The following is a 72,089-nucleotide window of genomic DNA, read 5'->3' as shown; positions in this document are numbered from 1 at the left end:
ATGTCATTGGTAGTTTGATAGGGATTGCATTCAACCTGTAGATTGTTTTGAGTAGTATAGTTATTTTCACAGTGCTAACAGCCCATTAAAAAAAAGCACACATCAAAGCATGAGATAAGAAGAAACAAATCATATTTATATTCATGTGTGTGTGTGTGTGTATACACCTATTCCACAGTGTGTGCCTGTGTACATATCTATATAGAGAGAGACAGAAGTAAATGAAAATATTTGTCAATGAATTTGAGGATTAGAAACATTTTGAAATAGACTCCCAAATCATAAAATTGGGCTTTTAAAATGATGAAAGTTAGCATAGTGTGGTTTTCAAAGTATGAGTTTTGAAATCAAACATTTTGAACACTGAGGCTGTGTGTATTGGGACAAGTTACATTTCTCAGCCCTAGTTAATTAATCTTTGAAAACTGAGGATACTGTGATAACTGGGTTGACGATTGGTGGTGCTGGTGTTCAGTCGCTAAGTCATGTCCGACTCTTTTGTGACCCCATGCACTGCAGCCTGCCAGGCTTCTCTGTCCATGGGATTTCCCTTGCAAGAATACTGAAGTGGGTTGCCATTTCTTTCTCCAAGGGATCTTCCCGCCCCATGGATCAAATGCTCATTTCCTGCTTGGTAGGCAGGTTCTTTACCACTGAGCAACCTAGGAAGCCCAGGTTGAGGATATCTGACTAGTAAAACACCCAGCTCATCATTGGCATCTGTGAATGGTAGTGAATTTGGTCTGACTCCAGATTTCAGTCTATGGATAGGAATCAGGATGTGAAAGAAATGTTTGGTATAGGAGCTGGACTTTTGCAAGGACTGCTATGGACTATGTGCTATATCCTTTCATCTTTCCAAGAATGAAAACAAAGAATGGAGTTTGTTTACAATGATTTAAGCTGCTAACTTTTTTACCCCAAGCTCCATGCTTCTCTGAGGCTGAACCACATAGGTTCATGCTTTTCTAGGGTTGCACAACAGATGTCAACAATATACTGTGTTACATGATCACCATGAAAAAAGGAAGCTTCTTTCTACTTTTGATTTTTCTGGGAAAATCATGTCAAAATGGTGTAGGAAAGGCAGGAGGAAAAGTCTGATTTCAATCAATGCAATTAAAGAACATTTAGTATTATTTAATTTGGTCCAGAAAGACAAGACTTTGTCTCCACCTATTTCTGTGGTTCAACCATTCATCATCTACTTGTCTCTGAACTGAGCCTCAAGGAATCATGGGCCCCTGATATAGGAATACATTGCTAAGCTGTATTTGAATAGAATACTTGAAGCAATTTCTTCTAATATTTCTTAAGCTGTCAGGTAGTATAACAAAGTCTATGAGTATACTCTCAAAAATAATCACTACCCATTCATTTCAGGAGAAATGCTTAGAGGGGCAATTATGTCTACTGATTTTATTTACTAAAATAATCAATTGCTTCTTGAAATTATTATATTTCAAGACCAAAAAACTGTTTGGCTCTTGCTTTTAAAGTTAACTTTTTCATAGTCTCTGTGAAACATCTCAAAACTAAACAAAGTATTTCTTAGACTTGCCATTTACCCCAATCTTAGAAAGTGTTAGTTTAGAAAAGCTTATGTGATTTCATTTTCATGCATTTGCCAAGTGAATCTTAATGCAGAAGTCAGTTAATATTAACTATTCTAAGAAGCAAGCTGAACAAATCTGAGTTCAGACCCCCTCTCAATTACTTTGCAGTGTATTCTCTTGACTGTGCTTAACTAAAACACCATGAGTACTGGATGTGCAAAAAAATATAAAACTCCCTTCCCTTGACTTAATCCTTCTTAAACCAGTCTAACAACATGGTTTTTAGTTGTCACAGTTGGCTTTTTTGGATAATCTTCCTGGATGTACAAAGCATGTCTTCTAGGCTGGGATCAACAGCTATACACCTGCACTTAACTTTCTAAAGCTTCATGGTCCCTTTCTATCTGGAATGAGTGGGAGGCACCATCAGTCTAGAAAGCACCAGCATGAAAAATATTGGCAATCCAAGCTCACCATGCAACTTAAATTTCAAAGTGCACGCAAGCTCTTGATGAAAGTTTTAATTGTATTTTCCCCAAGAAGTATGCTTTTTTAAAATCTGTACTGTGTCTATTTATGTAACAACTGTCTGTGATTACAGTAAGTAAAATCCTCTATGTGAAAATCAGAAAGAACTGGACTTCCCTTGGATATCTGCCTTTACCCAAGAGAGATTTCACTCTGGCTAGATGGCAGAATATACTGGAAGTGTTGAGCTAAATTGACATACAACAATCTTGTTGTAATGTCTTGCACACCCGACCACCTCACTTCTGGTTTCCATTTCTTCAGTGTCATAATTTTTCTGACTTTTTATAAATGTTACTACTTACAAGGACATAAATCAGGGCTACAAAATGAGGCAGGAGAGGCGAGGGCACATTAATTTCAGTGGGGCACGATTGAGCAGAAAGTGTTTGAGAATCGATTCGATATTGTCTCTGTTTATGACAGCGACAAGCTTCAGGCAAGGGGCATGTATGCGTTTGCAGTCTCTCCTGCTGACTTGTGGATGAGAATACAAAAATAGAATACCTCATGAGAATGAACAGCTGAAACCTGCCTACTTCACAGGTTGGTTATGAGGCTCAAAGTACATGAAAGTTTCCTGTAGGTAGTAAAGATATACATTTGCTTAGTTGCTCAGTCGTGTCTGACTCTTTGCGACCCCATGGACTGCAGCCTGCCAGGCACCTGTTCACGGCGATTCTCTAGGCAAGAATACTGGAGTGGGCTGCCAATGCCCTCCTCCAGGGGATCTTCCTAACCCAGGAATCGAACCCAGGTCTCCCACATTGCAGGTGGATTCTTTACTTGTCTGAGTCACCATATATGACATGGCGGGGCGGGGCGGGGTGGGGGGGGGCGGGAACTTAGGTAGTCTGACTTCAGAGCTCCTTTTCTAGCCACTACTGAGACTGCCTCTTAAAAATGTACATTAACACACCTGGACCAAAATCAGTGTGGCATGCTTATTTTCTTTCCCATAGAGCATTTACAGTTGTGGCCATAATTAGTCCTGAGAGCCTGTGGTCCCCACTGTCCTGGACCCAGCTCAGTTCTGACTCTCTTTTCCATCTAAGGTGCCTTCGTGTTGCCTTAGTGTAGAAAGTCATGCAAGAAAATGATTTCATCTACTAATTCCCATTAAATTATCAAGAGACAGTGCTTTCTAAAGAAATTTACATTTTAAGTTAAGTGGATACAGGGAGAGGGATCTGGTAAGCCCAAGGGAAATAATACACAAAATGCAATTTCAACATCTCCATGCATTTTCTGGGAGGAAATGAGGAGCTTCTAAATATCCCTGAAGCCCAAGCATTTTGAGCGATTGTCCACGCTTCTCTTAAGGGAGCCACCAGGTAGCTGGGAAATGTGCGTGAGTAGAATGGCATCTTGCACTGTGGTTACTGGATCATTCAGGCCATTGTATATTTACTTTTTAGGATGGAGTAACAACAATGAAAAAAATCAGAGGCTCAAACTTGCATAATTTTTTAAACGGTGTTTATGCCCTCTTGGTGTTTCAAGTATCTCAAGTTACAAGTAATGTAAAACACTTCCTTCTATAAAAGCCTAACAGTTCTGAAGGCTGCAGTCCTCTTTATGTAGACAGAAACCTGAGGAACTGCCGTGGGTCAGAATCATGCCATGATTAGTATCGCTTGTCTCTGAGATGGGTACAGAGGAATACGATTGCAAAGACACCTGTTCCCCACTTCGCTGACACTCCTGAAGACTAAGCTATAGACCCTCAGTAAACTTTTTTTTTTGGTTTAGTTTATTATTTTTCCCTTCCCAGCCAAACTTCTTTTTTTTTAGGTTTTTGTTTTTGAAAAAACTTTAACAGCTTTATTGAAGTATAATTGTTGTATAATGGCATGTACATACTTAATGTGTACTTACTATTTGATGAGTTCAGACTTTTATACAAACACCCGTGATGTTGTCTTTGTTTATTTTTAATCCATTCTGTCACTGTCTGCTTTTGGATCGCAGTTTTTAATCCCTTTACGTTAATGAAAACACCAATAAGGCAGGATTAATGTCTGTCAATTTGCTGTATGTTTTGTCTATGTCTTATGTCTTTCCTGAAGTTTAAGTCCTATATTTTGTGACTCATGGGTCAGATTCATTTATGTATCCCCTAGAAAATGTAAACATGTATAACACTTCATCTATATTGACCTCCAACACATTATTTCTTCTGTGTTTTCTATCTCGAGAAAGACTAACATCCATTCAATTATATGAAAAATGTAATTATCACATTTCCATTTTTACTTCCCTCATCCCATGACTCACAAATACCTACACATATGACCTCCCCAGTGCCTCTGGAATTCATGTACTTTTTTGATTTCCTCCGCCGATCTCTGAATCCAGGCCACCATTATAGCTTGGCATGCTCATAGGTGTCTCTGCCTCTGGTCGTCTCTCTCTACAGCCTAGTCTCCATTCTGTAGCTAGAAGGTATTTCTTAAAAAAGTAAATATAATCATGTTAGCTGAAAATGTCAGTGGTTCCCACTACTCTCAATTTTATAGTCTTTAGCACGCTTTACATGACTGTTCCTGACTTAAGTCCTCCTTGCCTCTCTGTTGCCATCTTTTGGACCTTAAACACCTGGCCCCTGGCAAACCGAACTTCTTTCCATCATCTGAGCTTAATCTGCTCTCACCTATGACTTTCTGTCAGTAACATCTTTCTTTCTTAAGTAGCTAATTCTTACCAATGCTTAAGGTCTCTGATTATGACTCTATACAAAAAAACTCCATAGTACCTTTATTTGAATTATCATCTTCTAATAAATATTTACTTCCATAAATCCTGTACCCATCTAACAACACTACATCTATTTCATTTGTTTTGAAATCTATTTCTTGTCTCTAGTTCCCAAATAATAACTCCATGAAAACAGGAGACTTTTAAATTCTTGTTTTTAATATATTCTGTAACACACTCCTCAAGACCTACTAGTTAACAAAAAAAATTTATTGAATAAATGCATGGACAGTTCAGTTCCTTAGTATGCCATTGTGAATCAGTCATCCATAAATTGTTCAACTTTAGAAAAAGTGACTTGAAGTCTTATTTTATACTGACTTTTGGGAAAAGAAATGACTCACTCAATTTTTAGGTGAGGTCTCATTCGGACAAGAGAGGTGGGATTAAGTGCATAAACCTGAGATAATCTAAAAGTAATTTTTCTACTTTTATAGAAACTTAAAACATCTCTTATCTCCCAAACTTTGAAATTCAAGAGTCTTATCTCAAAATGTGAAAGTTATTTCAACATGAAGAACTGACAATTCCACTACTATCCTAGGAGTTTCCTTCCTCTAATTCTATTACAACTTTATTAAAATGCAGTTTCCCAGTAAGCCATGTGAGAAGACATCATTTTATAGGTACATGATGAGTTGTATTCTCCTTGCAATTATTGTTCTAGTGACAAAAAGTTAGACTATAAGTTTTCAGCATACACTGTGATCTAAAGCTTATCAAGTCCCTTTCTTGGGAGGTTGAAGACCATTATTCATATATAGTATGGATCATGCTCCTTAAATTGATTAGACCACACTTTTCTACAGTGAAACACATGTAATATTCAGAAACAAAATGTCAAAATACTTGGCTTTCAATGACCCATCAGATCACTTTTGAGATCACTTTTGATTATTTGTCATTAGAGAATACAAAATAAAACCTCAGTCCTCTACATCAATCTTTCTGTAGTTCTCAGCACAAAAAATCACCTTGGGGTGGGGAGAGATTTGTTTAAAATTCTGTGATTTGAAATTTAAAAGTGTTTTTGTCTTATTTTCTCAAAAAATACAATTTTATACTACTTTGGTTTTATAAAAACAAATAGCATATTCAACATACTTTATATTTTTATCTATATGACTTTGTGGTAGATAGGCATATGAGCAGAAACAAGTATGTTATAATAACATGAAATGATACAGGAGGATTTTAAATGCTGTAATAATGTGTATTTATAGTTTGGTTTGTTCATTGCTCAAGCTTTTAAACCTTTTTTTCAGTTCATGGAGTTTGAAATTTTACTATTTCTGCTATGAACTAGAAGGACATAAAGTACCCTGGAGAGAAACTGAAAAAGAAAATATTACTCCCTATAAAATATGAATGCCTGTGTGGCCTCTCAGGTGTGGGAAATACATTTATTATGGATTAGTCTTTCCCCAAAGGGAGGTGGGCTATGGAAATAACAAAGGAGAAGAGGAAATAACTGGCAATAACAATGGATGGCTATTTGTTTTATGGTAGTTCTGAAAAGTACCTTCCTTCCCAGTTTAAATAAGAGGGCACTCTGAAAAAAGGCTCATTTCCCTGGCAAAGACCCTCTCATTTCATTTAGTTCTTTATTCTGTTCAAGGTGTAAAATAAATAGGATATAATGCATGGATATTTTTTCTCTGTCTCCTTCTTCTGTTGTAACAATGCAGAGACTAAACTTCCTGTAATATACGAGTTAGGTCTTCCAAGTCTGTTATGAAGACCGTGACTTCCTTATTTTGCCCAGAATTACAATAACAGAAGTGATTTATCAAATACTTACAGTCTGTCAGGTGTTATTACCTGCACATTATACATAAAGTGCTGCTTGATTTTCACAACAAATCTGTAAGATAGGTTCATATTATCATCCTCAAATGAAGAAAATAAGACTCAGAAAGGTTGTATCACTGGCTTCAAGCCTTTCAGCAAGTAAATTATAGTTCAAATGCTCAACTTTGATCTGTTTGACTCTAATGTCCATGTTATTTAAAATTAATACCAAAAATCTTTTTTCAAAATATGCAACATTAAATTCTATGTCGAAGAATGTGTATATCTGCCAAGGTAAAAGAGTGGCTCAAAGATAATTGAAGGTTTTGAAGGTCACAGTGTATTATAAATAAGCCAGACTGAAAATAGATTATCCAGCTATTGTATAAAAAAAGTAGTAGCCTGTAGACCTCAGTAACTTAGATTCTAACCCAGTCACTAAACATTTTGGCTTGAAAGTGCAGAGGGTGAGTTTATGAACCCCAATGTTCTCTTTAGGACCCTCATATTACAATTCTAGATTAAATAAACATAAAGCAGAATCTTGCTAAAAATATCCCCTCCATTTTATATGGCTTTTCATTTGTCATTGTCTTACTGATTTTTAACTGTTCCACATTTACATCAACTTATTCTAACACTAGTCTTTGGAATGTCAGAAATTGGCTTAGCCATCAGTCTCTATGCAAACAAGACTATCACACTGACAAAAATTCTCTCCTTTGATCAAACTTTAGTCTGGTTCCTCTAAGCTCTCTGTTCCAACCTTGGGCTTCAGTCTCCTTGTAGAGTCCAGATTTAGCAGAAATCCTGTCAAGTCACTTTAGAGAGAATCCCCAGTCTCAGTGTCTGGTCGCCCCTGAGTCTTGACCAAATTTCTCATGCCCTACCATCCCCCGCAGGTGACATCTGATCATTCGAGCCTGGCTTCAGTAACAATCCTGTTGGGACAGTTTAGCAAGAATTAGCCTACCCTTTTGATAATTATCCATCCCCTGAACTCCCCGCAAATCAGCTCCTCCCTTATTACATCCCCACTTTTCCTGCTATGTTCAGAACTGAGACCTATCTCGCTCCCCTTGTGTAAAACCTCCATCGTAGTCATCCCTCTGAATGCAGGCTTCCTTACTATCTTTCATGAGTGTCAGAATAATTTTTTTTCTTCAAAACATCTCATTAGGTTTATCACAGACTTACTAAAGAGAAATCAACATATTTCATAAAAATCCCTTTAGGATTCAGACAGGTGCTAATTAATCCTTTATCATTCTAAATTTTATTAGCAACCTGATTTTACAGATGAAATGAACAGCAAAAAAACGATTTTATTATGAGACTAAGTGAGAATTTGACAGGAAAACCATGTCTTCCAACTGAAGTAACAGCAACAAAAACAATAAAGAAGCACTTACTTTTTAATAGCAGGCTAATTAATAAAATGTTCTCTCTTGAAAATCTACATCAGAAATAAAATGGCACTAATTACTTGAGGAGTCCTCTTTTAATTTACTCAAATCCAACATAATCATTACTTGTGAGGGAGGTGTAAAAACACCTTTTGCTATTTGAACAAGGCTGCCTCTTACACAGTGTTCAAACTTAGTCTCTAAGGGGAAAGACAGTATTTGGGAAAAGAACCTTACACTAAGACTTCTGTTTTCCTTCCCTTGATGAGCTTCTCAGTGAAGTCATGCATGGGGTTTACCCAAACCTCTGACTCCACCTTACATCTTTACGCAGACACTGCCCAGGTAGGAAGCAAGCACTGTAATAGAACTAGTCTTTATTAGTGACTAAGTAGCTGTTTTAGAAACATCAGCAAGAGCAGAGTGATAAGGCACTAAAGTTTGGAGACACGCTGGCTGGACTTCTTTTGGCTAGTCCAAGTCACTCAGTCGCGTCTGACTTTTTGTGACCCCATGGACTCGAAAGTCCATGGAATTCTCCAGGCCAGAATACTAGAGTGGGCAGTCTTTTCCTTCTCCAGGGGATCTTCCCAACCCAGGTCTCCTGCATTGCAGGTGGATATTTTACCAGTTGAGTCACAAGGGAAGCCTAGGAATACTGGAGTGAGTAGCCTTTCCCTTCTCCAGGGGATCTTTCCAACCCAGGAATCGAACCAGGGTCTCCTGCATTGCAGGCGAATTCTTTACCACCTGAGCTATCAGGGCTAAGTGAGCCTCAAAGGCATGATGGCACGTTTTCAAAGGAGGAAGGTCAGTGGGCTATATCTCTATCTCCATCTCTATGCATATCTGAAATCTGTGTATGATATAGTATAATTCAGAAGGGGTTTAAGTGATTTTTTAAAAAATTACAATGCTATCACTGGATAGTGAGGTTACAAGTTATACTTTTGTTGCATTCTATTTTTTACATTTCCCAAATTTTCTTCAGTGAAGGTACATGGTTTTTGTTTTAAGTATATGATTGGTCAAGCAAAATAAAGAGAGATTACAATATTTAAACAAAAAAATTAGCTAACTTGATCAAAAAGGTATCACACCAAAAGTTGAATCATATATATTCTTTTTAATCACTTATGAAATTTCACAAAAGATATTCTATGTACAACTTTTGCCAAATGTCACTTGATTCCTCTCAGTAACAACTGGTAAAATTAGGCTAAATTCTATAACAGATAAGGTTGTCCTCTAGATAACTCACAAATTTTTAAAAAATCAGGAGATGAGAAAATATTTAGAGCTAGGTAATATATATTTAAATAGGTAACATAAAACATTAAAAACTCATGATAGGCAGCTAAAACAGTACTCAGAGAGAAATTTATGCCATCAGCTGCATATTATCAAAGGAGAAATATTGATAATTAATGAACTAAACACACAACTTAAGAAATGTGAAAAAGAAAGTTACAGGATGGAAATAATACAATCAAATGCAATAAGACATAAGGGTTGATTCTGAATAAGTTGACAATAACAATGTTTGTTGAAAGCATAATATTAAAAAGGGAAACATATTTAATCAACTGACATCGATTTTAACTAATAAATATGAAAGTTTGATGAAATAGATAAATTTCTAGAGTGGATGATTTAAGAAGATTAAGATCTCTTACTACTGACGGTTTTATTAGTGAGGTATATGAAGTATTTGAGGACTAATACAGAATCTAACCATTAAATTTACCTGGGGCTAAACTATGGTGGAGCTAATGAAGATAATGGCGACCTCCTACAAAAGGTGTCCTGCATGCACTGCTACACTCAGTGCCCCAGCCCTGCAGCAGGCAACCGCCGACCCATGCCTCTGCTGGAGAATCCTGGATGCTTACCGGCAAGTCTAGGTCGGACTCTTGTGGGGTCACTGCTCTTTATCCAGGGTCTTGGTGTGCACAGGGTTCTATTTGTGCCTGCCAAGAATCTGTTTCCCAGACCTGCGTAAGTTCTGGTGGCTCTATGGTGGGGTTAATGGCAACCTCCTCCAAGAGGGCTTATGCCATACCCAGGTCTGCTGCACCCAGAGCCCTTGACCTTCAGGCAAGAATACTACGAAAAAGATCTTCACAACCCAGATAATCATAATGGTGTGATCACCAACCTAGAGCCAGACATCCTAGAATGTGAAGCCAAGTGGGCCTTAGGACTACAAATAAAGCTAGTGGAGGTGATGGAATTCCAGTTGAGCTATTTCAAACCCTAAAAGATGATGCAATTAAAGTGCCACACTCAATATGGCAACAAATTTTGAAAACTCAGCAGTGGCCACAGGACTGGAAAAGGTCAGTTTTCATTCCAATCCCAAAGAAAGGCAATGCCAAAGAATGTTCAAACTACCGTACAATTGCACTCATCTCACACACTAGTAAAGTGATGCTCAAAATTCTCCAAGCCAGGCTTCAACATACGTGAACCATGTACTTCCAGATGTTCAAGCTGGATAATTCTCCAAGCCTGGCATCAACTGTATGTGAACCATGAACTTCCAGATGTTCAAGCTGGATTTAGAAAAGGCAGAGGAACCAGAGATCAAATTGGAAACATCCATTGGATCATCGAAAAAGCAAGAGAGTTCCAAAAAACACCTACTTCTGCTTTATTGACTATGTCAAAGCCTTTGACCGTGTGAACCACAATAAACTCTGGAAAATTCTGAAAGAGATGGGAATACCAGAACACCTGACCTGCCTCCTGAGAAATCTGTATGCAGGTCAAGAAGCAACAGTTAGAACTGGACATGGGACAACAGATGGGTTCCAAATCAGGAAAGGAGTACATCAAGGCTGTATATTGTCACTGTGCTTATTTAACTTATATGCAGAATATATCATGTGAAATGCTGGGCTGGATGAAGCACAAGCTGGAATCAAGATTGCCGGGAGAAATATCAATAACCTCAGAGATGCAGATGACATCACCCTTATGGCAGAAAGTGAAGAAGAATTAAAGAGCCTCTTGATGAAAGTGAAAGAGGAGAGTGAAAAAGTTGTCTTAAAGCTCAACATTCAGGAAACTAAGATCATGGCATCTGGTCCCATCACTTCATGGCAAATACATGGGGAAACAGTGGAAACAGCTACTTTATTTTTTTTGGGGGGGGGTTCCAAAATCACTGCAGATGGTGACTGCAACCATGAAATTAAAAGAAATTAAAAGATGCTTGCTCCTTGGAAGAAAAGTTATGACCAACCTAGACAGCATATTAAAAAGCAGAGAGATTACTTTTTCCATCAAAGGTCTATCTGGTCAAAGCTATGGTTTTTTCCCAGTAGTCATGTACGGATGTGAGAGCTGGACTATAAAGAAAGCTGAGCACCATTCCCCATTCTGGGGCAAATAAAATGATCAACAGTTTTTTACATACACTGTAGATTTAAAGTAAAAAGTGTCCACGATCATCCATGTGAAGAGGAAAGAGAGTGTGACCAATGATAAAAGAAGAAAGAGACAAAAGCAGTAAGAAGCCTACAGATTAGCCTAATATTGGAGTCATGGCAAGATATTGAAAGTAACTAAGTCACCATTTAAATATTTAAAAAAACAGGAAATTAAATAAGGAATAATTGTGATATGGAAGTGGAATTTTGAGGAAGAAACATATATTTTAGAACCAAAAAAATACAAATAACTAAAACTGAGCTCACACTAGATGCATTAAACTGCAGACTGAACAAAGGAGTTCCTGTTCAGGGTCACAGTGCTTCTTGGCAAGTGAGCTGACACTGGAACAGAGAGTTCTGGTTCACGGGGAGTTTTAGCACATCGAGTTAGTGAAAAAGCAAAAATTCTGGAACTTTTTCCCTGATGCAAATGTTCATTTATATCTGCCAAAATTTGAAACTGCCTATTTGCTTATCTTGGGGTTTCTCTGGTGGCTCAGATGGTAAAGAATCCACCTGCAATACAAGAGACCGGGGTTCAATCCTTAGGTCGGGAAGATCACCTGCAGAAGGGAAAGGCAACTTACTCCAGTATTCTTGCCTGGAGAATTCCATGGACTGAGGAGCCTGGAAGGCTATAGTCCATGGGATTGCAAAGAGTCAGACACAACTGAGCTACTAACACACACACATTTGTTTATCTTAGAGCAGAAGGCAAATACAATGAACAAGAAGGGCTATATGTTAAATTTGGAAAAAATATGTAAAAACGTACATAGTTACTGATGAAACTGGAAGGTAAATATAAAAACAAAGTTTACAGAGAATGGTGAATGTAAGTTATTTTTAATTAGTAAATATTATTTTTTAAAAGGGCTATATGTTATTTTATCTCCTGTTTGACCACTTCCAATTTGCCTTGATTCATGGACCTAACATTCCAGGTTCCTATGCAATATTGCTCTTCACAGCATCAGACCTTGCTTCTATCACCAGTCACATACACAACTGGGTATTGTTTCTGCTTTGGCTCCATCCCTCCATTCTATCTGGAGTTACTTCTCCACTGATCTCCAGTAGCATATTGGGCACCTACCAACCTGGGGAGGTCCCCTTTCAGTATCCTATCATTTTGCCTTTTCATACTGTTCATGGGGTTCTCAGAGCAAGAATATTGAGGTGGTTTGCCATTCCCTTCTCCAATGGACCACATTCTGTCAGACCTCTCCACCATGACCCGCCCGTCTTGGGTGGCCCCACACGGCATGGCTTAGTTTCATTGAGTTAGACAAGGCTGTGGTCCTAGTGTGATTAGATTGACTAGTTTTCTGTGGAAACAGTGGCAGACTCTATTTTGGGGGGCTCCAAAATCACTGCAGATGGTGACTGCAGCCATGAAATTAGAAATCGCTTACTCCTTGGAAGGAAAGTTATGACCAACCTAGACAGCATATTCAAAAGCAGAGACATTACTTTGTTAACAAAGGTCTATCTAGTCAAGGCTATGGTTTTTCCAGTGGTCATGTATGGATGTGAGAGTTGTATGGATGTGAGTCATGTATGGACTGTGAAGAAAGCTGAGTGCCGAAGAATTGATGCTTTTGAACTGTGGTGTTGGAGAAGACTCTTGAGAGTCCCTTGGACTGCAAGGAGATCCAACCAGTCCATTCTAAAGGAGATCAGCCCTGGGTGTTCTTTGGAAGGAATGATGCTAAAGCTGAAACTCCAGTACTTTGGCTACCTCATGCAAAGAGTTGACTCATTGGAAAAGACTCTGATGCTGGGAGGGATTGAGGGCAGGAGGAAAAGGGGACGACAGAGGATGAGATGGCTGGATGGCATCACCGACTCGATGGACATGAGTTTGAGTGATCTCTGGGAGTTGGTGATGGACAGGGAGGCCTGGCATGCTGCAATTCATGGGGTCGCAAAGAGTTGGACACGACTGAGTGACTGAACTGAACTGATGTTATTTTATTAGATAAATCGTTGTTCAATTTCTGTTTTTGCTGTTCACCAACTCTGTGACCTTGGTTAAATTTCTTAATCTTCATGATCCTGTTATTAATATTTTACCTGTGAAAATAAGATAACAATAAGACTCAAAATTTGAGGGACAAATAAATTGTCAACAAGATGTTTATGATGACCAGGCATCTACCAAATGATCAATCATTGCTAATTCCATTAATTTTCATTATGGATAAATTTAAAACAACTACTAACATTTCTCTAAGTTGGCACAGTGTAATGCTGCTTAATACATGTTATTTATTGAGGGCTTCACCCAGGGTAATAATTGTTTAGTAATAGTTGCTTGGGCTTCCCTGGTGGCTCAGTGGTAAAGAATCCTGCAATGCAGAAGATGTAAGAGACACAGGTTTGCTTAATGATGGTCATAGAAGCTTGCCTAGTCTATTCAAATCTGGACTTTCATAAGAGAGAATATGACAAAAACTTCTTGAGTAAAAATTCATTTTTTGTTTCTCTGGTATACATGTATTAAGATACAGTTTGTATCTTATGTGTATTAAGTACACAGTTTGATATATGTGTATTAAGTACACAGTTTGATATATATTATTTGCAAAGCTTTTTATGGTTTTTAGGATAAAAAATTATTGCTAATTTGGGGGGGGGGGGATAATCATTTTTCTTTCAAAATGTGGCTGCCAATCCCAAATCATAAAGTTGTTGCTGGTAACAAATGTATCTGCATAGGATGTGCTTGAAGGGAATTATATAAACAATATGGATTTTTTCCCCTCTTCTCCAGGATATGATTTTGCAAGTTGCAACAAACCTCTACAGAATTGAGCTTAGGCCAAGTCTGTCTCTATTAAATTGAAATGATATGTTGGGAGTTATTTTCACCTGGTCAAGATATTTCAGAAACAAAACAGCATTTCCAAGATGTAGTGAATGAGCACCTTGCAAATGTTCATAAACACAATCAGCAGTTCATTATGGTATCAAGTATCACAAGGTAGGCAGGATCAAAAATAGACACAGCAGGTAATTACAGCAGTGAGCATCAGCTAGTTAAGTCCAGATTTATCTTCCCTGATGCCAGTCTCCTTCCTGTTGCTTTTATCAAGAGTAAGTGAAAACTTCATTCTTTCCTTTCTTTCTTTTCCATCTAATTGGATTATCAGTCAGAAGATGCTGCCATGGAGAAGCGAGTACGTTCATTTCCAGATTCACATTCTTTACATTCCATTTGTATCTTGACAAGAGTCATGAAAGGGAAAAATAATTCTATTCATCCTGTGAATATAATTCTATGTCGCATTTTACTTCTTTTATAGATTAAGGTTTCTCAGGTATTAATTTTGAAATGTTTGTGTCTACATTGAGTTTCTTAATTGGTTTTCTTGTTTTCTGCTTGCTTTTTATGAAAGTTGGAAAGAAGGAGGGGTTATGTGTGTTCAGATGCTTCCTGTTCTTTCTATGATTCCACCCTGGATTATTAGGAAGTGAGTCAAATCTTTGTTCTTGTCTTAGTTGAGTCCATTTTTTATATTATCCCACGAATTCATATATTGGTTTATCTGGTGCCTTTCATTAGACTAAGAACCTTCGTCGCTGGTTTCTCTATTTTGGAAATCAATGAAATACGTCTCTGTGTCTCTGCCTATGTTGAAAGTAAGGAATTTTACTCATTTGCTTAGAATCTGCAAAGTTAAAAAAAACCCAAAACTCTTTTTTTCTTTTGTAAGATGAGGCTTATTTTTCTTTCTTGTTTAAGGTATTTCATTTTTCGTGCTTCCATACAGTGGCCAGAACTTTCAATATAATATTGACTAGAAATGGAGAGGAAAAATATACTTGTCTTGTTTCTGAACCACAGGATATTTGTAAATTCCCCTTATCACACTGAGAAAATTCTCTTGTATTGCTAGTTTCTAAAAAGTTTTTAACATTAAATGGTGTTTAATATTGTTGCTGTTTTTACTATAATTATTAAGACAGTCGTATTTTTTGTTAATAATTTATCTATTGCAGCAAAACAATATTATCACACATTAGCAACATAACACACATTACTTTCAGTTTCTAGTTTGGCAGGTAGGGAGCTTAGAAATCATCACTGCCTCATAACAAGTAAAAATCTAAATGAACTGGAAAATCGACAGCCCTTCTAAGATGTGTCAGAGAATTGAGGCCAGAGGGCAAACCACCAGCCCCAAAATTGGAGAGAGAGAAAAAGGCAGACACAGAGAATCACAACATGAGCAAAAACCAATGAACAGAAACTTCGGTTAGGACCACTCCTCAGGTAGGAAGACTACACCGTAATGAAAGTATGGCTGGAGGCTCAGTGTGGACAAGTCTGAAAATTAAAAACTCCAGGGGAGCCAGTCACAGAGGGAGCCCTGCATTGCTGTGACTTCATCTGTGGGAGCTGTACCGGAAGCCAGAGGACAAAAACACCTCACTTACAGAGGAACAAAGAAAACAATCACGTCTGAGTGCTCAGAAACCATGCAAGCAAGAAGAAGAAGAAAGTGGAGTGAACTACTTTAAAGTATTGAGAGAAATAATCACCAACCTAGAATTCTGTACCCTGTGAAATTATCTTTCAAAAATGAAAGAGAAATAAGAGCTTTCTCAGATAAACAAACACTGAGGAAATTTGTTGCCAGTGATCCACTATGTAAAAAATACTCAAATAAGTTCTTCATAGAGGAGAGAAATGACATAGGTCAGAAACCCAGATTTGCATAAAGAGAGCAAGCATTGGAAAAGGAAGAGGACAAAATAAAAATTTTCATTTTTCTTATTCTTAATTGAGCTAACAAATAACAGTTTCTTAAAAATAACGGCAACAATCTATGCAGTTTTATGTGTGTGTATATACACACACACACACACTTATGTATAAGTAAAATGAATGACATCAGTACAGGGACAAGAGAGAGGAATTAGGAACAATTCGTTATTATAAGGCACTTGTATAATTTATGAAGAGTTATTATTGTTATTTGAAAGTCGACCTGAATTGTGTGCCAGTCACTCAGCCATGTCTGACTCTTTGCAACCCTATGGACTGCAGCCTGTGAGGTTCCTCTATCCATGGAATTCTTCAGGTAAGAATACTGGAGTGAGGAGCCATTCCCTTCTCCAGGGGATCTTCCCAACCCAGGGATTGAACCAGGTCTTCTGCATTGCTGACAGATTCCTTACCACCTGAGCCATCCGGGAAGCCCAGACTTGAATTAGGTGTAATTTATACTGCAAACTCTAGGGCAATCACTGGAAAACAAAAAAATAAGAAGTATACTTTATATGGAATTAGGAAAGGAAATAGAATCATATAAAATGATCAGTTAAAACTATAAAAGGCAGTAGAGTAGAAGACAAAATCGGGAAGAAAGAACAAGGGCAACAAATACAAAAGAGTAGAAAAGAGTAACAAATGTAATAGATATTAATCCAGCTACATCAACAATCACTATAAATGTCAAATCTAAATATGTCAATTACAAGACAGAGAATATCCAACTGGATTAAAAAGAAAAGATCAGTCCCAAGTGTATTTTATCTATAAAAAACCCACATTACATATAAAGACATATACAGATTAAAAGTAAATGGAGAAAGAGATATCATGCTAAAGTTAATCAAAAGAAAGCAAGAGTAGCTTTTTAATTTCTTCGGAGAAAGGGAAGTTATTTGGGATAAAGAAGGGCATTACTAATGATAAAGGGGTCAGTTCTCCAAGAAGACTAGCTATCTTTAATGTATGTGCACCTAACAGGGAAGTGCCCAAACAAGCGAGGCCAATGCTGATAGAACTACAAGGAAAAATAGATGAATCGAGTGTTAGAGTTGGGAAGACAATACCTCTCTGAGAAATGGCCAGCCCAGCAGACAGAAAATAATCAGAACATTCTTCCCGCTCTTACTTGGAACATTCACCAAAACAGACCACATCCCAGGTCAAAAATACACCTTAACAAATTTACAAGACTAGAAATCATACAGAGTCTGCTCTCAGACTATAATAGGATTAAACTAGAAATCAATAGCAGAAAGATAGCTAGAAAATCCTCAAATACTTGGAGACAAAACAATATATTTCTACGGAACACAAAGGTCACAGAAAAAGTTTCAGTGAAATTAAAAAAAAATTTTTTTAACTAAAAGCGAAAGGAAACACAACTTATCAAAGTTTCAGGAATGTAGTGAAAGCAGTTTCATGTCTTTTTCCCAGATGTCTAATAATTTATTCTCAGCAATTCCTGTAGTTGTTAATCCTTCATGGGCAGAAACAGAAGTCTTCAAAATATGTTTAGTTATTTAGTGTGTGTGTGTGTGTCTGTGTGCGCGCGCGCTCATGTCCAACTCTTTGCAGCTCCATGGACTATAGCCCACCACACTACATTCCATTTCTCTGCCAATGGAATTTTCCAGGCAAGAATATCTTATTTGTTTTGATATTTTCTTATTTGTTTGATTTCCTTTCCTCTAAATTTCTGCTTTAAAGTCTTTTCAAAAGGCAGTCATGTTCAACAGAAAATATAATCACAGAATTTAGATTCAAAACATTTGCAAGCAGCTACGTATGTGATCCTCTTAAATTATTTAAATTGTTTTCCACTTTTCTCACCTACAAAATATGTGTACTTACATCTCTCTTGCAGATTTGCTAGATAGATTATGAATGGTATTTTTAAATATCTGGGGCTCAATAATAAATGATAGTTATGATTATAAATTTTAACTAGTAATATGTTTCTTCATTCAGCATTGAATATTATAATGATAAAATGATGTAGCTTCTGAATATATATATATATGTATAAATACATATATATGCAAACTTTCAATGAGAGCAAATTTAATAAGTTTAATATAGAGGGGAAAGGTGATAGTTATCATCAGATCTTAGAGGAAATATGGCAAACCATTAACTATTTTCAGCATTATGATAACCAAGAAACTTAAAATAACCAAAACATTTATAAATTTAAGTATAAATTATTAGTGGCTAAAACATATGAGAATTCCATTATATCTAATATAAATTACTAGTGGCAAAGCACATGAGAATTCCATGAACAGACAAGCCAGGTGGGCTACAGTCCATAGGGTCTCAAAGGGTCGGACATGACTGAGAGACCAGCGCTTTCACATGCTCCAAAATACGGCACTGTAATTGACCAGGCATTAAGGTCTTGCAGTTTTATCAATGAGGAAGGGTGTTTAGCAATCATCATCATAAGACAGTTGGTTTTGCTTATTAAAAAGTATTTAGTGTTTTCCCTTTCTCCGTTCCCTGTCGCAGCTGAGATGACAAAGTTAATGAACTGCACATCGTCAGTGCACTGTTGGTGTACACTGGTTTTGTTCCCAAGCTTGTTTCTGCACTGCGTTTGTTATTGTAATTGTACCCTTATTGCATAAATTAATGAGATATGAGTGTGAACAGGGATATTTGTATTTGAGACTACACTGAGAGCTTTGTAAAGACTATCAAGGTGAAACAAACACATTCCTGACTGACTTCCTATAGGCCAGATCAAGGAATTAGTTAAGGGGGAAATCATTAAAAAGTAAAGGAATTTTTTCTTTAAATTGCTGTGAAGTGAAGTGAAGTGAAAGTCGCTCAGTTGTGTCTGACTCTTTGCAACCCCATTGACTATACGGTCCATGGAATTCTCCAGGCCAGAATACTGGAGTGGGTGAAAGTGAAAGTGAAGTCACTCAGTCCTGTCCGATTCTTTGTGACCCATGGACTGTAGCCTATCAGGCTTCTCCGTCCAAGGGATTTTCCAGGCAAGAGTACTGTAGTCGGTTGCCATTTCCTTCTCCAGGGGGGATCTTCCTGACCCAGGGATTGAACCCAGGTCTCCCACATTGCAGGTAGATTCTTTACCAACTGAACTATGAGGAAAACTTGCTGTAAGTACTTTTAAACTTTCATTCTTTTTTAAAAAAGCAGAAATATTTTGGATGACATAGTGTGGTTATGTTTTATGCAGTAAAATCAACGCAGCACTTTTTTCAAAAAAACCCATACTCAGAAGAAAATTTGGGGCCCTAAGGCAAAAATAAAGAATAAATATACAATCTTATGTCCTAAATTCAAATCCAATTTTTTAGCTCTAATTTTTAAAAATATTCTCACTTTAACTGAGCTTTAAAAAAAAGCAATCATCTGTTCCTTCTCACTATCAGATAGATAGAGGTTTTATAAAGTAAAGCTAACAAAACATGCAACATAATTCTCTGTCCCTCTTTCACATCTTACCCATTTCCTTTTCTTATTTTTGTAAAGTTCTACCTTTTTAACCTTCAATCCTCTCTTTTATTGGAGATGTTCAATAAATAACAAGTAAAATGATAACTGCTTATAAGGTACAAGTCTCTTGAGTTAAGGAAAAGAATAATTGGAAACATCCATTGTCCAATCCAGGTAAAGGTTCTTGGGGTGACAGGTGTCATAATCAGTGAGCATCCAGGGCTCTCAAATGCCAGTCTAAGTGTCAAATAATTGCTAAAAGACAAAGTGATTCATACTCCTGAAAGGATTTGGACAAAATAGATCAATCATTGCAAGTATATAAACATATAAACTTAGTGATTGGAAAACACATAAGCAGGACCCTCTCATTCTAGTTAGAATTCAATGGAGAGTTCCCATCAGAATTGATATTTAATATTATTTTAGGACAAATGATTTAAAGACATGGAGTGTTAGGGATAGAGGCACAGAAACAAGACAAAGAAGAAACAGAGAGAGAAACAACACACAGATAAGTAATTTAGAAAAGTCATATCATAGACTATCAAAATGGCATGAGAAGCTAGATCATAAATCACATAACCTAGATTCTTAAAATTATCCTAAAGATAAACATCCTTCTGAAAGTGTCAATAAAGGGATGAGTAAAGGGATGAGATGATGAATTTTTGTTTGACAAAGATCAGTTTATTCAGTAATTACAGGCTATGAGATTTGGTGCTACAGTGATGTGTTATGATGCTCTTACTAGCTTTCATGGTTCTGGTTAAACACACCCTTCATTATGTTTTTGTGTGTGAGCATGTGTGTATGTGTTTAAAATGAAGTCATGAAAGACACCCTGTATCCTGAGTCATTTGTAAACCTTTTTTCCTCCAAACTTACAAGTAATTCAAAGAAAATCCATTTTTTTCCTGAAAAAAAATTTTTAAGGTAAAAATGGAGGAATCAGGAAAATAAAAACAAAAAATAGCTTGTTTGACTTAACGTGTTTATGCAACAGATCTTATTTGAGTGCTTATTGTGTGTCAGGCACTATAATAGTAGGGATTTAGAAGTAAACAAAAGACAAATATTCCTGCTCTTCCAAGACCTTAATTCCTTACTTCACCTGGTTGATATACACCTGCCTGCACAATCCACTTCTACTCAGAAAACAACAAAAAAAAACAAAAATAAGTCTTCTTTTCACATATGGAAAATACAAACGAAAAGTTTTAGTACATTATGATTACGTGACATGAATTAGAAATTTACTTAAACTCACATTTCTGAATATTGTACGAGATACTATCTTGCACTTCATTCTGGAAAAATCTCTTCAAGGATTTTTTCCAGCCTAAAGCCTTGAAAGACAGAGGTAACAACTCCCTCCAAAGCAAAGGAGAGGTTTGTTTACAGTCTTGAAAGGAGAGAGAGTGTGGCCTTCCAACACAAACAACAGAAACTCTTGCTGCCCTGTGGTAAGAGGTAGGGGTTCCCACAGCTCAGCTGTTTGCTGCAATGCAGTCTACCGCACACACAGGTATCACCTGGCCCTCTTCACAATACCTGTGGAAACTGGATTTCGGGGAACTAGAGTGAAGTGTAAGACTCTGGCTATTGCTGTGAGTAATAAACTCTTCTCTGTCTCTGACCCAAGAGCCTCATGTTGTCCAGCAGTGTTCAAGAAACTGAAGCTGCTGAATTAATAGCTTGCATGTAGGGTAAAGTCTTAGGTTCATCAACATTCTTGATAATAAGTATCTCTTTTTCATAGTTCAAATTTTATCAAGGTCACAAATCAAAAACATGTAGAGATGATAATGCAATGATTATAAGTTCCTGAAACTTATATCAAAAATTATAAAGCTGTACAGACAGACATAAGACTCAAATAAATGGAAAGCTATACCATGTCCATAGAGAGAGTCAACAATATAAATACATCAGTTGTGCTCAAATTAACCATTTACTTAATTGCATATCAATCGAAATTAAATAAGCTATTTTATGGAAATCCTATTGGGAGGTTGGTAGAATTGAGGGTAGCAGAAGTAGAATTAGCGTGGAAATGATGCAGCAATTTCTATACCCTCTATACTTAATATTACATGGAAAATGTTTTCATAAATAACAAGCACTGCTTTCCCTATATGTTAAAAATGAAAATGCTTAGAAATGGTTTAACACAGTTATATATAGTAAAAAGTAAGAAATTATAAAGTACTTCAGGGTATAAAGTTGGAATCTGGGGTGAACTATATAGTCAGGCTTTTCTCTTCATCTGAAAATGTTAGTGAAAGTACTTTGGCTTTATTTTTTGTAGCCATGCACTTTGATAGAGCATGCCTGCATACATACAGGATTTGTATTTAAATTATTTTAACTGGATAAAACATCAAAATTTGAAACCCAGTGACTAAATTACATATATTTCAGTGCCATTAGAAAGATATTTAAATAAATTAAACAGTGAGGGAAAAATGACAGTTTATTTTACCTTTTACAGAATAAAATGTTTCTTGTAGCCTTTATTCATTTGTTTGAAAATAAGACAAAATGTATGTCAAGCTTATCAACGAACTTTTGGAAGCCCTGCTCTCCTTTTATGAGATAGTCTGTTACCTTCTGACAAATCTGGTCACTATGAAAAAAATCCAGCATAAAATGATGACAGAAGCATTCAGATATACCAAAGTTCTTGCTAAACATTCTGTATTTGAAGGCTTCAAAATTCTAAGAGGGGAACAACTGAGCATATGCACAGAAAAAATAAATCTAGACACAGACCTTACATACTTTATGAAAATTAATTCAAAGTGGATGGTGGGCATAAATGTAAAATGCAAAACTAGAAAACTCCTAGAAAATTACATAGGATAGAAAGCTCCTAGAAGATAACGTAGGGGAAATCTGTATGACTTAAGTATAGTTGATTACTTTTCAGATACAACTCCAAAGTCATAATCCATGAAGGAAATAATTGACATATACTACCTCAGCAAAATTGAAAACTTCTTCATTAAAATATACAATGTGAAGAGAATTAAGAGGACAAGCCATAGACTACGAGAAAATATTTGCATGATACATCCAATAAGGGACTATTTATCCAAAATATATAAAGAACTCTTAAAACTCAACAATAAGAAAACAACTGGCCATGGTAGTGGGAAGGGATGAAGAGGTGGAGCATGGAAAATTTTTAGAGCAGTGGAAATATTCTGTATGACACTGTGATGATAAATGCATGTCACACATGTGTGCCAACCCATGGAACACAAAACATCAAGAGTGAATCCTAATGTAAACTATACAGACTCAGAGTGACAATGATGTGTCAGTGTAGTCTCATCAACTGTATCAAGTGTACTGCTCTGATGGGGAAGCTTTTTTAATTTCATTTTTATATGCAGCCTTAGAAATCCGTAGTCATGTATTTACGCTGTGCTGTTTATTTTTTATTCAGTTAATTCACTTCTTTTTAATTCTCCTGTTAATCTTCTTTTTCTTTTGAATATAAAATGTTATATACTATTTAAATTTTTTAAATTTTTTAAAGTTCACTGAAAAGTCAAGGTACAAATTTCTCTTTGATTTTATTTACCCTTCCTGTTTTCTAGTTCATAAACCTTAACTTGCTATTGAAAATGTATGTATAAATATACCCAAAATTAAAGGTTTAATTTGATTCAACATAGGTCAAGCATTTCGCTGCAGCCTTAAATCAAAAGCTTGAGGAACATGATCTGAGCAAAGGCAGTCATTTTTATAGATGTTGATTCTTAGTCTTCTCTTTTTTGAGTTGGATATCATTTTCAGTGCAAAGAAAAGACAACCAGGGGCTTCAGAAACCTAAACCATTGCTCATGCTCAGTCTCTAAGTCTCTAAGTCATGTCTGACTCTTTCCGTCCCTGTGGGCTGCAGCCCGCCAGGTTCCTCTGTCCATGGAATTCTCCAGGCCAGAATACTGGAGCGGGTTACCATTTCCTTCTCCAGGGGGATCCTGCCAAACCAGGGATTGAACCTGTGTCTCCAGAATTGGCAGGCAGATTCTTTACCACTGAGCCACCTGGGAAGCATAGATATCTCAAAAATGAGATTTTCATCAGCTAATATATAATGCATTTGGATAAAAATCCTGAAATGGTCTCAAAAATAACTTGCAAATTCCCTAGAATTACCCTTAATTGTAAAATTAAACCAGAAAATACAGTGTAATCATTTCATCTCAAGGCTTACTTTCTAGCTATGTATACCCTGAGGTTAGGTTTCTCTGATTTTCCTCTTTTCCTTTCTATCCCAATGTTATTATCGCCTGTCCTTGTTTTCTGTTATAACTCCCTGAATTAATTCATCCAATATTGGTTATTTTCTTTTAATAACTTATTTTCCCTTTCTCCAAACTCTGGTTCACTTTAGTTATGCTTAACTGTTTATGAATGAAATAATTTAAACAAACCTTTCATTTAGAACATTATACCTTGATGCATTCTTAATCGGTATTAAAAAGAAATAATACACACTCTTGGATTCTTTGGTAAATGCCATATGTCTGCATTTTCACTAGCCTGTAATTTCTATTTATTCTAAGCCATAATGGTTGTTTTGCATGTGAGAGCGAATTGTAAATCTGGTTATATTTAGGGGATTCCCCATTGTATGGAATTTGATCTAAGATTTGTTTTGACCCCAACTGTTATTTCAGCATAAATCAAAGTCAAGCAACTTGACCAAATATTAAGGCCATTTATACCCAGAAAAAAAAAAAAAACTTATAAAAATTTAACCCCAATCACATTTTCATTACTAACTAAATGTATTTTCTAGACCTATTCAAGTAACTGCTTTGATTTCGACCTCAGAATGTTTTACACACTTGGGGAAAATATATCTAGTAAAAATTCTAACAGGTAAAAAAAATTATCTGGAAATATGTTTCAGATATAGGCATTCTACAAAAAGTGGCTTCAGAGATTAGAGATAAAGCTGTGGTAACTTCTAGAATTAACTCTTATTTCTAAGTAAACCTCTGGTTATATTAATGTACTCAAATGTGAATTGGTTTGCCAATATAACTTGCCTTTTCAAGTAAAATTAGGATAAATAAGGAAAATTGTAATTGAAATTTTAATTGTACAGATTAATACACAAACAAGGTGTGAATACAGACAAAAATAAAACAATATAAAATATCTTCATCTGGATGGACACTTCCCCCTGGTAAACTATAGTGTCATCCAGCCAGTGGTTGATAAATCCACTTGTTCATGAGTCCAGTGGGATACGTGTAAGTGACTCATAGTACAGGGGATCTAAGGTACACCTTATTCTTTAATTGAGAGTCATCAGAAAGCTATCACTGTTTTATATTCTTATTTTTTAATCTCTAAAAAGATTGACATTGTGTTGTTTTATTTATAAGAAATAAGTTTACAAGCTGAACCTGCTTCAATTAAAGAGAAAAAACACCTTAGCCCAGTGTGTTTCACACTTCAGATTACATACAACCTACAACTTTTCCATGAGTAAACATAAGTGAATTATATAAAATTAAAATAGAATAGCGGAAAAAGGAAATATCAAAGTACCTCCCATGTGGTATTATCTAGTGACTTTTTCATGTAAATTACATATTTCTGTATTAATGTGTCAGGATGTAAACTGTATCTCTTATACTGTGAAAAGTGAAAGTGTTAGTCACTTAGCTGTGTCTGACTCTGCCTGCCAGGCTCCTCTGTCCATGGAATTCTCCAGGCAAGAATACTGGAGTGGGTAGTCATTCCCTTCTCCAGGGGTCTTCCTTACCCAGGGATCAAACTGGGTTCTCCTGCATTGCAGGCGGATTCTTTACCTTCTGAGGCACTAGGGAAGCCTGTGGTCAAAAAAAAAAAATCTCAAAGCTGGGGCCTGAGACAGCAAAATGACTGAGACTAAAATAACAGTGTGATCATGAAAGCATCCGTTGATTGTAGGCAGAGTTGACAAGCTTATACTCTGGTGAGTGGCTGTTATTATCTGTAAACATTCATAAGTTAAAAGTTCCTAAGCAGAAGAATTTGCGCAACCCCAGTAAGCCAGACCTCAACCGCTCAGATATGTCTCAGCAGAATTCTGACCTCTCTTTGGTATTTCAGCTTCTTCTCAGGTTAAGAAACACAATAAGTTGCTTGGGTATTCGAGAAACATTTTTATGAGGTTTTTTTTTTTTTTTTCAGTTTTTTCTATAACATGGATTTCCTTTTTATTGACTCAGCAAGAAAATGGTAACTGCTTCACTTTCTGTCTTTCCTCTTTGTTCAAGCAGACCTTTGTGAAGTGACAGTTGCTCAGTCGTGTCCGACTCTATAAACCCATGGACTATATAGTCCATGGAATTCTCTAGGCCAGAGTACTGGAGTGAGTAGCCTTTCCCTTCTCCAGGGGATCTTCTCAACCCAGGGATTGAACCCAGGTCTCCTGCGTTGCGGGAGGATTCTTGACCAGTTGAGCCGTCCATTAAACCTTGTGCCCACCACTGTCTTGAACTTTTAACTTCTACTTTTAGAGACTGTCCATTTTCTATAACATGGTCTTGGGAAATACTTATCAGAGAAAGGCTTGATGGAAACATACTATTTGTCACTTTCTAACCTATTTATTCCTGAAACTTAGTACTATGGCACATTGCTTATTTAATTTTAACTAAAGCAATACCTGGCTGTGATCTTTACAGGTACAATTTTCAGTAGTTTATTCACTTTATTGTGATCAGTGGCATTTATTACCAGTAATACTGGGACTGATGGAAAGTATAACATTGGCCTTAATATGTATGATAGAAGGACCCCCTTCCTTTATTCTGAAAGCTGACAGCAGATGTTGTGAAGTTTAGATGAAGTTAAGACTCTTTGGAAGTGAGATACCAAGAGGTTTCCCAGGCTCCTAGCAGCCTTGAGAGAGGAGGTTCTTATCAGGGAAAGTGAAAGCACAGTCTTCACACTGACCCTGGTTCCAGCTGCCCTGTGAGGCTGCAGTGTCGAATTCTTGGCCTAATTTTAACTCTTAGATGAGACACTAACTCTTGGTGAGTCACTGGTCTGGGTGTCCAAGGAGTCTGTTCTACCCTTTCATTCCCTTCCCCTTGCATTCTGTTTTACTTTATCTTTTCCAACACTCTTTTCTGAGTGGTCATCACTGACCTCAATAGAGAATTTTATTTATATAGATCGTGATTTTCACTTCTAGCCAAGTGGCTTTTCAACCTCTCACAAGATTCGTATACATGTGTCCCCAACACTGTAATTCTTTTGCTTCTTGGGACCCAAGAGGCTGAAACTCAGTAGTCTCTCTCTGTAATAAATATAACCTTGTGAAAACTCTAAAAAAAAAAAAAAATTTCTCAGGATGGCATTGGACCATGTGATTCCTTTATTATAAAAAACATACAGTGTGTTATCTACTCTTAAAAACAGGCTCTGAAAGATATTAATAATTATCAGCTCTAAAAGTTGCTCTGAGTAGAAAAACTAAGATCATGGCATCTGGTCCGATCACTTCATGGGAAATAAGATGGGGAAACAGTGGAAATAGTGTCAGACTTTGTTTTTTTGGACTCCAAAATCACTGCAGATGGTAATTGCAGCCATGAAATTAAAAGATGCTTACTCCTTGGAAGGAAAGTTATGACCAACCTAGATAGCATATTGAAAAGCAGAGACATTACTTTGCCAACAAAGGTCTGTCTGGTCATGGCTATGGTTTTTCCAGTGGTCATGTATGGATGTGAAAGTTGGACTGTGAAGAAAGCTGAGTGCCGAAGAATTGATGCTTTTGAACTGTGGTGTTGGAGAAGACTCTTGAGAGTCCCTTGGACTGCAAGGAGGTCCAACCAGTCCATTCTAAAGGAGACCAGTCCTGGGTGTTCATTGGAAGGACTGATGCTGAGGCTGAAACTAATACTTTGGCTACCTCATGTGAAGAGTTGACTCATTTGAAAAGACCCTGATGCTGGGAGGGATTGGGGTCAGGGGAAGAAGGGGACAACAGAGGATGAGATGGCTGGCTGGCATCAACGACTCGATGGACAAGAGTTTGGGTGAACTGCGGGAGCTGGTGATGGACAGGGAGACCTGGCGTGCTGCGATTCATGGGGTCACAAAGAGTCGGACATGACTGAGAGACTGAACTGAATTCAAATCTTCCTTTGCATAGTCTGTAATATACAAACAGATCTAGCTTTCAGTTCAGTTCAGTCGCTCAGATCTAGCTTTAAACTTTCTCTGTTTCCGTTTCTTTTTTTGTTTGTTTGTTTCCGTTTCTTAAATAAGAAAATATTGAGTATCAGACTTGCCTCTTTTAGAATTTCTTACCTCCCTGAAAAGACTGAAGAAAGAGCCATAGAGACTCCACTACACGCTGTGTCAGATTAAATTGAAAACTAATGTAATTAAAATACACCTGTTCTCGCCAGTCTGCCAGCATCTAATCATTTGAAATGGCACTCTTCCAGATGGCAGTGGTCACTGTTCTTGTTTTAGAAATAAGACAAATCTAGTATTTCACACATATCTGCTTGGGGAATCCAATAACTTACCCTGTCAAAATCACATCTAGTGGAATGTCATAGTAATCTTTTGAAAATGGAGAAGAATGCAGAGTAAAACAAAAAGAGTCAAATGGCTTCATAATGCTTCTTGATTTTCAGGAAATATTCCCACTACATACAAATATATATGGTGTATATAAGTCACAAAATAATATTAGGTCTAGACATGACTGAGCGACTGAACTGAACTGAAAGTATAAATTAGCTTTTATACCTTTAGTAAAACTAAAAAGTACACTTTCCTTTTTATTGTAAACCCGAACTAACCTTTTCAGCTTCATAAAGTTAATCCAGCCATTTCTAAAGACAGCGGAGCTTTGGACGTAATGTTCCAGAACACTGCTTTGTGGCCCCGGAGTGCCAGATGTTGTAGGGCTGTGTACCGACTGAGTATCAGTTAGCTGAGAATCAAAATAATTTAGCGAGAAACGTAATCTAGGAATTTGGGTCTCATTCTATGTGGCAAATATAAATAATCTTAGGGTGTGCAAGCTTGCTCTGGAAAAACACAGTGGAAACTATCAAGCATTCTAAGCACAGCCCAATGTCGGGGAGGTCGGGGGAATCTTTCCTAATCCATGTGGATAACTGGTGGGACATGACTTGAAGTTTTAGGACATTCTAAGATGATTATGATAATTAAACAACTGCCTCCCAAAGGTAATACTTCCCCATTTACTGTTGATGATACTACAACTCTTTTATTACTTGTGATGGTTATTAGAATTTGGTCCTTGGTCCAGGGCTTCCCTCATGCCCCACCCTGCAAGGACAATCTCATCCATGCTACTGTCTTCATGATCACCTACGTCCAGGAGACTCCTAACCTTTCTTCATGAACCCAGGCTGCTCTGCAGAGTTTCCAGGTGGAACTCTCACCAGCATATCCCAGAGGCATCTCAAATTCAGTATTTTCAAACCAGAACGCATCATCTTCTTTTTAAATCTGCTCCTTCTCCAACAAGTCTCTTTTGTTATTAGTGAAATTATTACCTACCTGGTCACCTATGTCGGAAAAAGGAGGTGTTCTGGCCTTTCATATCCAGTAATTCATCAGGTCTCCTCAGTATTTCCTAAATCCAGCCTTTCATCTTTACCTTTACTATTTATTCAGCAAATATTTAATGAGTGCCTGCCATATACTAGTGATTCTTCTATAGTTGAGTTTAGTTTGAACAACAAAGCATAAAAAAAGAGATGCAGATGTACAGAACAAGCATATGGAAACCAAGGAGAGAGGAGGTGGGGTGAACAGGGAGACTGGGATTGACTCACATGCAGTACTCTGCATAGACCAGATAACCAATGAGAACCAACTGCGGAGCGCAGGGAACTCTACTCAGTGCTCTGAAGAGGCCTGAATGGGAAGGAAATCCAAAAACGAGGAGACACATGTATACGTGTGGCTGATTCAGTGGCTCAGGTGGTAAAGAATCTGCCCACAATGTGGGAGACCCAGGTTCAATCTCTGGTTTGGGAGGATTCCCTGGAGAAGGAAATGGCAACCCACTCCAGTGGAGAATCCCATGGACAGAGGAGCCTGGAGGGCTATAGTCCACAGGGTCCCAAAGAGTCGGACACGACTGAAGTGACTTTCACTTTCACTTTCTTTCAGGGCTTCCCTGGTGGCTCAGACAGTAAAGAATCTGCCTGCCAATGCAGGAGACACAGGTTCGATCCATGGGTCAGGAAAATAACCTGGAGGAAGCGAATGGCAACCCATTCCAGTATTTTTGCCTGCAGATTCCCATGAACAGAGGAGCCTGGCAAGCTGTAGTCCAGGGGGTCACAAAGAGTCGGACACTCTTTGTGACTGACTGAGCAGCTAAGCACATAAGAAAGTAACACAACATTGTAAAGCAACTAAATTCCAATAAAAAAAATTTTTTTAACCCATTTAAAAAAATCCCTGCCTTTCTGGAGTTTACATTCTAGTTGGAGGAGACAGAAAAGAAACAATAAATATAATAAATTAGTTACCCAAAGCTGGTACGTACTACAGACTAACATAAATAGTATAGAATAATGAGGATCAGAAATATAAAAGTGAGAGGATTAAAGCTTTAAATGGGCTATAAGGGTGAGCCTCATTGATAAAGTAATATTTGAGCAAAGACTTAAAGAATATATAAGAGTTAGCCACGAAATACAGAGGTGTGCACCAGGAAAAGAGAGCAGGCATACAGTCTGACCTGAGATCACATTTATTCCTGCTAACTGTACCCTTTCCAGTTGTGACCTTCTTTACTCTTACTAGCCTTGAGAGTTATTTCTCTGCAATTCACATTGCCATGAGCTTACCCTCCTGAAAATGCTCAGTGACTATCCACTGGCCTGAAGAAGTTAATCTCTTAACTGGTCTATAAAAGCTTCCGTGAACCAGTTAGTTTTTAACTCCAGTAGGTGTATCTCATTTTTCTTCCTATCTGCTTTCTATCCAACAATACCAAACTCCTAGTTTCACAGACACCAAGCTTTGCATATTTAACTTCTGTATGGACTTCCTACGTCTCTTTCATCAGGCTAAATAGCACTCATCATACTTCATCTCAATACCAATTAAGCCCAGGGCAGTACCTTTTTTCTCTCTATGCATATCTTCAGCATTGCTCTTACTATCCATGCTATAAATATATTTCTATGTGTATTTCTGTTTATTAGGCTCTAGCTAAGCTCCTTTATTATATTGTTTAAATAGATGAATGATTATTATCCTGTTTAAATTGATGCAAAATAAAGTAGGGAGATTTCAGCTGGACTTCAAGATCCACTTTCAATTTTTTTCTACAGTTTTAAGATAAAAATTCCATTTTTTGAGCCTTGCCATGTATCTCAACATATTAACTTTATCTGGCTTTTCAAACACTGTGTGGATGTGTTATTATTCACCTGAAAGTCGCTTAGTCACATCCGACTCTCTGCGACCCTATGGACTATATAGTCCATAGAATTCTCCAGGCCAGAATACTGGAATGGATAGCCTTTCCCTCCTCCAGGGGATCTTCCCAACCCAGGGATCGAATCCAGGTCTCCTGCATTGCAGGTGGATTCTTTACCAGCTGAGCCACAAGGGAAGCCCTATTACTCACCTACCCAGTCATTTTTACTGGGCTTCTAACACAAGATACTTATACTCTTTATGCTTAAAGTAATGCTCAAAATACTCCAAGCCAGGCTTCAGCAATATGTGAACCATGAACTTCCTGATGTTCAAGCTGGTTTTAGAAAAGGCAGAGGAACCAGAGATCAAATTGCCAACATCCGCTGGATCATGGAAAAGGCAAGAGAGTTCCAGAAAAACATCTATTTCTGCTTTATTGACTATGCCAAAGCCTTTGACTGTGTGGATCACAATAAACTGTGGAAAATTCTGAAAGAGATGGGAATACCAGACCACCTGACCTGCCTCTTGAGAAATCTGTATGCAGATCAGGAAGCAACAGTTAGAACTGGACATGGAACAACAGACTGGTTCCAAATAGGAAAAGGAGTACGTCAAGGCTGTATATTGTCACCCTGTTTATTTAACTTATATGCAGAGTACATCATGAGAAATGCTGGACTGGAAGAAACGCAAGCTGGAATCAAGATTGCTGGGAGAAATATCAGTAACCTCAGATATGCAGATGACACCACCCTTATGGCAGAAAGTGAAGAGGAACTAAAAAGCCTCCTGATGAAAGTGAAAGTGGAGAGTGAAAAAGTGGGCTTAAAACTCAACATTCAGGAAACAAAGATCATGGCATCTGGTCTCATCACTTCATGGGAAATAGATGGGGAAACAGTGGAAACAGTGTCAGACTTTATTTTTCTGGGCTCTAAAATCACTGCAGATGGTGACTGCAGCCATGAAATTAAGATGCTTACTCCTTGTAAGGAAAGTTATGACCAACCTAGATAGCATATTCAAAAGCAGAGACATTACTTTGCCAACAAATGTTCGTCTAGTCAAGGCTATGGTTTTTCCTGTGGTCATGTATGGATGTGAGAGTTGGACTGTGAAGAAGGCTGAGCGCCGAAGAATTGATGCTTTTGAACTGTGGTATTGGAGAAGACTCTTGAGAGTCCCTTGGACTGCAAGGAGATCCAACCAGTCCATTCTGAAGGAGATCAGCCCTGGGATTTTTTTGGAGGGAATGATGCTAAAGCTGAAACTCCAGTACTTTGACCACCTCATGCGAAGAGTTGACTCATTGGAAAAGACTCTGATGATGGGAGGGATTGGGGGCTAGAGGAGAAGGGGACGACAGAGGATGAGATGGCTGGATGGCATCACTGACTCGATGGATGTGAGTCTGAGTGAACTCCGGGAGTTGGTGATGGACAGGGAGGCCTGGTGTGCTGTGATTCATGGGGTGAAAAGAGTCAGACACGACTGAGCGACTTATCTGATTTGAGCTGATGCTTAAAGAACTCAGAGCTCCATTTTTATTTCTCAAAATTGCTTTGGCTATTTGGGTCTTTTGTGTTTCCATACAAACTGTAAAATTTTTTGTTCCAGTTCTGTGAAAAATGCCATTGGTAATTTGATTGGGATAGCATTGAATCTGCAAATTGCCTTACAAATTACAGTCATTGTCACATACTGATTCCTCCACTCCAAGATCATGGTTTATCTGTTTGTGTGATCTTTGATTTCTTGCATCTGTGTCTTACTGTTTTCAGCATACAGGTCTTTTGTCTCCTTAGGTAGCTTTATTCCTAGGTATTTTATTCTTTTTGTTGCAGTGGTGAATGGGATCGTTTCCTTAATTTCTCTTTCCAGTTTTTCATTGTCAGTGTATAAGAATGAAAGGGATATGTATTAATTTTGTATCCTGTGACTTTACTAAAATCATTGACTAGCTCTAATAATTTTCTGGTGGCATCTTTAGGGTTTTCTATGTATAGTATTATGTCATCTGTAAACAGTGAGAGTTTACTTCTTCTTATCCAATGTGGATTCCTTTTCTTTCTTTCTCTAATTGTCGTAGCAAGGACTTCGAAAGCTATACTGGATAATGGTGGAAAGAGTGGACACCCTTGTTTTATTTCTGATCTTAGAGGAAATGTTTTCAGTTTATCACCATTAAGAAGAATGTTTGCTATGGGTTTGTTGTATATGGCCTTCATTATGTCGAGGGAGGTTACTTCTATGCCCATTTTCTGGAGTGTTTTCATCATAAAGAGGTACTGATCTTTTTAAAGAGCTTTAAAAAAAGGAGCTCAGAATTATTTAAAAGATTTTATATATATATAATGTATATAATATAGATTTTATATAATGTGTAATATAGAAAGTATATACTAAATACAATATACATAATATATAATGTATGTTATATATAGTGTGTATACTTTCCATGTACGAGTGGAATGGAAAGAAGTCTCTTTCGATATGTTGAGATGATTGATAAGGTCCTTGTTCCCACAAACACATGGTATACATTCCAGCCTCTACAAGTTTGCTTTTTGTTCAGTCACTAAGTCATGTCTGACTTTTTGCAGTCCCATGGGCTATAGCATGCCAGGCCTCCCTGTCCCTCACTAGCTCCTGGAGTTTGCCCAAGTTCATGGCCATTGAGTCGGTGATGCTTTCCCCGATGATGATTTCACCCTCTGCTGCCCTCTTCTCCTCCCACCTTCAATCTTTCCCAGCATCAGGGACTTTATCAATGAGTCAGTTCTTCACGTCAGATGGCCAAAGTACTGGAGTTTCAGCTTCAGCATCAGTCCTTTCAATGAGAACTCAGGGATGATTTCTTTTAGGATGGACTGGTTTGCTCTCCTTGCTGCCAAAGGGAGTCTCAAGAGTCTTCTCTAGCACCACAATTCAAAAACATCAATTCTTTGGCACTCAGCCTTCTTTATGGTCCAACTCTCACAGTGGTACTTGACTGCTGGAAAGACCATAGCTTTGACTATACGGATCTTCGTCAGCAAAGTGCTGTCTCGGCTTTCTAATATGCTGTCTAGGTTTGCCATAGCTTCGTCATAGTATTCTTGCCACAAGAACCCCATGACAGTATAAAAAGACAAAAAGTCTGCTTCAGTGTTCTTCTATTTTCTTCACTGGAATACTTGTGCTTTTTTTCTCTATCAAAGTTTTATCTGTATTATAAATACAACCAAGTTCTACTTCTTGACTGAACTCTCTTGGCTACTCATACCCAACAAAGTTTGTTACTTATCTTGTGTGTTGGCTTCAACTTCTCCTGATTTTAACACACGAGAAGGCAAGAATTATGTGTTAAACTTACACTCCGTACTGTCATCAGAGTAAATATTTGCTGAAGTACTTAGAATACCAAATATTAGAATGAGCGCAAAAGAGGTCTCTGGGTTATTTGTATTTGGAGATGGATAATTAAAGCATAAACAATTATTTCCCCAAGCCGTCTGGAATTCATGTCTATATAAGAAGAGTAATGAGCAAAATCCTTCATGGAAGACAGTTCTAGTTTCAAGATTTTAACTAGGAGCTTCAAAATTCAAGTAAATGAACACATCTTAATGAGGAGCAAAATCAATGACAGGAAAATGGTCATGTGGTTTTGTCTGTCTGATGATGGAAGGTGGCTTCATTTTTCCTTTTTATTCCATCTGTTCAGCAATTCTAAGGTTTAGTTCTTTTCTGACTAATTGCAATTGATTATTATTGACTGATGGTTATACAAACCAAGGAATAACTTTGGGATTTAGTCTTGATTTAAAGGTTTTATATTTATCTTCTCTCTTTTCTTTTTCTCCTGACCTTTCTCTGGAAAGTAGAATATTCTATGTACCCTGATGGGCCATAATTTCCTCCCTGAATGCCAAAGTCCTTGAATTAACAATATGTAGGAAGACAATAGATCAGCGGGGTGTTACAATGCATTTCCCCCCAAAGAAACACTAACAGTAAACAAGTGGAAAAAGACCCACTGACCCAGAACCAATTAGCTAGTTTGCAGCTGCCTGTGTCTGAGAAACTAGTTCCTTTCTTTTTAACTATTATTAAGGATCTAATTGTATTAGAATAAGCTATGAGGATAACAACAAAACTCTTTCCCACCTAATGGACTTTGCTAATATCAAAATCACTTTGTAGGAGGGAAACTTTACAGTCTGATGATTTCAGATGTCAAAACTATTTTAGGTCCCTTTACCATTTTCTGATCTCTGTAGACATAATTGATCTTAATGACTGCATGTTTTTATTAGCTGGTTAACTTATCTTGAAGTGACTGTAAGATATTATGTTCTCTGTCCCTTGTTGGTTTTAGGTAGATTACAATGAACACCTCTCAGTAAATCAGCCCTATTCCCTGAATCTGCTATAGATCTGAATGTCACCCATAGGATTAGTGTTAGAATTAAGCAGTCACCCACATGGTGTGCTTGGGGTCTGGTCATTCCTTTGCACAATACCATTGCCCTCACACAAATACTGGCTGTCTGAAGTTTTACTGAGGGGTGCAGTGTGGTCCACGGCTCAGCATACAGGCTCTGGCATTCATGCTTAGGCTTTCCTCCTAAGATCATCATTCACTCTCTTTTTCTCTCATTTTTCCCATGTGTAAAAAAGAATGATGGTAGTTACTCCCTGCGTTAAAGATTACATGAGACAATACATGTAACCTACTTATGATTCTACCTGATGGATAGTAAATACTTTAAAAAAACTAACTATTGTTATTGTTATAAAATATTCATCATTTTGACCCTCTCTGCACCCGGCACCTAGTGAGGATAAAACCTTAAACTAATTCACACCAAAGTGTTAGTTTCTTATTCAGTGAAAGAACATGTAAATTAGCTTCATACACTGCAGAGTGCTCTATAAAAATAAAGAAATGGTGTAACTAGCATTTTAAAGAGCAATGTGAGAACAGAAATGATTTTGGTAGAAAGAAATAGCAGAAAAAGACTGAAAGGAAATTCAGCTATTTTATGCCTTTCCCCAGTGCCTTCCTTTATCACGTATGAGAATATAGTCCAAATTCATCTCTATGTGGTTATTTAAAGAAAGAAGGGCCTGAAAGATTACTCACCACATAGGATAAATGGAATACATTCGGGTCCATGAGCCAGCCCTGTACCTGGGGCAGAGGGACTCATTGGCCTGGACAGAGCCTGTGACAAGCATGTACATATCCTGTTCCGCCGACGAGGTGTGCCAAGGAAGCCGGCATGTCTGTGAATCAAGGGAGCAAGCACAGGAAAGTTTTAGCACTCTGGTAGCAGAATGTTTTCTAGGAACAGAGGAAAGTCAGGCTGACACCAGTCACCTCCCTTTGATATGCTGCCCAACCTCCAACCCTCTGTAACAGAGGCTCGGCCTGATGTCAGCTGTGACATTTGAAGGTGACCATCTCCACTGTAAAATCCCTAAAAGAGCTATTGGCAGAGGGCAAAACCAGAAGTGGGAAAAGAGTTGAGAGGCTTGGATCTATTGTACTTTTAAGTTTTAATGTAAATATTACCTCATTTGTATCTTTAGTAGGAAAAATGAGGTTACTTCTTTTTAGGGTTTTTTTCCATGTATCTTTCTGTAAGACACTGTGAGCTCCTGAAGGACAGTAATCATGTCATAATCATTTATTTTATTCCTAATATTTTGCACACACACAAAACCCCCAAATTAAAAAAAAAAAAAATATATATATATATATAATAGCTCTGTAAGGATCTTTTTTAGTATGTAAATGAAAGAAACCATGCAAAAGGTGGTCTCTGGCATTTTCTCTGAAGGCACATATGAGCTGAGATTCATCAGTGACTTATAAATGTGTTCAGAGCTCAGATTTCACTAATAGAAATCTCTAGACACTTTCTGCTTTACCATGGTAAGACTGAATCTGGGGATTTAACAACAAAAAAGTTCACTGTGAATCCTCTAGAGTTTCTACTTTAATCTGAAAAGATTCCAGATGTTACCTCAAGCTAACATCATTATCTACCTTTCCAGGAGATTCAGAAGACTTTTAACTTTACAAACACTATAAACCCAGAATTTCTTGTGAAAAACTAATCAAATATTTCATAAGTGATAACACATGAAAAAAGATGCTTTGTTTTAGGGACTCCCTTTTGTTATTTGCCTCCAAATGCTATACACTAAATATCTTAGGCATGCACACTGTCATAAAATATGTGTAATAAAATTATATTAATCTAAAGTGTCTCAAGCAAAGCCTGAAAATTAACTCTTTTTTTTTTTTTTTAAAACATGCCACTGGAAGTACCCAAAAGGCTCCTTTGTGTTGAGTTCCAGCACAAATGGCCCTTCTCTCCCTTCCTCCACTCCCTGCACCAACCCCTTTCAGATCTTGGGGAACCATCTCTTATGTTCTTTGAAGCTTGTTTCTTCTTGAACTTCTTGAATTGTCACAGTGAACTCTGGGCCCTGGAGCCCTCTAAAGATTTTCTTTAATTGTATTTCATTATATATGTCTTTTTCTCATTTTTAAGGAGTACATAAGCAAATAAGTGAGCAAATAAGAAAGAGTTCGCCTTTGTACACTGCCTTATAATCAGCATGTTTTCCCTCAAGTATGTACTCCTTAAAAATGAGAAAAATTAACTCTTATACTTATGCCCAATAATACACTTAGCTATATTTTGAGTTCATTAAACAAAATGAATCATTATAATACTTTCATATGTATGCATGGCAAATTGCATCACATAGAAAATAGATGAATGTGTAACTGATCTCTCACTGAAATTGAGTCATCTCAGGAGAGAAATTCACTATGAAGTCGGTATCAGTGACACTATACAAATTGTATTGTGATACATTATTCATAAACAATAAAGTTGAATAAACTTCAACTTTTTATCTTGGAGAAATATTATCTAAGTATATTTTAGTGTATATAAAGAGACAAGTGTCTTGATTGTTTTATACGGTTGACATTCTAGCAGCTACTCAGAAAAGCTATTTATACCTTTATATTGAAAATCAGGTCACTCTTGAAACACAAGGTCATCTTTACAGTCTATTTAGTCTCTCTGCAAATAGAAACTATTATTTGATAATCTAAATTATTTGAACTGTAAGTTTATCAAAACAACATTATGACAAATGTAAGTATATGTGTATCTCAGAAGACCTTTAATTAAAAAAAAAACTGCAAATATTGTCAAGATTTGGATATTTCATAATTGGTTTCCTGTTCATCTTCTCTCAAGCATTTCTTGAATTTTCTAGATTTGTAGAAACCAAATGTTCTGTTGTCTGTTCCCACTACACAGACACTTTCTGACAGCAGAGGATAAGAAATCAAAATTGCCTAGGGATCCAATCTGTTTACTGTGGATTTGAATCATATTTTTCTTTATCACTCTACCATCAATACTTCTGTTTTAGTACATATCTTCAGTAACTATTAAATATCCCTCTTCCATTTGAGTCCAGCTTTTCCTTCCTCCCTTCCTCTCTCCTTCTCTGTCCCTCTCAGTCTCTTTCATTCTCTCCTCTTTCCCTTCCTTCATTTATTTTCATACTGTAGACACTATGAACTCTGTTAACCATTTTCAACCCTCAAGCTGGAATCCACATATTAGCCACAATTTAAAGCTCTCACTAGACAAAATGTGGTCACTGGAGAAGGGAATGGCAAACCACTTTAGTATTTTTGCCTTGAGAACCCCAGGAACAGATGGAATTCCAGCTGAGCTATTTCAAATCCTAAAAGATGATGCTTGTGAAAGTGCTCCACTCAATATGCCAGCAAATTTGGAAAACTTAGCAGTGACCACAGGACTGGAAAAGGTCAGGTTTCATTCTAGTCCCAAAGAAAGGCAATGCCAAAGAATATTCAAACTATTGCATAATTGATCTCATCTCACATACTAGCAAAGTAATGCTCAAAATTCCCTGAGTGAGGCTCCAACAGTACATGAACCAAGAACTTCCAGATGTTCAAGCTGGATTTAGAAAAGGCAGAGGAACCAGACATCAAATTGCCAATATCCGTTGGATCACAGAAAAAGCAAGAGGGTTCCAGAAAAACATCTATTTCTGCTTAATTGACTATGCTAAAGCCTTTGTGTGGATCACAGCAAACTGGAAAATTCTTAAAGAGATGGGCGTACCAGACCACCTTACCTGCCTCCTGAGAAATCTGTATGGAGATCAAGAAGCAAGAGTTAGAACCAGACATGGAACAATGAAATAGTTCCAAACTGGGAAAGGAGTACGTCAAGTCTGTATACTATCACCCTGTTTATTTAACTTATGTGCAGAGTACATCATGAGAAACACTGGGCTGGATAAAGCACAAGCTGGAATCAAGATTACTGGGAGAAATATCAATAACCTCAGATATGCAGATGACACCAACCCTGTGGCAGAAAGTGAAGAAGAATTGAAGAGCCTCTTGATGAAAGTGAAAGAGGAGAGTAGAAAAGATGGCTTAAAACTCAGCATTCAGAAAACTAAAATCATAGTATCTGGTCCCATCACTTCATGGCAATTAGATGGAGAACCAATGGAAACAGTGACACACTTTCTTTTCTTGGGCTCCAAAATCATGCAGATGGTGACTGCAGCCATGAAATTAAAAGATGCTTGTTCCTTGGAAGAAAAGCTATGACCAATCTAGACAGTATATTAAAAAGTAGAGACAACTCATAATTCTCCAAGCCAGGCTTCAGCAGTATGTAAACACTGAACTTCCAGATGTTCAAGCTGGTTTTAGAAAAGGCAGAGGAACCAGAGATCAAATTGCCAACATCTGTTGGATCATCAAAAAGCAAGAGAGTTCCAGAAAAACATTTATTTCTGCTTTATTGACTATGCCAAAGCCTTTGACCATGTGGATCACAATAAACTGTGGAAAATTCTGAAAGAGATAGGAATACCAGACCACCTGCCTGACCTGCCTCTTGAGAAACCTCTATGCAGGTCAGGAAGCAACAGTTAGAACTGGATATGGAACAACAGACTGGTTCCAAATAGGAAAAGGAGTACGTCAAGGCTGTATATTGTCACCCTGCTTATTTAACTTCTATGCAGAGTACATCATGAGAAATGCTGGGCTGGAAGAAGCACAAGCTGGAATCAAGATTGCCAGGAGAAATATCAATAACCTCAGATATGCAGATGGCACCACCCTTATGGCAAAAAGTGAAGAGGAACTAAAAAGCCTCTTGATGAAAGTGAAAGAGGAGAGTGAAAACGTTGGCTTAAAGCTCAACATTCAGAAAACGAAGATCATGGCATCCGGTCCCATCACTTCATGGCAAATAGAGGGAGAAACAGTGGAAACAGTGTCAGACTTTATTTTGGGGGGGGCTTCCAAAATCACTGCAGATGGTGATTGCAGCCATGAAATTAAAAGACGCTTACTCATTGGAAGGAAAGTTATGACCAACCTAGATAGCCTATTCAAAAGCAGAGACATCACTTTGCCAACAAAGATCCATCTAGTCAAGGCTATGGTTTTTCCAGTGGTCATGTATGGATGTGAGAGTTGGACTTAAGAAAGCTGAACGCTGAAGAATTGATGCTTTTGAACTGTGGTGTTGGAGAAGACTCTTGAGAGTCCCTTGGACTGCAAGGAGATCCAACCAGTCCGTCCTAAAGGAGATCAGTCCTGGGTGTTCATTGGAAGGACTGATGCTAAAGCTGAAAGTCCAGTACTTTGGCCACCTCATGCAAAGAGTTGACTCATTGGAAAAGCCCCTGATGCTGGGAGACATTGGGGGCAGGAGGAGAAGGGGACAACAGAGGATGAGTGGCTGGATGGCATCACCGACTGGACAGACATGAGTTTGGGTAAACTCTGGGAGTTGGTGATGGACAGGGAGGCCTGGTGTGCTGCAATTCATGGGGTCACAAAGAGTCAGACATGACTGGGCGACTGAACTGACTGAACTAATGGCAGTGTTTCCCAAAACGCCAAATTATAAAAATTGCCTAAGTGCATTAGTCATTCAGTCGTGTCCAACCCTTTGAGACCCCATGGACATAGCCTGCCAGGCTCCTCTGTCCATGGAATTCTCCAAGCAAGGATACTGGAGGGGTGTAGCCATTCCCTTCTCCAGGGGATCTTCTAGACCCAGAGATTGAACCTGGCTCTCCCACATTGCTGGCAGATTCTTTACTGTCTGAGCCACCAAGGAAGTCTGGAGAAGGAAATGGCAACCCACTCCAGTATTCCTGCCTGGAGAATCCCATGGACAGAGGAGCCTGGCAGGCTACAGTCTATGGGTTGCAAGAGTCAGACACGGCTAAGCACACAGCACAGTATGCAGATAACCAGGACAGAAGGGAAAAAGCCTTTTAATTAATTCACTAGATTTTTCTTTTGATAAGAAAACCTTGAGAAACACTAATCTAGATCCACTTCTCAACTGGTGCATATTTATTCTCATGACTATTACATGGGGTCATACAGCATCTGCTTCAGTACAGTGATAAAGCAGTATTTAAGAGAAAACCTCTTCTACTGGTTTTGACCCTTCTGATTATTGCAGGAGGAAAAGTCTTCCCGTGTTGTTCTTAAATCTCTTCCCTATTCTGAAGGCTACAGTTTTATCATGGGCACATATTGATATCATTTAAAAAATAGATGAATTATAGAAAAAAATCAAAAGCCCTCTGATATATATGATTTGACGTGAGCAGGTTTTCGCCAGCAGGAAGGCAATGAAAATGGGACGAAGTCTTCCCAGCGAAGGAAATTAAACAATAGGAGACTGACAATCGCAGGCTTATTTTAAGGGAGCAGTGATACGTTTTGAAGGTTATTAAGATATAACCTCTTATTCATCTAGAAACTTAAATGTTCCTCCTTGAGAAAAATCTTTAGGAAAGTTGCAAATTGTTATCTGTAACAGGTGACTTGGCAGAAAGTACTACTATTCTCCCATGGTTTTAATCAGAAAACTTGAGTTGAAAATTCCAACTAAGATGCATAGTAATTTTGCCACCTGGAGCAGGTGATTTAACTCCTCTGAGAATTAGTTTTCCATGCGTGATATACCATAAGGCAATTCTGATATATGTATAACAAGAATTAAAGCTGAACATGACTATAAACTAAATTCTGTAAATATCTCTAATGATAAGAAATTTTACTAAGCTAGCTTGTGAGATGTCCGTGGAAGAAGTTTTATTACTGATCAATTGGAAAGAAAGAAAAGCTCAACAGTTAATTGGTAAGCACATATCTAAAATTACATGTCTCTAGTATTCACGTCTAGGGCTCTTGAAATATTATTTCACCATCAGCATTTTCTCTCTTGGTCCTTATTGGTCTCATATTATTTATTGGAATGGGAAAACAGAGTTCCAGAAACCCCAATGAGAAAAGACTGTCTTTTAAAACCCAAGGCAGACATTGCTTCTTTATCTTGGCCAAGCAAGACAATGGAACTAAAGAGAAAATTAGTGTTTTATGATCTTAAAAGACAGCGTAGGAAGCTGAATGAATTAATGAAGCACCTGAAGTAATTTTAAATCTGTCTACCAAAGGAACTGTACTCAGGGCAACTGTCTTTCATGTACTTTATTGTGTTGGACAAATCTTTTTTTAGGAGACAAATTCAATGTTTGATTTTCTCTTTATACACAATATATCTATAAATATATTTAGGACCATAATTCAGTGCTTAAGTTTTTAATGGGAAAAAAAGAGGTCTGGAAAAAAATTAAGCACTGGTTTTTGACACTAACCAACTATTAAATATTCTTGATAAGGACACAATATTCAAATATCCTTTAGCTTACCTTAAAATGAGGGAGCGGTGTCAATGACTGATAGAAGCTACGTCTCAGTTCAACCTTAAAATGATTTGCATACACATTTGTATTTAAGAAAAATATTTTAAATTATAAACAATGAACTTGAATACTAAAGTAAAGCCAAAGAAGGACATATAAATAAACATGAATTTGTATTTTGAGTTTGTTATCTCAAATATTCATCCAAGAAAATAATGACAGAAAAATAGCTTAAATGAGTTTTTAAATTTAATATAAGTAAAAACACATTAAACTTTCAAAAATGTCATGTATTTACTATTGTTCCAGATAAAATATTTTTATTTTAGATGTAATATCAATAGTTTATGCCTAGTAAAACCGAAACAAATTTGATTGTGGTTCAAATCTATTTTGGCTCTTAAAATATTTTAATATGTTAAAAAATTTAAACTCTAAGTTATGTATCTAATTAGGCATATTATTTAATATTGCTGAGAGGGCTGACAAACATAGAGAGACTCAAATTAATCTTCTGAGCACATTCTATATACAGGGTGCCAGGAAAAGAGGGAAGAGGATTCAAAATTTAATATACTTACTCAACAAGGACTGAATGAGTTTTTCATAAGTTCCAGGGAAGACTAATTCATAGCAGAATGGCTACATAAGCCTTCTAAAAGAGATATGAACAAAGTGCTTTTGTAAGAAAATAAAGTAAGATTAATTCCAACTATAAATGTCATTAAAACGTTTTGGAAGGGAGTAACCTATAAATGCATTCATCAACAAATACCAGGGTGACACAACAAAATCATTCTGAATGGAACATGTAAATGAAGAAAATTAATGAGTTCATAGGTACATACATACTTTGGAGATATTTTTCTGTAGCTCATTTCAAAATACATGTGAGTAATATAATGGAAATTTTCCAAGTCATCTAGCTTACTAGAGATTCACTTCACAGCATTTTTTATGTTTCAAAATTATTTAACATTTTAATTGAATGTGTAACATAAATGAAATGCTTTGTAAAGAAACTTTCATGGAGATGGTAGCAATTTTCTTACTTATGATATGAATACCTTTATATATTATTCGCTGGTTTGGCTTCTTTTTTAGTTGCCCATAAATATCTTTATAAACTTACAAATATCAAATTTTACCAAGATATATATTGTCCTAAATAAGCAAAGTGGAATATTTAACATTCAAGCAAGATTTTTATGATTTTATACCTCATTATGCTAATTGAAGCCATTTTCCAACAAACCTGCCTATATATTTTGTGAAAATAATCTGGATTTAAACATATTGGAGTTTTGTATTTGTAATTAACTTCTTTATCATTCATAGTTTTAATCCCATGAAATGAACTAAGGGTGTCTTTCTTCTCACTTACTGTTAGCTCATAAAAGTAGTTCAATTACTATCATATACAGAATATTTACAAAGATAAGAAAATACAAATGAAATCTTGTCACTAAACAGATATGGTTTCATTTGACATACGGTTTCTTTTAGAAATGAACTCTAGTACTACCAATATATGTGTAGATAATTTTATCAATCCATCCTGTTATAAAAATTAGATGGGATACTTCTCATTTACATTTCAGTATATCACTTTTCAAGTTGTGTCAAAAATTTCTTTTCCTACATTTATGAAGCAGTTTCTGGTGACACTTGACTGCTTAAAACACTTAAAATCTCAGTTTTTTTGTTCTAGATTTCATTTATCTCAGTGTGACAACCCTAGATTAAAAAGCGAGCTTTTGAAAGAGGAGTTTGCTGTTTATATTTGGTAATTTTAAAATTTAATTGCTTTGTGAGCATTTATTGAACACTTACTATATGCAGTGCACCTTTAATACCTTTCATCTCACTGTACTTCTCAGAAAATGAGAGTCACATATCTTCCTGAGTGGAAATTAAATTGCTTAAATGACAGGTCATAAAGAATTAATGGAAAGTACAATGAGATGAAAAGTATAATGAGTACAAAGAGAAAAGTAATTTTTGACACTCTTCATTTTGAGAACAGTCTGCTACTGTGTTCAGTCATTCTGATCACCTAAAATGTCTCTGGGATTTACTGTGTCTTTGCAATTCTGGCTGCTAAGACCATAGCCTAGATTTTCATCTGATAAGCCTGCCCATATTTGTTTCTTCTCTTATTCAGTCCTTCCACTATAATAATCTCCCTAAAATGGAGAAAGAAATGGTAACCCTATTCTTGCCTGAAAAAACTCATGGACAGAGGATCCTGGAGGGCTACAGTCCATGAGGGCACAGTGGTTAGACACAACTTAGCGACTAAACCCAAAATATCATGATTGTTATGACACTCCTCAGGTAACTCCAACACCCTATTGCCTTCTGTGTTGAAGAGCAAATTCTCCTCACTAAAGGTCATTCATAATTCTGTGCCATTTTCCAAGTGGAGCTTTACTTCATACTTTTTCCCATTTCACATACTCTGCCTCTGTCAGGCTGGTAACTCCTTTTCATCCCCCAAACACTCTGCTTCGGGCCAAGTCCATGCTTTCTAAACATAATCATCCTCTTCAGAATGGTCCCTCTCCTTCCGTGCACCTCACCAGCCATCAACCTATTCTCTAAAGCCAAAACGGAACCCCACTTAACTCTAAAAGTCCTGACATACCCTGGTGTTCTTTCCTAAATTCCGACAGCATTTATGACCAGAATCTCATGGCTTGTTCCTCATTTTCTCATGAAAGAAGCACTGGAATCAATCAGATAACCTGCAAGGCTTGTTCACTGTTGAGTATGGAAACCCATTTCTATCTCCCCTTACTCACTGTAACTGCTGCTGGAATCACAGGGATGAATTATGTTTCTTTCCTTTGTGTCGTGTTGGAAGCTCCTGGTACGCAAATAACTTGTTTCAACTTCCCATCCCCACGCCCTGGAATCACAGCTGAGAAAGTGGCCTCTCAATGCACGTTTGAAAATTGTATGTCTGCAGTTTCAGAAAATTTTCTGATTCAGGGATAAGCTGAAAAAATAGAAATAATAATGCTTTCCTTGCTTCACTCATAAGATATTCTTGAGTAGAGAAAAAGATGGGACAATGTCTTGTAATTGTAAACAGTATATTAATATATGACTCTGATTCTCTCATGCCTAAGCAGACTAAGACAGATGTAACAATTTGAACAGAAATAACTGACTCAAAAGCACATCTGGTTACCAAGAATAAGGATGGGGAAGTGAGAAAAACACTACAAAACAAAGACGGAGAATAGCCAACATACAGATAGAAAGTGGAGCTGCTGAAATCAGCACGTATCTCTGTTTAATTGAGAGAAGTGGTAGAAACGCCAACTGTCCCCACCATCCACCCTCTTTGCTTTATTTTGCCCATGGATACTTTATTGCAGACTATTATACGGGCTTTCTTCCTTCCTTAGTTGTGGCCAGGGACTAATTTAAAGCTTGCGAGATATTAATGGAAGTGATACATACTACTGCCGAGTCATTTCATTGTCTCATTTAAGATATTTTGCCCTGGGATCTCTCCTCTGCTTCGTTTTCTGGTTTGGACTTAGTGATTGTTGGGGAATTTTGGAAGCCATATGTTGAGGATGGCAGAGACATTCACCAACCTCTCTCCTCTCTCAACTATTCCAGGAGAGGGGAACATTTCCCTTAGATTTTTGGCTCTTGTCCTCATTACAATTTAGTTTCCCTTAACCAAACTAACAAACTCCTCCTAACAACTCCTAACAAACAAACCCTACTGCCACCTTTCCTTAATAAAAAAGACTTTAGTTGTGGGGGAATCTTTAGGTGATTCACCTAAGTTGCGGTCCAGAAGGAACAATTAATGTCCTGTCTTTTGGCACCTCATCCAGGGCACACTGTTGAAATGCAGATGACAAAAGAGTTAACAACGCTTCCTTCCTTGTCTGACACAGTTAACAATTATGGCTTTTTTTTTTTTCCTTATAAGTACCTGGTGTTAAGTGCCAAATTGAATTTCGCAATATAGATTGATTGGTATGGATTCAGACAGACTAGCTTTAGTTCCTCTGAGAAGCAATCTCTCTTCGATGATAACTCACAACATGGAAATTCTTTTGAATCATTAAAGACAGAATGTATTTATTCAGTAAAGTTTGAATTATACATATTATTTACTTTGTGAAAATTGACCACTATATCCCTTTGTGTATCAAAAACATAATGGAGAAAACCACCACAGTAAATAGTTGAAAGTAAAGGAAACAAAGGGGTTCCGAGCTTTGCATTTAACTGACTTTATCTATGTCCAGTTCAGCCTTCTCCAGGGGAGGAAAACCTCCTGCGGCCATTGATTACCCCACTGTCTTTTTTTTTCCCCTGTATGTTTCTCCATTATGTTCTCCTCCAAGACTTTCTGCCTCTTGGTTTTCCAATGACCTACTAAGGTGTATTTTGCTTGGCATTAATTTATGTGACACACCACTACTGAGTGAAGACAGAAGCAGTTCACCATTGTTTACAGTCTCCTAACAAAGGCTAATATACCTGCTAAGGAAGATGGCAACTTGTAAGAAGAGCTTTTACACACTGAGGTCTAAGCAATCAAGCCAGCATATTTTAAAGATACAGACAGATTTTTTTTTAAAGTATACATATATAGATAGATAATTAGATAAGGAAAGATAGGCATACAAACACATATATTACTTTGTATTACTTAAACTCATCACTAATATTTACTGGAACTGAGGATGTCCAACATTTCAGATACTTCCATTACTGTTGGGAATAAAATAATAGTTCATCTGGCAAAAATCCCATGCATTAAATTATTTGTAGGAATATGTTACATATATATATAATGTTTTATATATATCTAATGCTAATTTTTTACTTATATGTGTGTATATATATTTTGGTAATTCTAAGTCACTGTTTTTACTTAAACAGATATCTCACTCCTCACACATTCTGGATCAATCAGACCTTATTCTTTTGCTCACTGTTAAGTCATGATCAATATTACGACTTTGAACTTTGAAATTTCCTTCTCTGACAGAACTCTCTTACTTGCTACTCTTTCTTTACCTTTATTACCAAAGAATTTGAACTTTGTTTTCACTGTGAGGTCTAGTTTCTTGAACCATCTTTATATTGGATACTTCTGGCTTGTCAACCTCTTTCTGACTTCATTTCTCTCCTCAACTCAGACTGTAAGATCTATATGGATGTAGCCTCTTTAACGGTCTCAATAATATTCTAAAATCTCTCATTTGTTTGGCCTTCACTACCTGTTTGCTGATGAACCCCAGCTCTGAGAGGTCCCTGTGGTCTTCCTTCACTGCTTTCAGATGACGTCAACATTGCTGGAGAAAGTAGGGGAACAGTGCCAGCCCCACGGCAAAGCCCTCTGGCCAGTCTTACTTTTCTCTCACTTCAGAAGAAGGAAAAACCCTTAAGCCCGTTAGTAGGCAGAGCAAACATTAAGGAGACAAGGAAAAACAAAATATGGTGATTTAATAGAATGAATTTTCAAAAATGAAGAAAAAGTTCATGTCAAAGTCCAGATAGACAATTTAGCACTGAAAATTGGAGGAACTATGGCTGTTTTCTCCTTTTCCCTGAGATAGGAATGAAGAATAAGATGCCAGTTTGACCATGGTAACCATCCCTTGTTTCTTGAAGCTCATTCAAGCCCTTGCTTCCACATCATACTGTTAACTCTCTGACCATCTACTAACTGCTATTATGGAGAGAATAAAAACTATTTATTGAGTAAATGATATTCAGTTTACAACATTTCTAAGCTACTTTGATGTAGATTTTAATATGTGCTCTAACAGAAGGCAATGGCACCCCACTCCAGTACTCTTGCCTGGAAAATCCCATGGACGGAGGAGCCTGGTAGGCTGCAGTTCATGGGGTCGCTAAGAGTCGGACACGACTGAGCGACTTCACTTTGACTTTTCACTTTCATGCATTGGAGAAGGAAATGGCAACCCACTCCAGTGTTCTTGCCTGGAGAATCCCAGGGACGGGGGAGCCTGGTGGGCTGCCGTCTATGGGGTTGCACAGAGTTGGACAGGACTGAAGCGACTTAGCAGCAGCAACAACAGCCATTATCCCCACTTTGTGCCCAAGAGCACCTAGCTCCAAGAGTCTATGCTTACCTCCTTTCTGTGTATTACTGGTGGCTGCCACTAGGTGAATGGGGCTTCCCTCCCTGGTGGCTCAGACATAAAGGATTTGCCTGCAATGTGGAAGAACTGGGTTTGACCCCTGGGTTGGGAAGATCCCCTGGAGAAGGGAATTGCTAACTACTCCAGTATTCTTACCTGGAGAAATCAATGAGCAGAGCCTGGTGAGCCAAAGTCCATAGGGTCCCAAAGAGTTGGACACAACTGAGTGTCTAACACGTTCACTTTTTTCCTTTTCACTAGGTGAAGAGATCCTATTTCTTCAGGATCCCAGAGACCTGTCTGTTGCTTCAGAATCATATATCCACATACTTATTTATTATTTTTTACTTAACTATTCTGAAATGATCAACATAACCAAAACAAGTTTTACCATTTTCATGATTATTTACTCCAAGTTAGTTTCTTCTTCTTTCTTTTGCATTTTTATTTATAGTACAACCATTCTCTAATCACTACTCGAAACCAAAGAGTAACCCTTAATGCTTTCTTTCCTTTTCCTCTTTCTGACATTGGGTTTCACATTCTTTGTTCTCTCAAACTCATAGAGAAAAAAATCAGATGTGGTTAGTGGGGAGGGTAGAAGGAAGGGAAATAGGAAGAAGGCAGTCAAAAGGTACAAATTTACAGTTATAAGATAAATAAGTACCAGGGATATAAGTAAGTACTAGGGAAGTAATGGACACCATAATAAATGTAATTAACACTGACGGATGCTATACATGCAAGTTGTTAAGAGAGTGAATTCTAAGAGTTCTCATCACAAAAAATATTTTCTGTTTCCTTTAATATTGTATCTATATTAGATGGTGGATGTTCACTAATTGTGGTAATGTTCACTATTGGTAATTTTCACTAATCACTTCATGATGTATGAAAGTCAAATCAGTAAACTGTAAACTTCAAATTTATACTTGCTATACATCAATTATAAACTGGAAACAAAAAAAATTTTTTTTTTTGGTGACTTCCTTTTAACTCTTCATTTCTTCCATTCTCACTACGTTTTGTTAGATTTAGTTTTCATTTTCCTGTATTTGGACTGTGGCCAAACATTCTAACTTGTGTCCCTGCATTTAGCCATTCTCTCCTTAAAAGTAACTTAAAATTTCTGTGCAAACTCTAGAGAACAAGCTTCTTTTCAGATATCTTTAATCTTCTTAAAATCTGGCTGAAATTCACCTTTTTACCTCCTTTTGTATTATTTATCTGAGCATACTTTACATCTATAGCCTGCTACTCATTCTCTTTGCACAACATCCTGTATGTTTTTATGTCCCTGGTTTTGTTTGTGCTGTTTTTTTCTTCTTCCTGGAATATCCTCCTACAAAATATCTATCTTTCAAAATCCTATACATCCTTCAAAGCATTTTTCATAGATTAATCTTTCAGTGATGCTTGTCCTCACAGTTTATTTCTTCCTTTTAAAAAAAAAATTGAGATGCACTGGTATATAATATTAGGTAAGTCTAAGGTATACAATGTGTTGATTTAACACATTTCTTTATTGCAGTGTGATTACTACTTTAGTGTCAGCTAACACCTCTTTCATGTCACATAATTATCATTCTTTCCTGTGGTAAGAACAATTAAGACCTAGTCTCCTAGCAACTCTGAAATTTATAATATAGTATTGTTGACTATAAGCACTATTGTTGACTATAATCACTATACTTTAGATCTTCAGGACTTACTTATCTACTCTTAGGTTGGTAAAAAGTAATTGTAGTTTCGGACTGTGCCTTTTAAATCATTATAACTAGGCTCAAACACATCTTTATTAGTCAACATAGGGAGCTTTACAATCAACACATTTTTGCCAATAAGAAATGTTTTGTTTTATTCCTGTAGCATAAAAATCCATGCTTAAGGATTTGACAAAAACGCTCTTGGAAAGCATTTTCTGCCTCCTGCTGGTTGTGGAAGCGTTTTCCCTGCAAAAAGTTGTAGGAATGCTTGAAGAAGGAGTAGTCAGTTGGCAAGAGGTCAGGTGAATATAGTGGATGAGGCAAAACTTCGTGTTCTGATTCATTCAGCTTTTTAAGCGCTGCTCGTGCAATGTGTGGTTGGGTGTTGTGAAGAATTGGGCCCTTTCTGTTGAGCAGTGCTGGCTGTGGTCTTCAGTGCATCTCATCCATTTGATAAGCATACTTCTCAGATGTAATACCGACCGGTCAGCACTGAGTTCTTTGGCAACTTCTCATGTAGTTTTAAGACGATCAACTTTGATGATTGCCCTCAGTTGGCCATAGTCAACTTCCGATGGCTGGCCACCGTGCCCTTATCTTCAAGGCTCTCATCTCCTTTACAAAACTTCTTGAACCATGACTGCACTGTACTATTCCTGAACCAAATGTGTTGTTAATGTTGCACATTGTTGCTTTATGACCCATTTTGAACTTAAATAAGAAAACTGCTCAAATTTGCTTTTTGTCTAGTATCATTTCCCTAGCCTAAAATAAATGTAAAATAAACAAGAAATGTGATTAGCAAAAAATCATAAAGTGAGAAATGAATATTAAAATAATGTATAACATAACTACATTCATTTTTAAATGTATTCCAGTATTAAATGGCACCTTTCAACAATTTTGGAGAAGGAAATGGCAACCCACTCCAGTATTCTTGCCTGGAGAATCCCATGGAGGGAGGAGCCTGGTAGGCTATAATCCACGGGGTCGCAGAGAGTCAGAGATGACTGAGCTACTTCACTTCACTTCAACAATGTAAAATTGCAGTTACTTTTGCACCAACCTTAACAGTTGGGTTTTTAGCCTTAAATGACATTTTCTCAGTCTTCTCCCCACCCAGCTAAACCTCTGTCACCAGCATTCTACTTTCTTAGAGTTTTACTCTTTTAGATTCCAAGTATAAGTGAGATCAAACGTTTCTGACTTACATCACTTACATCTAACTTGCATAATGCTCTCAACTGCTAAGTCACTTCAGTCATGTCCGACTCTGTGCGACCCCATAGACGGCAGCCCACCAGGCTCCCCCGTCCCTGGGATTCTCCAGGTGAGAACACTAGAGGGGGTTGCCATTTCCTTCTCCAGTGCATGAAAGTGAAAAGTCAAAGTGAAGTTGCTCAGTCGTGTCCAACTCTTAGCGACCCCATGGACTGCAGCCCACCAGGCTCCTCCATCCATGGGATTTTCCAGGCAAGAGTACTGGAGTGGGGTGCCATTGCCTTCTCCGAATGCTCTCAAGGTCTACCCATATTGTGGCAAATGGCAAGACTTCTTTTCATAGCTGAGTGGTACTCCATTGTGTATGTGTAACTCCTATCTTCATTATCCATTCATCTATCAATGGACACTTTGGTTGTTCCAACTTCTTGGCTACTGTGAATAATGTAATCAACTTTTATGGGAGTTCAGACAGCTCTTTAATATCTTCTTTTCATTTCGTTTGGATATAAACCCAGATGTAGAACTGCTCAATCATATGGCAGTTTTACTTTTAATTGTTTGCAGAACCTCCATATTATTTTTCATATTGGCTGAACATTTCTACCAACAGTGCACAAGGGATTTTTTATCTCTTCTTTGTATTCTCACCAAACTGGTATTGCTTGTTCTTTTGATAATGTTGTTCAGTCACCAAGTCATGTCCAACTTGGCAACCCCATGGACTACGGCACACCAGGTTTCCCTGTCCTTCTCTACCTCACAGAGTTTACTCAAATTCATGTTCATTGAGTTGGCTATGCCATCCAACTATCTCATCCTCACTGCCACCTTCTCCTCCTCTCTTTTCCAGTGAGTTCCCTCTTCGGATCAGAGGGCCAAAGCATTGGAGCATCAGTCCTTCCAACCAATAGTCAGGGTTGATTTCCTTTAGGATTGACTGACTTGATCTCCTAGCTGTCCAAGGGACTCTCAAGAGTCTTCTCCAGCAACACAGTTCGAATGCATCAATTCTTTAGTGCTCAGCCTTTTTATGGTACCACTCTGACATCTATACATGACTACTGGAAAACCATAGCTTTGACTATATGGCTCTTTGCTGGCAAAGTGATGTCTCTACTTTTTAACATGCTCTCTAGGTTTGTCATAGCTTTTATTGTCATTCTAACAGGTGTGAGGGAGAAGGAAATGGCAACCCACTCCAGTGTTCTTGCCTGGAGAATCCCAGGGATGGCGGAGCCCAGTGGGCTGCCGTCTATGGGGTCGCACAGGGTCGGACACGACTGAAGTGACAACAGCAACAGGCGTGAGGTGATGTTTCATTGTGGTTGGATCTGCATTCCCCTGATGATTACAGTTTAGTGATGTTGACCTTTTGGCCATTTGGATGTCACCTTTGGGAAAAAAATGTCTGTTTAAGATCCTCTGTCCATGTTTTAATTTTTTTGTTTTTATTGAAAAGTTGTCTCTTCCTTCTGTAAATATCCATGTTAGATTCTTGTTAAAAAGGATGCTTATTTTATACATGTCTAGACTGCTATGTCTTAATTTCTTTGAATGTAGAAACCTTACTTCTTTATCACTGTGCTCCTATGTATATACTGCTAAGTCACTTCAGTCGTGTCCGACTCTATGCGACCCCACAGACGGCAGCCCACCAGGCTCCCCCGTCCCTGGGATTCTCCAGGTGAGAACACTGGAGTGGGTTGCCATTTCCTTCTCCAATGCATGAAAGTGAAAAGTGAAAGTGAAGTCACTCAGTCGTGTCCAACTCTTAGCGACCCCATGAACTGCAGCCTACCAGGCTCCTCCATCCATGGGATTTTCCAGGCAAGAGTACTGGAGTGGGGTGCCATTAGGTGCATATATAATTAGTGCTTTCATTCTATTCATATATCTAGGTTGAATGAAGAAATGAATTATAAAATACCTCAAGCATTTTGAAAATTGTTTTTGAATGACCTTCTCAGACTGTATTGATATGCTTCTCTGTTTGACCTTACTTGGTGGTGAGGGAAAAAAAAAAAAGTTGTTCATTGACTGATGAATTGTTCTTTTATCAAGAATAATCATTTCACCAAAAAAGCTATAGCTATGTGAGATGATAGAAGTGTTAATTAGCTTGAAAAGGGACATCCTTTCATAATGTATATCGATATCAAATTGTCACAAAGTGAAAATGAAAGTCACTCAGTCGTGTCCGACTCTTTGCAACCCCATGGGCTGTAGCCTGCCAGGTTCTTCTGTCCATGGAATTCTCCAGGCAAGAATACTGGAGTGGGTAGTCATTCCCTTCTTCAGGGGATCTTCGCAACCCAGGTATCAAACCCAGGTCTCCTGCATTGCAGGTGGATTCTTTACTGTCTGAGCCACCAAGGGAGACCAAATTGTCACAATGTACACTTTAAATATCTTACAATATTGCTTGTCAATTTTATCTCAAAAAAAGCTAAAATTAAAGAAATAATAATCATAGATGTGCTATGCTTCCATTCCACTATATTTTTCAATTTATGCATAATTTTATTATTTTATTTACTTCAATAAATCTTTTCTAAAAGTTTAAATATTTGTAAGGCTCTAAGACTTCTGAAATTTCTTTGATTCAGCTACATTGTTATGTATCTTGAAGCATTATGCTATTTGATCCCACAAGATGTAGTGTCTTCTGGGTGAGTTTTCATAAAAATTTCAGGAAGCTGCATTTGTATTTTCCTCTTTGTAATGTAACTGTTTTTCAGATATTTTCCTTTTTATTCATGAGAAACTGTAGCGTAACTCTTAATCTAAATAAAAGTAATAAATATATACAGAAAGAGGTAGATAACATTATAATTTTCTTCCTCGGGAACAAATATGACTATGAATAATTAAAGATGAATCTCTGTTGGCAGAACAATAGACCTCTGATTCAGCTTGTGGATGAAGTGAACCCACATATTCTTACTATATATGAGATCTCCTAAGATGAGTGTAAATTACATCTCATCAAGGGTTACCTCCTGTCTCCTGTTAAACACATTTTCCTGAGCCCCCAGCCCTGGTATGGACACACTTTGGTCTGTCTTCTTTCTTATTTAGAGGAAGTCTGTTCATAAGGAAGCTGGAAGCCAAAGGTTTGGCCTCTACATGCTTGTCTCCTGCAGATACCTGATAAACTGAAGCTGCGCGCCAAGTGCGGCATACTCTTAATGAAACTCTACTTCTACTCAGTGTCAAGGATTGGCTTAAAAAGTTTTCTGAGCTGAGAAGATTAAATTACTCTTCAAGGCCAAAGGGCTGTGGTATGAGATTATACCTGATGAAAGGAAGAAATAAATTATTACAACGATATGAAGTTAATAAATCTTCCTTTATAAGTAGCACATAAAGTGTTTTACTGCTGAGGCTGAAACATTAATATCAAGTTTTCTTGAAGGGGCAACCTGTACTGAACCCAGAACTCTCCATAATACTAGAAATATGACAGCCCATGTTCATTGGTCTACTATTTAGGTGAAATATTCCTTATAGTGCAGCCTCTTGGTATTTTTTTAATCAGATACTTAATAACGTCAATGAATAAAAGAAAAATAATCAGGTGGATTCAAGAGTTTTACAGGCTGTTCTTTAAAGTGTGTGCCTACTTTCATGAAAACGGCAATATTTTAAACTAGCTCTTTTTACGTATCTTGGCTTGTATTGGAAAGAAAATCAAGTCTATGAGACTTCTAAGAGCAAGAACGTGACCTTGTTGATCATGATATCTCCAGTCCCTTGCCTGTAATATAGTAGGTATGACTAGAAATTTATTAACTAAAGTAGAAAAATCAATTCATAGTCAACTTTCAAGTTTCAAAACTTGGACAGGCTAGATATTACACAACGTCTCCTGAACTGATTTACATGTCTAAACACAGGTTAAGCTTCCATTTAAACCCACTGATTTGTGTTTCTCTGATAAAGTTACAGAAGTACTTCTTCAGTTTTCTATTTCTCCAGTGAAATCACAAGAGGTGTGACTTGTTGGAAAAATGAAGAATGTTCTTTGGCATCACTGTTTCTACTCTCCACTTTATTTTATAGATAATGTGCTGATACCATGGAATCTAAGAGACAATTGACCAAGAGCCCAATTATGTTTATATAGACTTTAAGAACAGAAAGATGGTATTGCTCCCCACCCAAATTTTGAATCAAGATAAACCACTCTTTAAGCGAACTATACTTAATTAGTTCTGTATTTCTTGTTTTTCTCATAATGACTACTTAAGTGATACAAAACACCTAACCATTTCTCTTATCTATATCTATACCACTTATATCATTGTGAGTATAGCTATATTTCTATTGCTTTGATGGCATCCTCAACTTTAGATGAGCTGAATACTCCAGCACTGATACAACTCAAGACAAAAGAAAATAATTCAGATTTAGATATGTACATTCTGTTTCCACCCCCCCCCCCCAAAAATCATACTGTAGTACCAAGAAGAAAACTGAGTATGCAATCTTTAGTCAAAAGCCAAATTTTAAGTCAAATAGTTTAACAACAAAAGGAAGTTAAATATAAAAGCGATCTTATCAGTTCCTAAACAATAAATATCGAATACTTAAAATTATAAATCATGATTGGCAGGAGGCCTTGCCATATCTTGGAATAAAAATATTTCTTTCTATTCAGATAAGATGTGGCAATAACTTAGGACCTATCAATTTAAAATATTTTAAAATTTTCTGTATTTATTACAATTTGGAAATATTGTATGCTATGAAAATACTTTGGCTAATCAAAGAGGGAAACATATTCTTCCTCTTATTATAAAATAAACACACATGAAATCAAGTAATCATTAAAGACCTATGTTAACTAAATAAAATCTAAAATAAGTAGCAGGGATGAAAATTAGGTGTAAATTCAACCTCTAAGTAGGTACTGATTTTCATTGCCTTTTTGATTAAATAGGGTCATTTGAAGATAAGATGGGCTTCCCAGGTGGGGCTGGTAGTAAAGAACCCGCCTGCCTATGCAGGGGACATAAAAGACACAGTTTCGATCTCTGGGTTGGGATGATCCCCTGGAGGAGGATAGGGCAACCCACTCCAGTATTCTTGCCTGGAGAATCCCACAGACAGAGGAGCCTGGCGGGCCACAGTCCACAGGGGAGCAAAGAGCCGGATGTGACTGAAGCAACTTAGCATAGCAAAGATAAGATGGAAATTAGTCTAAAAAGTTAATAAGTTTTTTTTTTTTTCTTTTAAACGTTTTATTTTATATTGGAGGCTAGCCAGTTAACAATATTGTGACAGGAACAACAGAGTGACTCAGCCATACACATATATGTGTCCACTGTCCCCAGAACTCCCCTCCCATCCAGGCTGCCACATAACACTGAGCAGAGTTCCTGTGCTATACAGTAGGCCCTTATTGGTTATCCATTTTAACTACAGCAGTGTGTACATGTCCAGCCCAAATCCCTAACTGGCCCTTTCCCTCCACTGCCTGCAACCGTAAGTTTGTTTCCTAAGTCTGTGACTCTGTTCTGTTTTGTAAATAAATTGATTTGCATCATTTCTTTTTAGACTCTGCTTATAAGAGGTATCATATGATGCTTTTCTTTCTCTGTCTGACTTACTTCACTCAGTATCATCATCTCTAGGTTCATCCATGTTGCTACAAGTGGCATTATTCCATTCTTTTTAACGGCCGAGTAATAACCCACTGTAGGTGGGTACTACATCTTCTTTATCCAGCCTTCTGTTGATGGACATTTAGGTTTCTTCCATGTTTTTGGCTATTGTAAACTGTGCTGCAATGAACACTGGGATGCATGTATCCTTTTGGCCCATGTTTTTCTCTGGATATATGCCCAGGGAGACAGACTGCATAGTCAATATGGTAGCTCTATTCTTACTTTCTTAAGGAACCTCTATACTGTTCTCCATAGTAGCTGTACCAATTTACATTCCCCCATTAGTATAAGAGGGTTCCTTTCTCTCTACAGTCTCTCCAGAATGTATTATTTGTGGAATTTTTGATGATAGTCTGTTGTGAGGTGATACCTCATTGCAGTTTGGATTTTCATTTCTCTAATAATGAGCGATGCTGAACATCTTTCCATGTGCCTCTTGGCCATCTGCATGTTTTCTGTGGAGAAATATCTATTTAGGTCTTCTGTCCATTTGTTGACTGGGTTGTTTGTTTTGATTATATTAAGCCTTATGAGCTGTTTGTAAATCTTGGAGACTAATCCCTTGTTGGTTACATCATTTGCAAATGTTTCTCCCAATCTGTGGGTTGTCTTTTTATTTTATTTGTGGTTTTATTTGCTGTGCAAGAAAAGCTTTTGAGTTTAATTAGGTCCCATTTGTTTATTTTTATTTCCATTATTCTGGGAGATGGATCAAGAAAGATATTGCTGCAATTTATGTCAGAGTGTTCTGTCTGTGTTTTCCTCTAGGAGTCTTACAGTATCTGGGTCTCACATTTAGGTCTTTAATACATTCTGAGCTTATTTTTGTGTATGGTGTTAAGGAATGCTCTAATTTCTTTTTTTTAAACTGGAGCTGTCCAGTTTTCCCAGCACCATTTGTTGAAGAGACTATCTTTCCACCATTGTGTAGTCATGCCCCCTTGTCATAGATTGACTGTAAGTGCATAGGTTTATTTCTGGGAAAAGTTCATTAACTATTATTCTCATATATAGGTAAAAATTTCATGTATTCTATGGGAGAAATAGACTTATAAAGTCTAAAGTGAAAGTGAAGTCACTCAGTCAAGTCCAACTCTTTGCAACCTCATGGAAAGTAGCCTGCACCAGGCTATGGGATTTTCTAGGCAAGAGTACTGGAGTGGGCTGCCATTTCCTTATCCAGGGACATTCTATAGAATGTCTCATATAGAATGTCTATATGACATTCTCCCACATTGTAGACAGACGCTTTACCGTCTGAGCCACCAGGGAAGGCTATAAAGTCTAAGTACCCCTCAAATATAATGTCTGTGTGTTTTTATTTATGAACTTCATCTTTTTCTTTATTTTGGGGTTTCTCTTTTTGTTAATTAGTTTAGTCTTTAAAGCAGTGGGCAGTATAAAATAAGGCAAGTTAGGAATTGTATGATTAGCCCACCATTTAAAAATTGACAGAGCAACATTAAATTGTCAATACTTTCAGAGGTGCTAAAAAGTTTAAAAATTCCATTTTCTAAAAATTATTTGATTATTACAAAGTATAATGAATAAGTTTGTATTTATTCGAACTATGATATCTTGAAACTTTGGGATTAATTCATACACATATATATGTATAATAAGAGCATGAAATAATTTTAAGGCCAAATTAAAAAAAACTGAAATCCATTACAGAAAATGTACAAATCTACCTTTTTCTGCCCTGATACTAGCATAGAATAAAATGTAAAAGCCTTTCTGCATAAGGATTTCATCGTCAGGAAATTTCAGGAAGAATTTCTAAAGTCTGGACGTTACAGGCATACCTCAGAGTATTGCAAGTTCAGCTTCAAACCAGCACAATGAAGTGATTAGTGCAACAAAGCAAATCACATTTTTTTTTTTGGTTTCCCAGGGCATACAAAAGTTATGTTTACACAGACCGTTACCTATTGAGTGCGTAATAAATGGCATTATGTCTACCAAGGTACACAACTTAAAAATACTGCTAAAAACTGCTAACCATCACCTGAAACTTCAATAAGTCATAATCAAAGATCACTGGCCACAGACCACCATAACAAATAATAAGAATGGAAAAGTTTCACATATTTTCAGAATTACCAAAATGTGGCACAGAGACATAAAGTGAGCAAATGCTGTTGAAAAAATAAAGCCAATAGACTTCCTTGATGCCAAGTTGCCATAAACCTTCACTTTGTTAAAAACAAAACAAAAACAAAACAAAACCAGTATCTTAAAAGCACAATAAAACAAGGCAGGCTTGTATTCTGGTAAATTAGAAAACACATCATTAAATATATGCCAAAGATCCAGTAGTTCCAGCCAATCTAAGGACAGGTTACTTCCAAAGTATCTGAGAAGCTTTAAAAACAGTTCATGGGCCTCAGCCCCGGACATTTTGAAAATAATCAGGGTAGGAACCAAGGATGTACATTTTAAGGTTATACAGGATGATTCTTGTGTCTTGGTATGCCCTGAAATCCATGTCATATTTTTTAACTTGACAGAATTAGTCGCAAAAAATATAGAAATGTTTTTTTTTAAAAAAAAGCTAAATTGCTACTCACCCATTCTCTCCCCCTGGTCATGCTCACGTCCCTCTTGGTAATGACTTCTCAGGCAACTTCTCAGAATTATTTACTGTTATCATCTCTTATTTTTACTGATGCCACCTGGTGTAAAGAACTGACTCATTGGTAAAGACCCTGATGCTGGGAAAGACTGAAGGCAGGAGGAGAAGGGGACGACAGAGGATGAGATGGTTGGATGGCATCACCGACTCAATGGACGAGTTTGAGCAGGCTCCAGGACTTGGTGATACACAGGGAAGCCTGGTGTGCTACAGTCCACGGCGTTGCAAAGAGTTGGACATGACTCAGCGACTGAACTGAACTGAACAAGCAGAAGCCAGGTTTTCAGATGAGCTAGATGAAAATGCACCTAGGAAGTATATTCAGAGGAGTCTACCTTTCATACTATAGGGTGTCTCACTGTTGTACAATTTCCAGCAGAGACATAGTATCCTCCTGTATTCCATTTGTACAATTTAGTCTCAGAATGAGAGTTGTTCTTGAATAGGATAAGTTAATAAAAAGTGCATTTCAGTAGATGCACTATGGCAGTGACTAGCTAGGCTGACAGAATTAGAGCTTTCTCAGTGATGAGGATCCTGGGAAAGAGGACTTGGAGTAGACTGGAAATGCACAGAAGGGAAAAGGAAAAAAAAAAAAAAAGGAAGCAAGGAGCCTGAAGATGCATGCTTGTGAGATGAGGCCAGAGGTTAATTCTGGTTCTGATGGAATCTTGATCTGCATCATTTCTACAAGAACCTATCTTCTCTGTGCGTGCATCCTAAATTGCTTCAGTCATGTCCAACTCTTTTTAACCCTATGGACCGTAGCCAGCCAGGCTCCTCTGTCCACGGGATTCTCTAGGCAAGAATACTGGAGTGGGTTTCCATGTCCTCCTCCAGGGCATCTTCCCAACCCAGGGATCAAATCTATATCTCTTAAGTCTCCTGCATAGGCAGGTGGGTTCTTGAACACCAGTGCCACCTGGGAATTCTACAAATAAATAACTTCATGATTACTGTTTATTTGAAAATTCAACTTAATAATGATGATAGAATAGATAGGTACAGTAGAAAAGCAGACATGTATACAACTAATTAAAATACAAGGAAGCATGTAGTTTTTTAGGCTGCAATTTTGATGTGTGTGACTGAAGCTTTAATGTAGGAGGAAGTATTTGAGCTGAATGGGTGAAATTTTCACAGCTTGCCTTTAGCAGAAGGGTGCAAAGCATAGAAGTGGAAAAATGGAGTATGCTTTAAGAAAAAGGCAACTAGTTTTATATGCCAAAAATGAATTGTGGTTTGGTATTTTTCATGATGTGAAAAATAAGACCAGGAAGAGGGCATCACAGGTGAAGCCAAACGGCTTCATTGCATTCTGTAGGAATGTTGAGTCCAGTGAAATGTTCTGTAAGAATGTGACATGATCAGAACTGTGCTTTAGGAAAACCCCAGAGAGAAGAGGGCTACAGAAACTATTTCAAAATCAAATGCAACACTTTGGCTAGGAGGGCTTATAACAAATCAGCTGGAAGTCAACCAAGAAACACACGCTATTGTCTGTGTAAGTGCTGGACCCATGACCTGAATGAGGGTTTGAACTAAGAGACATAATGAGTGGAAAGAATGGAATATATTGGAAAGGCCTTGCAGGGACACAGAACGGGTTCCTAACTCTCTTAATCTACCTTGCTTTAGCCATTAAAAAAAAAAAAAAAGGGTTCCCATCACTTGTTTTGCTTTTTTCAATCTTTTGACCACTTTCCCCCATTAGCTTTCTTTTTATTTTTTTATTTTTTTTTATTTTATTTTTAAACTTTACATAATTGTATTAGTTTTGCCAATTATCAAAATGAATCCACCCCAGGTATACATGTGTTCCAGCTTTATTGAGATATAACTTACTTACAGAATGCTCACCTGCAAATGTGTGCAATTCAGTAATTTTATCTTGTAAATAGAGTCATGCACCCACCATCATAATCTAACTTCAGAGCATTTGCATTTTCCCTAAAGGAAACCTTCAGCCATTACTAGTCACTCCCCATCCCCACGCCCCTTCCTTCTCCATGGGCACATAGGTCACCACTAAGCTAAACTATCTTGCTTGCTTATGTTTTCTATTGAACACTAAGTTGTTGGGTGAAGGACTCAGTCTTTTAACACGTAATACCTAATGACAAACATTCCTTTGTATAAAACAGTTTCTAACTCAATACCTTTCTCTCAACTTCCATCTCCTCCTCCTACCTTCGCCCAGTCCCTGCCCAACACACAAACACACAATATAGATATTTCCAGGGCATGACACTCTTACCTTCTCTTTCTCTTGTCCTTGTGTAGACCAGAAAGCCCCAGAAGCTTCTCAGAGGCCAGGAGAAGCCAACAATCCATGCCTGTAGGAACACAGTGATGCCAGAAGCATGAAGTTGTCTGACTTTTCCCATTTCACTCCTTGGGAGGTTGCAACCTGGAACTCTATGGGAAAGCAGTGCAGTACTGCCTGCCAATGCCCAGAGCTGGTTCTGGAAGCCCGGGATCCACACTAGACTGTGAGACACACTGGAACTGGGTCCAGACGATTCAGTCCAGACTAAGGCATGCCTGGAGTAAAGCAGAAGTCCGCTCTCCAGAGTGTGGTAAAAGTTTTCATTAGACTCTGCCGAAATTTCCAGTTGAAACTGAGCGTCTAAAGGATTCATCAGTCTTCCTCTCTTCCCAAGAAGGAACAGGCTCTCAGGGCCTTTCTCACCTGCCCCAGCTACTGCTTGATCCTAGGAGTTTATGGAGTTCAATGAATCTGAACACATCTGTACATATTTTATGGACAGAGACACTGTCTGTGGAACTGAGGGACCTCCATAAGCCTGTCCCACCCTGGGTTAGCAATAATCCTCAACCATCTTCTATACAAATTTATCAAGTCAGTTAAACTTCTCTCAATCCTCACAGACTATCTTTCCAAGATTTCTGTGAGGATTGAAAAAGACAATGAATAAGGAACATAATGTGTAAATGATGCATTTTGCACACGTGGTATTTTTGTAGGAACTAGTCCAGACCGCTGTGGACTGGTAGGAGAGTCCGTGCTGAGTTCTTTGAATTTTCCTGGAGTGTCTGAAGCTTTCCAACATACAGAGCATTAAACACTTGACTGGGCTGTGGGGTAGTTGTTACCTCTGGGATGGTTCCTTCTGAGTCACACCACCAGCTCCTTATAGCATACGATTTACAACCCCCCACCTCAAGGACAGTCATTTGATACTTGCTTCCAGACACTCCAGGTGATGGAGACGACATGACTCCAATCCTGCTCACCCGCCTTGGAGACGACATAACTCCAATCCTGCTCACCCCACTTAGTCTTTGTGTGCGCGGTTAGCTGTCATTCTCTAAGTCCCTACATGACAACAGACCTCTATGTTTCAGAGTTGAAGGGTCTTGAAAAAGAGAATTTCATATTACCTTGCTTTAGGATCTGGTTTCTTACAGGCACCAGTATGGTAGAAACCAACACAGCATTGTAAAACTTAAAAAAACAAAAAGATTATGAAAAAAGAATTTACATATATATGTATATGTATAGCTGAGTCACTTTGCCGTACACCAGAAACTTCCCATTGCATTGTAAATCAACTATACTTCAATGAAATAAATTTTAAGAAAAGAAATAAATGGCTTAGCACTTGCGGCAATATGGATGGACTTAGAGACCATCATACTGAGTGAAGGAAGACAGAGAAGGAGAAACACCATATAACATCCCTTATATGTGGAATTTTAAAAGAAATGATACAAATAAATGTATGTACAAAATAGAAAGAGACACACAGACTTAGAGAAGGAACATATGGTTGCCAGAGTGGGAAGGATGATGGGAAGGGGAGGTTAGGAAGTTTGGGATGGACATGTACGCAATGGTATATTTAAAATGGATAACCAGCAAGGACCTACTGTATAGCACATGGAACTCTGCTCAATGTGACGTGGCAGCCTGGATGAAGGTGAGGTTGGGGGAGAATGGATACATGTGTATGTATGGCTGAGTCCCTTCCCCGTTCACCTCTTACACTGTGAACAACGAAGTGTGTAATTAACATTGTTAATCAGCTATGCCCTAATACAATAGGTTTTTGCCCTAATAAAAAGGTTTTCTTTTTACAAAAGAAATGGCTTAGTATTCATACATCATTTACAATTAATCACTGATCAAAACACCTCTTGATGTCTAGCTTGCTTGTCAGGGGGCATAAAATGATGGCAAGAACTTAACTCACAATATAAGTGAAGTGAAGTCACGCAGTTGTGTTCCACTCTTTGCGACCCGTGGACTGTAGCCCACCAAGCTCCTCTGTCCATGGGATTCTCCAGGCAAGAATACTGGAGTGGGTTGCCATTTCCTTCTCCAATATAAAGCCCTCCAAAATGTTTTATCCAATCATTGAATTGGTTTTTCCTACTTCCCCGTGTTTTGAAACTGTGCTGCCAAGAAAATTCAGTCATATTCTCAATTTGCAGAACTCCAGATTTTTAAACAGTAGTATATTTCACTTTATAAAATAGCTTTACTGTTTTTGTTTTTAGGAAAGAAAATAAGCTGAAAACTGTGCAAACTCTGTGACTTTTCTTTCCAAGGTGGTAATTTCTTTTATGATAATAGGATCCGTTATAAACAGAGTAAGTCACATTTAAGAGCTTTTATAGTTTTTATATATAAAGAAAATTTTCCACTGCCAATTGTACTGTAAACACATGTACTTGATTTTAAGCCTTCTAAAAATCTTCAGTAATATTAGAAACTAGACAGCTGCCTTACATTAATTAGTGTTTCCATAAAGGTTTCTGAGGGAAATAAACACAACTAAATACAGCACCATAGGACTGAATTAACAGAGAAAAGAGAAATAATTTTTCATGTTCATATTTGAATACACATCCAATTTGTGATCATTATAAAATAATCATATCAAGGGAACCTACACACATATATTTTACAAACTCTGTACACCAGTTTTACTCAATACAGAATTTAGCTGTTTAGAATTAGTACCTAGAGCTCATAAATATTAAAGTTATTGACTGATCTACTGTAGTTTCTACTTTTCCCAATAGTTTCTATCGTCTTCCTAGTATATAAACTACAAAAGTTGTGGGATTTGATTGCCATTTCCACTGAGTTTCATTAAGCCTAAAAAGCAATTTCTCTGTAAGCATCACAAACAGGCAAAGGAGCAAAGGATGTAATCCCATGAGTACACTGCAGATGTGGCTGTGGATAACTTGTCTGCTTCTGTGCAAGTCAGACTACCTGATGGAGCCCTTTAATCAAAGATACTCACTTCAGATGGAGGGATCTTCCATGAGTGATTTCCCTGTAACTTTCTCTAATGTCTTTAGGTGAAAGGTGGGGAGTCAGGTAGACTTGAAGTTAAATTTACCAATAGTGCACGAGGCATCTAGAGGATTATGGACACTCTGTTTTAGTTTGAGATTGCCACTTCTTTGGGAAGAAGAATGTTTTCTCTCAATCTGTAACACTATGTCGCCAAACACCTCTATTTTATAAAACAATTTATATTTCTTTGCAAGCAGGTCTGTTGAAAATATTTCTTATTGATTTTGTCATTGATAGGTATATTGTTATATAATAGTGTCTTGGGTTTTTTGTGGTTTGATTAAACCTTTTTATTCCTTTGTTACTCTGTTCACTTACTTTAAAACATTTCTATGATTTTTTTCCTATCTAACAGATTTCTTGCTTGCCTTCTCTATATGGTTTCTTTGCAAGACACAATATGTGCCCTTATATTTCTTCTATGTATTCAGTCACCTTTTCCTCTGATACATGAAAATCCATTTACTTTTATCAATACAAATCCGCCACTCCCTTCCACATTAATACTAACATGCATATGAGAAGTTTCCCCTTAGTTAACCATATTATACTACACCCAAGATGCTGTTTTGCCTTGAAGCTCTAAGCAATCAGAATTTCAGAGATCAAGAGATTTGAATGTTTCTTCCTGTCATAAATCAGAGCAGTGCTGATGTAATCACATGCCTCAAAATTTAAGTGACGTAAAATATAGCACAGTTTCTAATTTCCTAGTGTTGGTTAAAGAGACCTAGAGAGACTGTCATACAGAGTAAAGTAAATCAGAAAAAGAAAAGCAAATGTCATATAATGATTTATATGTAGTATCTGCAAAAAATGGTACAGATGAACTTATTTGCAAAATAGAAATAGAGACACAGATATAGAAAACAAACTATGGATACCACAGTGGGGAAGACAGGGGTGGGATGAATTAGGAGATTGGGATTGACATATATACACTACTATGTATAAAATAGATCACTAATGAGAACCTACTGTATAGCACAAGGAACTCTACTCAGTGCTCTGCGGTAACCCAACTAAATGGGAAGGAAATCTAAAAACGACAGGATATGTATATACATATAACTAATTCACTTTGCTATACAGCAGAAACTAGCAAAACATTGAAAAGCAACTGCACTCCAACAAAAACTTAAAAAACAAAACAAAAAATAAATTTAAAGATGAAAAATAAATAGTAATTTCCAAAGTAATCTACAGATTCAATGCAATCCCTACCAAATTACCAATGTCATTTTTTGCAGATCTAGAAGAAAAAAAATCTTAAAATCTGTATGCAAGCACAAAATCCAAAATAGTCTTGTGGAAAAATAAAAAAAAGAACCAGAGCTGGAGGATTCAGGTCCCTGACTTCAGACTATACTATAAAGCTACAGGAATCAAAATAGCCTGATACTGGCACAAAAAGAGAGACTTACAAATCAATGGCCAGGATAGAAAACCCAGAAATAAACTCATGCACATATGTTCAATTAATCCATGGCAAAGAAGGCAAGACTATACAATGGAGAAAAGACAATCTCTTCAACACATGGTGCTGGGAAAACTAGACAGCTACATGCAGAAGAATAAAATTAGAACTTTCTTTAACACCATAAACAAAAATAAACTCAAAATGGATTAAAGTCTTAAATGTGAGGCCAGATACTATAAAACTCTTAGAGAAAAAACATAGGCAAAACACTCTTTGACATAAATTACAACAATATCTTTGTGGATTCACTTCCTAGAGTAATGAAAATAAAAATAAACAAATGGAATCTAATTAACCTTAAAAGCTTCTGCACAGCAAAGGAAACTATAAACAAAAAACAACTGACAGAGTGGGAGAAAATATTTGCAAATGATGTGACGGACAAGGGATTAATCTCCAAAATTACAAACAGATCATGCAGTTCAATATAAAAAAATTTAAAAATGGGCAGAAGGCCTAACTAGACATTTCTCCAAAGAAGAAATAAGATGCTCAACATTGCTAATTACTAGATAAATGCAAATCAAAACTACAATGAGGTATTATTTTGCACCAGTCAGATGGCCATCAACAAAAAGTCTAAAAACTATTGTTCTTTTTTTTTTTAATTTAAATTTATTTATTTTAATTGGAGGCTAATTACTTTACAATATTGTATTGGTTTTGCCATATATCAACATGAATCCACCACGGGTGTACACGTGCTCCCCATCCTGAACCCCCTTCCCACCTCCCTCCCCGTACCATCCTCTGGGTCATCCCAGTGCACCAGCCCCAAGCATTCTGTATCCTGCATCAAACCTGGACTGGTGATTCGTTTCTTATATGATATTATACATGTTTCAATGCCATTCTCCCAAATCATCCCACCCTCTCCGTCTCCCACAGAGTCCAAAAGACTATTCTATACATCTGTGTCTCTTTTGCTGTCTCGCATACAGGGTTATCGTTACCATCTTTCTAAATTCCATATATATGTGTTAGTATACTGTATTGGTGTTTTTCCTTCTGGCTCACTTCACTCTGTATAATAGGCTCCAGTTTCATCCACCTCATTAGAACTGATTCAAATGTATTCTTTTTAATGGCTGAGTAATACTCCATTGTGTATATGTACCACAGCTTTCTTATCCATTCACCTGCTGATGGACATCTAGGTTGCTTCCATGTCCTGGCTATTATAAACAGTGCTGCAGTGAACATTGGGGTACATGTGTCTATTAAAAACTATTGTTAATATTAACTATTATTAATGCTGAAGAGGGTGTGGAGAAAAGGGAACCTTCCTACACTGTTGGTGTGACTGTAAATCGGTACAGTCACTATGGAGGACAATATGGAAATACCTTAAAAAAAAAATAGAGCAACCATATGATGTAGCAATCCCACTCATGGGCATATATCCAGAGAAAACCATACTTTAAAAGAATACACGCATCCCAATGTTCACTGCAGCACTATTTACAATAGCCAAGACATGGAAGCAACCTAAATGCACATCAACAGATGAACGGAGAAAGATATACATATATACAATGGAAGATTACTTAGCCTTAGAAAAGAGTGAAATAATGCCAACTGCAGCAACAAGGACGGACCTAGAGATTATAATACTAAGTGAAGTAAGTCAAAGACAAATATATTATATCACTTATATGTGGAGTTTAAAAAATGATACAAATGAACTTATTTACAAAACAGAAACTGGCTCACAAACTTAGAAAGCAATCTTATGGTGGGTTTAGCTGCTAAGCCGTGTCCAATTCTTGTAACCCCAACTGCCAGGCTCCTCTGTCCATGGGATTCTCCAGGCAGGAATACTGGAGTGGGTTGCCATTTCCTTCTCCAGGGGATCTTCCCAATGCAGGAATCGAATCCTGGTCTCCTGAACTGCAGGCAGATTCTTTACCAACTGAGCTACAAGGGAAGTCCCAATCTTATGATTACCAAAGCGGAAAGGTAGGGAAGAGAAAAATTAGAGGTTGGGATTAACATATACACACTACTAAATATTAAATAATCAACAAGGACTACAGTATAGTGCAGGGAACTATGCTCATTACTCTATAACAACCTATATGGGAAAAGAATCTGGAAAAGAATAATGTACAACTCAACCACTTTGCAGTACACCTGAAACTAACACATCGTAAATCAAACATATTCCAATATAAAAATAGAGAAAAAAAGAAAAAATGGAAAAAAATAAATGCTAGTTTACATTTTTTTAAATTCATCAATATTGATATTTTGAGTAACTTCCCTTTAAAAACAAACCAACAAAATTTACTCATTAGAAAGGGATAATATACAAGCTATTCACTTTGATAAGCAAGTAAGCACATATTTATTCCAAATCTTATCTTCAGTTCCAGTTTACTCACAAAATGGAAATAAGGTCAGTAGCACGCATTTAGGAATAAACCAATCACCAGGAAAAAAATGTCCAAAGGAAAAAAATTTCCTGTAGTGTCCCCCACTTAGAGAGAATTTTTTGCTCTCTTTCTAATCCCAGATGTTGTAGATGACATTTATTTCTAGGAAGAGACAGAGTACTTGAAACAGTATACCTGTGGTGGATTCATTTTGATATTTGGCAAAACTAATACAATTATGTAAAGTTTAAAAATTAAATAAAATAAAAAAAAGAAAGAAGTAAGAAATACCCTATGGTGTGTATGGACACACTATGAAACTGTCAAAATTTGATAATGACGACTTCACAGGGAGAGAATCTCTTTGCCAATAAAAGCAGATATTACCCAAATGACAAGTTCCCTAAAAGTTCTACTTTATATTCATTCAACAATAATTCCCAAACAGCGGAGCATCTGCTCACACACTTCAAAATGCAACTATTTGCTGGTTGTTTATTTGTCATGCATCTCTAACTCATGTTGTAATATAAAAAAAAGAAGAACAAACACTTTGGGTACTTTCTAGCCTTCTATGCCTGTGTCCCTGCATACACAGACACAGCAAAGGAAGGTCGTTATCCCCCAAAGGCTTACACTCAGTTATAAAGTCTATACGAACGAGTGTACTGCCTTGACTCACATTTCCCTGAGCCTATAGATAAGTGTTAGTAGCGTAGTGAAATCACAGTTATTTTGCAGTTGTTTAAAAAGATACATTAACAATGCGTCTCTAAGATACAGTTTCTCCCTTATGTTAACATCTTATATAATTATTATTTTTGTTTGTTGGTTTCTTGGACTTCCTTAATCGCTTTTTACAAAGTTTTAAACATACTGTAACTGGTTAGACAACCCAACTTTCAGAAATATTCATCAAATAATCCACGTCAGCATGGCAGGGAGAGACCTAGCCTGTCTTTGAGTCTTTCCGGCTAAACGTCTTTATTAATGACTCAGGTAAGGGTGGCAATGGAAGGACTGGGACATTTGCACAAACATGGAAGCTCTGAGAAACACACCAGATGATGGAATCAGTATTCAAAAGTGTCTCAGACTCACAACATCTAACTAGAAGGAGAAATTGACATGGATAAAATATCTGGCACTTTGGTTCCAAAACATCAATTTCAAGAGTTCAATGTAAAGGAATCTAGACTTGGTAAAATGCACTCTGTGAAGCATTCTGGTCGCGTACAAGCTCAAGGCTAGTAAGCGTTGCGATGTGGCTTTCCCAAAACCCCGTGAGTGAGGAAGCAGGGATGAAATGTCTACTTGTGTAGCACATTCTGAGTGTCACACTCGAAGGGGGACACTGAAGAATTCTGTAAATTTAGAGAGGGCACTGATGATGGAAAGAGGGCTTAAAATACATTCGTACAAGAATTTTGTAATATTTAATGTTGGACAGGGAACTACAGAAAAAGATGAATATTGTCTTAAAAAATATTTAAAGATCTGTCAGACAGAATAGTAGTAATTCCATTTGGAATTCTAGATCAAGAGAGAGAAGTTCCAGGAATATAGATTTTAATTTGAAAGCAAAGAGCGAGAGAGAGACTTTTAGCTGTGGAATTATGAAATGCACGACCTTGAGAGCTGTAATTTTACAAAACTGGAGGAAATCATGCAGAAGCTGATGTCCTCTGAGAAGGAGTTGGGAAAAAATTCAAGTGTTACATAGTGTCGAGCTAGATAAAATATAAAAAGCAGTCTAACACTGACATTTTATGGTGCAACAAATCTACTTCATGGCTAAGAGATTTGTCTTTTTCTCTTTGAAATTCCAATAAAAAAAAAAGTTGAATCCTTATCCATTATAATAGGATGTGAATAAGGGTCTAAATTTCTAAATCAGAAAACAGCACTATACTTAATGTTGTTAATAAATATGTTGGCAAATACCAGAAAAATCAATACAAGTGGCTGTTTTTTAGCAACAGGACTTGAGGTAGAATGGGAGCATTTGGTGGTATTAAATAATGTGCATTTTTCACTATCTAATTTGTTCCCACATTTTTTAATAAAAGGAAAAAATACTGCAGAAAATGTCAATTGAGAAAGATAAGCATTTTACTTTTAGATTTTCCCCAAGGTTTTCACTTATTTCAAAATATGCTCTCTGGTATTTCTTAGATTTTGTTGCATTTTTTTTTTTCCACTTGCTGAGACTTAACTTCAAACAAATCTACAGTGTTTCATGTGGATTCAGAGCTCGGCCACATAAAATGCACTATTTTTATCTCTTTTCAGAACTTGCAGTACTGGATCAGTGAGGTAGTAAACGCAAAGCACTTAGCAGTCACCTTCACACTGTTTGGTTTTAAATCTCACTTGTTTTAATCTTATTCTGATTTCCAGGCAATACTGGACAAGTGTGACAAAGTAAAAGTGGGTTTTTTACTTTTTAAAAAAAACTGATTTCTCTGTTTTAAGTGAAAAGTCAAAAGTAAAGAAAATCTACTAGCCAAACTACATCTTGTCTA

At 37.2% G+C, this 72,089-nt stretch overlaps 1 long non-coding RNA gene across 1 annotated transcript; it reads right to left on the bottom strand.

Annotated features, from left to right (window-relative positions):
* Nucleotides 1-13,426: 13,426 nt before the first annotated feature.
* Nucleotides 13,427-43,752, bottom strand: LOC112444625 (uncharacterized). Its single transcript, XR_003032987.2, has 4 exons — nt 43,573-43,752; nt 42,998-43,051; nt 36,309-36,451; nt 13,427-13,551 (listed from the first exon to the last, which is right to left on the bottom strand). It is a non-coding gene; the product is annotated as an uncharacterized lncRNA (long non-coding RNA).
* Nucleotides 43,753-72,089: the final 28,337 nt, after the last annotated feature.

The sequence above is a fragment of the Bos taurus genome, chromosome 27 (assembly GCF_002263795.3).
Source record: "Bos taurus isolate L1 Dominette 01449 registration number 42190680 breed Hereford chromosome 27, ARS-UCD2.0, whole genome shotgun sequence".
NCBI classification, from domain to species: Eukaryota; Metazoa; Chordata; class Mammalia; order Artiodactyla; family Bovidae; genus Bos; species Bos taurus.
Note: the sequence above shows the minus strand (reverse complement) of the source record. Positions and strands in the feature narration are given on the sequence as shown.